The sequence below is a fragment of the Bombina bombina genome, chromosome 7 (genome assembly GCF_027579735.1).
Source record: "Bombina bombina isolate aBomBom1 chromosome 7, aBomBom1.pri, whole genome shotgun sequence".
NCBI lineage: Eukaryota > Metazoa > Chordata > Amphibia > Anura > Bombinatoridae > Bombina > Bombina bombina.
In genome coordinates this window covers 442,620,527-442,692,615 of record NC_069505.1, presented here as the reverse complement: position 1 = coordinate 442,692,615, position 72,089 = coordinate 442,620,527, and the positions used below count along the sequence as shown (strand labels likewise).

The following is a 72,089-nucleotide window of genomic DNA, read 5'->3' as shown; positions in this document are numbered from 1 at the left end:
CTATAGCAACAAAAATATGAGACATATCAAGTAGATGCTTACCAGATATGTTCCCCAGGTACAGTAGCATATTCTAAAAGTGAGATTACATCAGATTATAGCTGCTTTCTATGGAATGACAAGGGTGAATGACAAAATAGAATGCCCATCCTATTATATAAAAGACCAAGTGTGTTTGTCCGAAGCTGTCATGCGCAGTAGAGACAGCACGAGGACAAACACACCTGGCCTTATCTGACATGCTGTTTGCGGCGGTGGGGCGAAAGGGGGCGTGGCCGGACTGGAGAGAAGGGAGAGAAATAGAAAGAGAGGGGGAGAGACAAAAAGAGATAGGAAAGAGCAGAAGAGAGGGGAAAGAGCAGAAGAGATGGGGGAGAGAGAGCAAAAGAGAGGGGAAAGAGCAAAATAGACGGAAGAGAGAGAAAAAGAGAGGGAGGAGAGAGAGAGCAAGAGAGGGGGAGAGAGAAAATAAGAGGGGGAAAGAGAGAAAGCAAAAGAGAGGGGAAGAGAGAGAGCAAAAGAAGAGAGGGGGAGAGAGAGCAAAAGAGAGAGGGAGAGAGAGCAATAAAGAGGGGAAGAGAGAGAGCAAAAGAGAGGGATGGAGAGAGAGCAAAAGAGAGGGGAAGGAGTAAAATAGAGGGAAGAGAGAGCAAAAGAGAGGGGGAGAGAGAGCAAAAGAGAGGGGGGAGAGAGAGAGCAAAAGAGAGGGGGGAGAGAGAGAAAAAGAGAGGGGGGAGAGAGAGAGCAAAAGAGAGGGGGGAGAGAGAGCACAAAGAGAGGGATAGAGAGAGCAAAAGAGAGGGATGGAGAGAAAGAGCAAAAAAGGGGAAAGAGAGAGAGCAAAAGAGAGGGGGGAGAGAGAGCGCAAAAGAGGGGGAGAGAGAGCGCAAAAGAGAGGGGGGAGAAAGAGCAAAAGAGAGGGGGGAGAGAAAGCAAAAGAGAGGGGGAGAGGAAGAGCAAAAGAGAGGGGGGAGAGAGAGCAAAAGAGAGGGGGGAGAGAGAGCAAAAGAGAAGGGGGAGAGAGAGCAATAAAGAGGGGAAGAGAGAGAGTAAAAGAGAGGGATGGAGAGAGCAAAAGAGAGGGGAAGGAGCAAAATAGGGGGAAGAGAGAGCAATATAGAGGGGTAGAGAGATAGCAAAAGAGAGGGGGGAGAGAGAGAGCAAAAGAGAGGGGGGAGAGAGAGAGCAAAAGAGAGGAGGGAGAAAGAGAGAGCACAAAGAGAGGAATAGAGAGAGAGAGAGCAAAAGAGAGGGATGGAGAGAAAGAGCAAAAAAAAAAGGGGAAAGAGACAGAGCAAAAGAGAGGGGGGAGAGAGAGAGCACAAAAGAGAGGGGGAAGAGAGAGCACAAAAGAGAGGGGAGAGAGAGCGCAAAAGAGAGGGGGGAAGAGAGAGCACAAAAGAGAGGGGCAGAGAGAGCCCGCAAAAGAGGGGGGAGAGAGAGAGTGCAAAAGAGAGAGAGAACGCAAGAGAGAGGGGGAGAGAGAGAGCAAAAAAAAGAGGGGGGAGAGCGCAAAAGAGGGGGGAGAGAGAGCGCAAAAGAGAGGGGGGAGAAAGAGCAAAAGAGAGGGGGGGAGAGAAAGCAAAAGAGAGGGGGAGAGGAAGAGCAAAAAAGAGGGGGGAGAGAGAGAGCAACAGAGAGGGGGAGAGAGAGCAAAAGAGAGGGGGGAGAGAGAGCAAAAGAGGGGGGAGAGAGAGAGAGCAAAACAGAGGTGGAGCGAGAGAGAGAGAGCAAGGGGTGGGACCGCTGTACTGCAAAAAATGGCCCATGTAAACGGGCTTTAGGACTAGTAGACTATAATGGTATTACATTTTAAAGTTCTATAGCAACAAAAATATCAGACATATCAAATAGATATTTACCAGATATGTTCCCCAGGTACAGTAGCATATTCTGAAAGTGAGATTACGTCAGATTATAGCTGCTTTCTATGGAATGACAAGGGTGAATGACAAAATGGAATGCCCATAGACTATAATGGGATTACATTTAAAAGTGCTATAGCAACGAAAATACGAGACATATCAAATAGATATTTACCAAATATGTTCCCAAGGGTACAGTAGCACATATTCTGAAAGTGAGATTATGTCAGATTATAGCTGCTTTCTATGGAATGGCAAGGGTGAATGACAAAATGGAATGCCCATAGACTATAATGGGATTACATTTAGTGCTATAGCAACAAAAATATAATATAATGGGATTGCATGGAACAAGTATATATAAACTGCGCTTTCCAATTATCACATAAATTATTTCACAACAGATATAGAACCAACATATTAAAATACCATAGAAAGTAAGTGGTATATAGTTTTACGTACACTATACAATACAGAGAATATAGGGTAAAACTTCAAAGTGACCTGTATACTTATAACCAGATCAGAAAAGTGTATATCACCCCTGTTGGTATATAAGTTCCTGCATATAATGGAAGCAGAGGAAAATGTATTTTCCAATATATGTCCCTGGAAAGCGGTGTGGACAATTCCAAGCGGTGGCCTCAATGTCAATGGATGCTGCTCTTATACTGAGAGGACTGTGATCCCCCTCCCAAATGGTACAGTAGCATATTCTGAAAGTGAGATTACATCAGATTATAGCTGCTTTCTAAGGAATGACAAGGGTGAATGACTAAATGGAATGCCCATAGACTATAATAGGATTACATTTAGTGCTATAGAAACACAAATATGAGACATATCAAGTAGATATTTACCAGATATGTTCCCCAGGTACAGTAGCATATTCTGAAAGTGAGATGACATCAGATTATAGCTGTTTGCTATGGAATGACAAGGGCGAATGACAAAATGGAATGCCCATAAACTATAATGGGATGTAAAATTAAAAGTGTTGAAGCAACAAAACCATGAGACATATCAACTAGATATTTACCAGATATGTTCCCCAGGTACCGTAGCATATCCTGAAAGTGAGATTATAGCTGTTTTCCATGGAATTACAAGGGTGAAAGACAAAATGGAATGCCTTTAGACTATAATGGGATTACATTTAAAAGTGCTATAGCAACAAAAATATCAGACATATCAAATAGATATTTACCAGATATGTTCTCCAGGTACAGTAGCATATTCTGAAAGTGAGATTATGTCAGATTATAACTGCTTTCTATGGAATGACAAGGGTGAATGACAAAATGGAATGCCCATAGACTATAATAGGATTACATGTAGTGCTATAGCAACATAAATATGAGACATATCAAATAGATATTTACCAGATATGTTCCCCAGGTACAGTAGCATATTCTAAAAGTGAGATTACATAAGATTATAGCTGCTTTCTATGGAATGACAAGGGTGAATGACAAAATAGAATGCCCATCCTATTATATAAAAGGCCAAGTGTGTTTGTCCGAAGCTGTCATGCGCAGTAGAGACAGCACGAGGACAAACACACCTGGCCTTATCTGACATGCTGTTTGCGGCGGTGGGGCGAAAGGGGGTGTGGCCGGACTGGGGCGTAGCCGTGGCCGGGCGCGGGAGAGAGGGGAGAGAAATAGAAAGAGAGGGGGAGAGACAAAAAGAGATAGGAAAGAGCAGAAGAGAGGGGAAAGAGCAGAAGAGATGGGGGAGAGAGAGCAAAAGAGAGGGGAAAGAGCAAAATAGACGGAAGAGAGAGAAAAAGAGAGGGAGGAGAGAGAGAGCAAAAGAGAGGGGGAGAGAGAAAATAAGAGGGGGAAAGAGAGAAAGCAAAAGAGAGGGGAAGAGAGAGAGCAAAAGAAGAGAGGGGGAGAGAGAGCAAAAGAGAGGGGGAGAGAGAGCAATAAAGAGGGGAAGAGAGAGAGCAAAAGAGAGGGATGGAGAGAGAGCAAAAGAGAGGGGAAGGAGCAAAATAGAGGGAAGAGAGAGCAAAAGAGAGGGGGAGAGAGAGCAATATAGAGGGGTAGAGAGAGAGCAAAAGAGAGGGGGGAGAGAGAGAGCAAAAGAGAGGGGGGAGAGATAGAGCAAAAGAGAGGGGGGAGAGATAGAGCAAAAGAGAGGGGGGAGAGAGAGAGCAAAAGAGAGGGGGGAGAGAGAGAGCACAAAGAGAGGGATAGAGAGAGCAAAAGAGAGGGATGGAGAGAAAGAGCAAAAAAAGGGGAAAGAGAGAGAGCAAAAGAGAGGGGGGAGAGAGAGCGCAAAAGAGGGGGGAGAGAGAGCGCAAAAGAGAGGGGGGAGAAAGAGCAAAAGAGAGGGGGGAGAGAAAGCAAAAGAGAGGGGGAGAGGAAGAGCAAAAGAGAGGGGGGAGAGAGAGCAAAAGAGAGGGGGAGAGAGAGCAAAAGAGAGGGGGGAGAGAGAGCAATAAAGAGGGGAAGAGAGAGAGTAAAAGAGAGGGATGGAGAGAGCAAAAGAGAGGGGAAGGAGAGAAATAGAGGGAAGAGAGAGCAATATAGAGGGGTAGAGAGATAGAAAAAGAGAGGGGGGAGAGAGAGAGCAAAAGAGAGGGGGGAGAGAGAAAATAAGAGGGGGAAAGAGAGAAAGCAAAAGAGAGGGGGAGAGGAAGAGCAAAAGAGAGGGGGGAGAGAGAGCAAAAGAGAGGGGGAGAGAGAGCAAAAGAGAGGGGGGAGAGAGAGCAATAAAGAGGGGAAGAGAGAGAGTAAAAGAGAGGGATGGAGAGAGCAAAAGAGAGGGGAAGGAGAGAAATAGAGGGAAGAGAGAGCAATATAGAGGGGTAGAGAGATAGAAAAAGAGAGGGGGGAGAGAGAGAGAGCAAAAGAGAGGGGGAGAGAGAAAATAAGAGGGGGAAAGAGAGAAAGCAAAAGAGAGGGGAAGAGAGAGAGCAAAAGAAGAGAGGGGGAGAGAGAGCAAAAGAGAGGGGGAGAGAGAGCAATAAAGAGGGGAAGAGAGAGAGCAAAAGAGAGGGATGGAGAGAGAGCAAAAGAGAGGGGAAGGAGCAAAATAGAGGGAAGAGAGAGCAAAAGAGAGGGGGAGAGAGAGAAAGAGAGAGGGGGAGAGAGAGAGCAAAAGAGAGGGGGGAGAGATAGAGCAAAAGGCAGGGGGGAGAGATAGAGCAAACGAGAGGGGGGAGAGATAGAGCAAAAGAGAGGGGGGAGAGAGAGAGCAAAAGAGAGGGGGGAGAGAGAGAGCACAAAGAGAGGGATAGAGAGAGCAAAAGAGAGGGATGGAGAGAAAGAGCAAAAAAAGGGGAAAGAGAGAGAGCAAAAGAGAGGGGGGAGAGAGAGCGCAAAAGAGGGGGGAGAGAGAGCGCAAAAGAGAGGGGGGAGAAAGAGCAAAAGAGAGGGGGGGAGAGAAAGCAAAAGAGAGGGGGGAGAGAGAGCAAAAGAGAGGGGGAGAGAGAGCAAAAGAGAGGGGGGAGAGAGAGCAATAAAGAGGGGAAGAGAGAGAGTAAAAGAGAGGGATGGAGAGAGCAAAAGAGAGGGGAAGGAGAGAAATAGAGGGAAGAGAGAGCAATATAGAGGGGGAGAGAGATAGAAAAAGAGAGGGGGGAGAGAGAGAGCAAAAGAGAGGGGGGAGAGAGAGAGCAAAAGAGAGGAGGGAGAGAGAGAGCACAAAGAGAGGGATAGAGAGAGAGAGCAAAAGAGAGGGATGGAGAGAAAGAGCAAAAAAAAAGGGGAAAAGACAGAGCAAAAGAGAGGGGGGAGAGAGAGAGCACAAAAGAGAGGGGGGAAGAGAGAGCACAAAAGAGAGTGGGATAGAGAGCGCAAAAGAGAGGGGGGAAGAGAGAGCACAAAAGAGAGGGGCAGAGAGAGCCCGCAAAAGAGGGGGGAGAGAGAGAGCGCAAAAGAGGGGGAGAGAGAGTGCAAAAGAGAGAGAGAACGCAAGAGAGAGGGGGAGAGAGAGAGCAAAAAAAAGAGGGGGGAGAGAGAGCGCAAAAGAGAGGGGGGAGAAAGAGCAAAAGAGAGGGGGGAGAGAAAGCAAAAGAGAGGGGGAGAGGAAGAGCAAAAAAGAGGGGGGAGAGAGAGAGCAACAGAGAGGGGGAGAGAGAGCAAAAGAGAGGGGGGAGAGAGAGAGCAAAAGAGGGGGGAGAGAGAGAGAGAGCAAAACAGAGGTGGAGCGAGAGAGAGAGCAAGGGGTGGGACCGCTGTACTGCAAAAAATGGCCCATGTAAACGGGCTTTAGGACTAGTAGACTATAATGGTATTACATTTTAAAGTTCTATAGCAACAAAAATATCAGACATTTCAAATAGATATTTACCAGATATGTTCCCCAGGTACAGTAGCATATTCTGAAAGTGAGATTACGTCAGATTATAGCTGCTTTCTATGGAATGACAAGGGTGAATGACAAAATGGAATGCCCATAGACTATAATGGGATTACATTTAAAAGTGCTATAGCAACGAAAATACGAGACATATCAAATAGATATTTACCAAATATGTTCCCAAGGTACAGTAGCACATATTCTGAAAGTGAGATTATGTCAGATTATAGCTGCTTTCTATGGAATGGCAAGGGTGAATGACAAAATGGAATGCCCATAGACTATAATGGGATTACATTTAAAAGTGCTATAGCAACGAAAATATAATATAATGGGATTGCATGGAACAAGTATATATAAACTGCGCTTTCCAATTATCACATAAATTATTTCACAACAGATATAGAACCAACATATTAAAATACCATAGAAAGTAAGTGGTATATAGTTTTACGTACACTATACAATACAGAGAATATAGGGTAAAACTTCAAAATGACCTGTATACTTATAACCAGATCAGAAAAGTGTATATCACCCCTGTTGGTATATAAGTTCCTGCATATAATGGAAGCAGAGGAAAATGTATTTTCCAATATATGTCCCTGGAAAGCGGTGTGGACAATTCCAAGCGGTGGCCTCAATGTCAATGGATGCTGCTCTTATACTGAGAGGACTTTGATACCCCTCCCAAATGGAACTTTTTAAAACAAAAACAGAGAGCGCAAACCACTCTAAGAGTAAAAATATTTAATTCAAATTGTAAAGCGCAAGTAAAAAATATACGTACAGGAATTAAAAACAACAAAGCATATGTTGTTTTTAATTCCTGTACGTATATTTTTTACTCTGTTGCAGGCCAGATGAGTGTTGACTTGTGCCCTTCCTACAGTCTAAGCGCAACCGGAACGTCGTGAAGACTTGGAGGTGCGGGGCTACTCAAAGTTGTAATAGCCTGTGTCTGGAGATCATGTGACTACGATATAGCTCCTCAACGCGTTTCATCGCGATCCGACCCAACTTTGTCAAGAAGTGATATATCAACAAACCGCTTAGAACCTTTTGAATTCAGCGGGCTGTCAAAGGTCAGATACGTTGCAGCGTCTGATTCGCTGACTACGTGTCACTTAATGATTGGCTACTGAATGCCAATGAAATCCTCCCAAGCAGCTGTCATAGCGATATGTGATATAATACATAAAGTGCTAAGAAGGCATATACCTAGCTATTGGACAATACTTATAGCTATACACATACAAGCATGTATTAAGTAACACTGTAAAAGGGGTACAATGTAAAAAATTCAGTAATATAAAAACTTTGCTACGCAAATAAAACGCTTATGATTGAAAACATTAGAACACGTAAAAGGCTATCTGGCAGACAAAATACAAACTATCAATAGTTAATGATGTAGGTAATTGTGTACTGTGATATGAGAAAGTGATCCAGGATACTAAATTTGAAATCCTATCTGCTATCAAAAATGGTTGACTATTATGTGATCTCATAGATAGTTCTGAAGATCTTAGATTATCAGCTGCTACCGCTAAAACACTGTCCTTACTAAAAGAGGTTTCAGAATCCAGAAACGTTAGTGCAACACTGGATGAAAAATGCAAGGGTCTGTCAGGAGTCCAGAAACTCATTGACCTTTTATACACACACACTAATTAGAAGCAAACAGATCACAGGTGAGGATGGTTACCTTTAATAGCCATTCAAACCCTTTTGTGTTATCATTCATGTTCTCTGAAAAATGGCCAAGAAATCATAAATTCTGCCAGGGTATGTAAACTTATGAGCACAACTGTATATTATTAGATATTATTAGATAAACCATTGACAATATCACCCTCTTTTTCAGTCAGCTTGGTCACGGAATTATCCTGTTTATATATACTTTAGCCAACCTTGGCGCTACTATTCCCTTTTTCGTTACTTTGAATCAAAGATCCAGTTAGGGGGTCTTATATAGTGTAGCGTGTATATATATATATAAATCTAGGCGCAGTTTTCTACAACCTCATACATCTATTTTCGTTCTTTGGTTTAACACGCCATGTTGTATCACAGAGGAGTAGTGTTTCCATATATCTTATCTGTCCCCTCTTTTAGTAAGGACGGTGTTTTAGCGGTAGCAGCTGATAATCTTCAGAACTATCTATGAGATCACATAATAGTCAACCATTTTTGATAGCAGATAGGATTTCAAATTTAGTATCCTGGATCACTTTCTCATATCACAGTACACAATTACTTACATCATTAACTTTTGAGAGTTTGTATTTTGTCTGCCGGATAGCCTTTTACGTATTCTAATGTTTTCAATCATAAGCGTTTTATATTACTGAATTTTTTTACATTGTACCCCTTTTACAGTGTTACTTAATACATGCTTGTATGTGTATAGCTATATAAGTATTGTCCAATAGCTAGGTATATGCCTTCTTAGCACTTTATGTATTATATCACATATCGCTATGACAGCTGCTTGGGAGGATTTCATTGGCGTTCAGTAGCCAATCATTAAGTGACACGTAGTCAGCCAATCAGACGCTGCAACATACCTGACCTTTGACAGCCCGCTGAATTCAAAAGATTCTAAGCGGTTTGTTGATACATCACTTCTTGACAAAGTTGGGTCGGATCCCGATGAAACGCGTTGACGAGCTATATCGTACTCACATGATCTCCAGACACAGGCTATTACTTTGAGTAGCCCTGCACCTCCAAGTCTTCACGGCGCTTAGACTGTAGGAAGGACCGAGTGACACAAGTCAACACTCATCTGGCCTGCAACAAAGTTTCTGTGGTGATATGCACTATATGCTTTGTTGTTTTTAATTCCTGTACGTATATTTTTTACTTGCACTTTACAATTTGTATTAAATACTTTTACTCTTAGAGTGGTTTGCGCTCTCTGTTTTTGTTTTACAAGTTCCATTTGGGAGGGGGATCATAGTCCCCTCAGTATAATAAGAGCAGCATCCATTGACAGCATTTTCTGAGGCCACCGCTTGGAATTGTCCACATCGCTTTCCAGGGACATATATTGGAAAATACATTTTCCTCTGCTTCCATTATATGCAAGAACTTACATACCCACAGGGGTGATATACACTTTTCTGATCTGGTTATAAGTATACAGGTCACTTTGAAGTTTTACCCTATATTCTCTGTATTGTATAGTGTACGTAAAACTACACTGTGTGCAGAATTATTAGGCAAATGAGTATTTTGACCACATCATCCTCTTTATGCATGTTGTCTTACTCCAAGCTGTATAGGCTTGAAAGCCTACTACCCATTAAGCATATTAGGTGATGTGCATCTCTGTAATGAGAAGGGGTGTGGTCTAATGACATCAACACCCTATATCAGGTGTGCATAATTATTAGGCAACTTCCTTTCCTTTGGCAAAATGGGTCAAAAGAAGGACTTGACAGGCTCAGAAAAGTCAAAAATAGTGAGATATCTTGCAGAGGGATGCAGCACTCTTAAAATTGCAAAGCTTCTGAAGCGTGATCATCGAACAATCAAGCGTTTCATTCAAAATAGTCAACAGGGTCGCAAGAAGCGTGTGGAAAAACCAAGGCGCAAAATAACTGCCCATGAACTGAGAAAAGTCAAGCGTGCAGCTGCCAAGATGCCACTTGCCACCAGTTTGGCCATATTTCAGAGCTGCAACATCACTGGAGTGCCCAAAAGCACAAGGTGTGCAATACTCAGAGACATGGCCAAGGTAAGAAAGGCTGAAAGACGACCACCACTGAACAAGACACACAAGCTGAAACGTCAAGACTGGGCCAAGAAATATCTCAAGACTGATTTTTCTAAGGTTTTATGGACTGATGAAATGAGAGTGAGTCTTGATGGGCCAGATGGATGGGCCCGTGGCTGGATTGGTAAAGGGCAGAGAGCTCCAGTCCGACTCAGACGCCAGCAAGGTGGAGGTGGAGTACTGGTTTGGGCTGGTATCATCAAAGATGAGCTTGTGGGGCCTTTTCGGGTTGAGGATGGAGTCAAGCTCAACTCCCAGTCCTACTGCCAGTTTCTGGAAGACACCTTCTTCAAGCAGTGGTACAGGAAGAAGTCTGCATCCTTCAAGAAAAACATGATTTTCATGCAGGACAATGCTCCATCACACGCGTCCAAGTACTCCACAGCATGGTTGGCAAGAAAGGGTATAAAAGAAGAAAATCTAATGACATGGCCTCCTTGTTCACCTGATCTGAACCCCATTGAGAACCTGTGGTCCATCATCAAATGTGAGATTTACAAGGAGGGAAAACAGTACACCTCTCTGAACAGTGTCTAAGAGGCTGTGGTTGCTGCTGCACGCAATGTTGATGGTGAACAGATCAAAACACTGACAGAATCCATGGATGGCAGGCTTTTGAGTGTCCTTGCAAAGAAAGGTGGCTATATTGGTCACTGATTTGTTTTTGTTTTGTTTTTGAATGTCAGAAATGTATATTTGTGAATGTTGAGATGTTATATTGGTTTCACTGGTAAAAATAAATAATTGAAATGGGTATATATTTGTTTTTTGTTAAGTTGCCTAATAATTATGCACAGTAATAGTCACCTGCACACACAGATATCCCCCTAAAATAGCTATAACTAAAAACAAACTAAAAACTACTTCCAAAACTATTCAGCTTTGATATTAATGAGTTTTTTGGGTTCATTGAGAACATGGTTGTTGTTCAATAATAAAATTAATCCTCAAAAATACAACTTGCCTAATAATTCTGCACTCCCTGTATATACCACTTACTTTCTATAGTATTTTAATATGTTGGTTCTATATCTGTTGTGAAATACTTTATGTGATAACTGGAAAGCGCAGTTTATATATACCTGTTCCATGCAATCCCATTATAGTCTATGGGCATTCCATTTTGTCATTCACCCTTGCCATTCCATAGAAAGCAAGGGAAAAGGAAATAGGAAAAGGAAATATAGGGAAAGGAAATATACCTGGTATATTTCCTTTTCCCTTGATTTTTGTTAGTGATAGCTAGGTATCACTGCCCTGGGCACAAAAGGTTGAAGTTGGCGCTGGGGTATACATCATTCACATTCCATAGAAAGCAGCTATAATCTGACATAATCTCACTTTCAGAATATGCTACTGTACCTTGGGAACATATTTGGTAAATATCTATTTGATATGTCTCGTATTTTCGTTGCTATAGCACTTTTAAATGTAATCCCATTATAGTCTATGGGCATTCCATTTTGTCATTCACCCTTGTCATTCCATAGAAAGCAGCTATAATCTGACGTAATCTCACTTTCAGAATATGCTACTGTACCTGGGGAACATATCTGGTAAATATCTATTTGAAATGTCTGATATTTTTGTTGCTATAGAACTTTTAAATGTAATACCATTATAGTCTACTAGTCCTAAAGCCTGTTTACACGGGCCATTTTTTGCAGTACAGCAGTCCCTTGCTCTCTTTCTCCCCCTCTCTTTTGCTCTCTCTCTCCCCCCTCTCTTTTGTTCGCTCTTCCCCCCTCTCTTTTGCTCTCTCCCCCTCTTTTGCGCTCTCTCTCTCCCCCCTCTCTTTTGCTCCCTCTCCCCCCTCTCTTTTGCTCTCTCCCCCCCTCTCTTTTGCTCTCTCCCTCTCCCCCCTCTCTTTTGCGTTCTCTCTCTCTTTTGCGCGCTCTCTCTCCCCCCTTTTGTGTGCTCTCTCTCCCCCTCTTTTGCGCTCTCTCTCTCTCCCCCTCTCTTTTGCGCTCTCTCTCCCCCTCTCTTTTGCTCTGTCTCTCTCCCCTTTTTTTTGCTCTCTCTCCATCCCTCTTTTGCTCTTTCTCTCCATCCCTCTCTTTTGCTCTCTCTCCCCCATCTCTTTTGCTCTCTCTCCGCCCTCTCTTTTGCTCTGTCTCTCTCCCCTCTCTTTTGCTCTCTCTCTCCATCCCTCTCTTTTGTTCTCTCCCCCCCCTCTCTTTTGCTCTCTCTCCCCCTCTCTATTGCTCTCTCTCCCCCTCTCTTTTGTTCTCTCTCCCCCTCTCTTTTGCTTTCTCTTTCCCCCTCTTATTTTCTCTCCCCCCTTTTTTTTGCTTTCTCTCTTTCCCACTCTTATTTTCTCTCTCCCCCTCTCTTTTGCTCTCTCTCCCCCTCTCTTTTCCCTCTATTTTGCTCTTTCCCCTCTCTTTTGCTCTTCCCCATCTATTTTGTACTCTCCCCCCTCTCTTCTGCTATTCCCCTCTCTTTAGCTCTTTCCTATCTCTTTTTGTCTCTCCCCCTCTCTTTCTATTTCTCTCCCCTCTCTCTCGCGCCGAATGTTCCCGGCCACGCCCACTTTTGCCCCACTGCCGCAAACAGCATGTCAGGTAAGGCCGGGTCTCTACTGCGCATGACAGCTTCGGACAAACACACTTGGCCTTTTATATAACAGGATGGGCATTCTATTTTGTCATTCACTCTTGTCATTCCATAGAAAGCAGCTATAATCTGATGTAATCTCACTTTCAGAATATGCTACTGTACCTGCGGAACATATCTGGTAAATATCTACTTGATATGTCTCATATTTGTGTTTCTATAGCACTAAATGTAATCCTATTATAGTCTATGGGCATTCCATTTTGTCATTCACCCTTGTCATTCCATAGAAAGCAGCTATAATCTGATGTAATCTCACTTTCAGAATATGTTACTGTACCTGGGGAACATATCTGGTAAATATCTATTTGATATGTATCATAGTTTAGTTTCTATAGCACTTTTAAATGTAACCCCATTATAGTCTATGGGCATTCCAGTTTGTCATTCACCCTTGTCATTCCATAGAATGCAGCTATAATCTCACTTAATCTCACTTTCAGAATATGCTACTGTACCTGGGGAACATATGTGGTAAATATCTATTTGATATGTCTGATACTTTTGTTGCTATAGCACTAAATGTAATCCTATTATAGTCTATGGGCATTCCATTTTGTCATTCACCCTTGTCATTCCATAGAAAGCAGCTATAATCTGATGTAATCTCACTTTCAGAATATGCTACTGTACCTGGGGAACATATCTAGTAAATATCTACTTGATATGTCTCATATTTTAGTTTCTATAGCACTAAATGTAATCCCATTATAGTCTATGGGCATTCCAGTTTGTCATTCACCCTTGTCATTCCTTTTAGTACATCCCTTTCTAATTTACTCCTATTATAATTTTTTCTTCGATCTCTTGGTATTTAAAAAAACCAAACAGGAATGTAAGCTTGGGATCAAGCACATTTTTGGTTCAGCACCTGTTTAGCGCTTGCCGATTGGTGGCTAAATGTAGTGCTACCCAGGGTGGTGAACCAAAAATAGGCCAGCTCCTAAGCATACATACCTGCTTCTTTTAAAGAAAGATACCAAGAGAACAAAGAAAAAGATATAATAGGAGTGCTAAAATTGATGCTCTATCTGAATCATGAGAAAAAGAAAAGTTTGGGTTTTATGTTCCTCTTTGTGTAATCACTCAAAAGCAACGCCCCTAGACATCACGGGCGGCCAATCTCAAACTATCCCTGGTGATGTCATATGAACACGCCTACGTAGCAGCGTACGTATTGTACGTAACTCCGCCCCCACGTCACTGCAGGTGTCTGCCTCCTGCAAGATGGCGTCCAGGACCCGTGTGCTGTGTGTTGCGGGGCTCCGAGCGGCGGCCAGGACTGGTGGGTTCTTACGGTCACCAGTAACACCCTCTGCAGTGCCCCGGCGCACAGCCATCGCCACCGGTCACGGCGCGATTCTCCCCAAACCGGAGAAGGTAAGTTCCGGGTGCTGGGTGTCAGCCGTCCAATCAATCTTGTGTGCTTTACCACCTGCTAATGTTACCTCGCAACCAGAGGGTGGTGACCCCCAACGCTTGGGATACGTCGATAGGCATGTGACAGCATTTGAATGACGTATCTGAAGGCCAATCAACATCTGCCCTTTTTAACGCTTTCTGTTAACCAAGAGCTGCAAATCGAAACCTGTTTTATATAAATTATATCAGCCAGTGACCCTGAGGGCATGTGACTAGTAGCCAGTGACCCTGAGGGCTAGCATTGTGTCATGTGACTAGTAGCCAGTGACCCTGAGGGCTAGGGCTAGCATTGTGTCATGTGACTAGTAGCCAGTGACCCTGAGGGCTAGCATTGTGTCATGTGACTGACCTGTAGCCAGTGACCCTGAGGGCTAGCGCTGTGTCATGTGACTGACCAGTAGCCAGTGACCCTGAGGGCTAGCGCTGTGTCATGTGACTGACTAGTAGCCAGTGACCCTGAGGGCTAACGCTGTGTCATGTGACTGACTAGTAGCCAGTAACCCTGAGAGCTAACGCTGTGTCATGTGACTAGTAGCCAGTGACCCTGAGGGCTAGCGCTGTATCATGTGACTGACTAGTAGCCAGTGACCCTGAGGGCTAGCGCTGTCATGTGACTGACCAGTAGCCAGTGACCCTGAGGGCTAGCGCTGTGTCACGTGACTGACCAGTAGCCAGTGACCCTGAGGGCTAGCGCTGTGTCATGTGATTAGTATGCAGTGACCCTGAGGGCTAGCATTGTGTCATGTGACTAGTAGCCAGTGACCCTGAGGGCTAGCATTGTGTCATGTGACTAGTAGCCAGTGACCCTGAGGGCTAGCGCTGTCATGTGACTAGTAGCCAGTTACCCTGAGGGCTAGCGCTGTCATGTGACTAGTAGCCAGTGACCCTGAGAGCTAACGCTGTGTCATGTGACTAGTAGCCAGTGACCCTGAGGGCTAGCGCTGTGTCATGTGACTGACTAGTAGCCAGTGACCCTGAGGGCTAGCGCTGTCATGTGACTGACTAGTAGCCAGTGACCCTGAGGGCTAGCGCTGTGTCATGTGACTAGTAGCCAGTGACCCTGAGGGCTAGCGCTGTCATGTGACTAGTAGCCAGTGACCCTGAGGGCTAGCGCTGTCATGTGACTAGTAGCCAGTGACCCTGAGGGCTAGCGCTGTCATGTGACTAGTAGCCAGTGACCCTGAGGGCTAGCGCTGTCATGTGACTAGTAGCCAGTGACCCTGAGGGCTAGCGCTGTGTCATGTGACTAGTAGCCAGTGACCCTGAGGGCTAGCGCTGTGTCATGTGACTGACTAGTAGCCAGTGACCCTGAGGGCTAGCGCTGTCATGTGACTAGTAGCCAGTGACCCTGAGAGCTAACGCTGTGTCATGTGACTAGTAGCCAGTGACCCTGAGGGCTAGCGCTGTGTCATGTGACTGACTAGTAGCCAGTGACCCTGAGGGCTAGCGCTGTGTCATGTGACTGACTAGTAGCCAGTGACCCTGAGGGCTAGCGCTGTGTCATGTGACTAGTAGCCAGTGACCCTGAGGGCTAGCGCTGTGTCATGTGACTAGTAGCCAGTGACCCTGAGGGCTAGCGCTGTGTCATGTGACTAGTAGCCAGTGACCCTGAGGGCTAGCGCTGTCATGTGACTAGTAGCCAGTGACCCTGAGGGCTAGCGCTGTCATGTGACTAGTAGCCAGTGACCCTGAGGGCTAGCGCTGTCATGTGACTAGTAGCCAGTGACCCTGAGGGCTAGCGCTGTCATGTGACTAGTAGCCAGTGACCCTGAGGGCTAGCGCTGTCATGTGACTAGTAGCCAGTGACCCTGAGGGCTAGCGCTGTCATGTGACTAGTAGCCAGTGACCCTGAGGGCTAGCGCTGTCATGTGACTAGTAGCCAGTGACCCTGAGGGCTAGCGCTGTCATGTGACTAGTAGCCAGTGACCCTGAGGGCTAGCGCTGTCATGTGACTAGTAGCCAGTGACCCTGAGGGCGCTAGCGCTGTCATGTGACTAGTAGCCAGTGACCCTGAGGGCGCTAGTGCTGTCACGTGACTGACCAGTAGCCAGTGACCCTGAGGGCGCTAGTGCTGTCACGTGACTGATCAGTAGCCAGTGACCCTGAGGGCGCTAGTGCTGTCACGTGACTGACCAGTAGCCAGTGACCCTGAGGGCGCTAGTGCTGTCACGTGACTGACCAGTAGCCAGTGACCCTGAGGGCGCTAGTGCTGTCACGTGACTGACCAGTAGCCAGTGACCCTGAGGGCGCTAGTGCTGTCACGTGACTGACCAGTAGCCAGTGACCCTGAGGGCGCTAGTGCTGTCACGTGACTGACCAGTAGCCAGTGACCCTGAGGGCGCTAGTGCTGTCACGTGACTGACCAGTAGCCAGTGACCCTGAGGGCGCTAGTGCTGTCACGTGACTGACCAGTAGCCAGTGACCCTGAGGGCGCTAGTGCTGTCACGTGACTGACCAGTAGCCAGTGACCCTGAGGGCGCTAGTGCTGTCACGTGACTGACCAGTAGCCAGTGACCCTGAGGGCGCTAGTGCTGTCACGTGACTGACCAGTAGCCAGTGACCCTGAGGGCGCTAGTGCTGTCACGTGACTGACCAGTAGCCAGTGACCCTGAGGGCGCTAGTGCTGTCACGTGACTGACCAGTAGCCAGTGACCCTGAGGGCGCTAGTGCTGTCACGTGACTGACCAGTAGCCAGTGACCCTGAGGGCGCTAGTGCTGTCACGTGACTGACCAGTAGCCAGTGACCCTGAGGGCGCTAGTGCTGTCACGTGACTGACCAGTAGCCAGTGACCCTGAGGGCGCTAGTGCTGTCACGTGACTGACCAGTAGCCAGTGACCCTGAGGGCGCTAGTGCTGTCACGTGACTGACCAGTAGCCAGTGACCCTGAGGGCGCTAGTGCTGTCACGTGACTGACCAGTAGCCAGTGACCCTGAGGGCGCTAGTGCTGTCACGTGACTGACCAGTAGCCAGTGACCCTGAGGGCGCTAGTGCTGTCACGTGACTGACCAGTAGCCAGTGACCCTGAGGGCGCTAGTGCTGTCACGTGACTGACCAGTAGCCAGTGACCCTGAGGGCGCTAGTGCTGTCACGTGACTGACCAGTAGCCAGTGACCCTGAGGGCGCTAGTGCTGTCACGTGACTGACCAGTAGCCAGTGACCCTGAGGGCGCTAGTGCTGTCACGTGACTGACCAGTAGCCAGTGACCCTGAGGGCGCTAGTGCTGTCACGTGACTGACCAGTAGCCAGTGACCCTGAGGGCGCTAGTGCTGTCACGTGACTGACCAGTAGCCAGTGACCCTGAGGGCGCTAGTGCTGTCACGTGACTGACCAGTAGCCAGTGACCCTGAGGGCGCTAGTGCTGTCACGTGACTGACCAGTAGCCAGTGACCCTGAGGGCGCTAGTGCTGTCACGTGACTGACCAGTAGCCAGTGACCCTGAGGGCGCTAGTGCTGTCACGTGACTGACCAGTAGCCAGTGACCCTGAGGGCGCTAGCGCTGTCACGTGACTGACCAGTAGCCAGTGACCCTGAGGGCGCTAGTCGCTGTCACGTGACTGACCAGTAGCCAGTGACCCTGAGGGCGCTAGCGCTGTCACGTGACTGACCAGTAGCCAGTGACCCTGAGGGCGCTAGCGCTGTCACGTGACTGACCAGTAGCCAGTGACCCTGAGGGCGCTAGTGCTGTCACGTGACTGACCAGTAGCCAGTGACCCTGAGGGCTCTAGCGCTGTCACGTGACTGACCAGTAGCCAGTGACCCTGAGGGCGCTAGCGCTGTCACGTGACTGACCAGTAGCCAGTGACCCTGAGGGCGCTAGCGCTGTCACGTGACTGACCAGTAGCCAGTGACCCTGAGGGCTAGCGCTGTCACGTGACTGACCAGTAGCCAGTGACCCTGAGGGCTAGCGCTGTCACGTGACTGACCAGTAGCCAGTGACCCTGAGGGCTAGCGCTGTCACGTGACTGACCAGTAGCCAGTGACCCTGAGGGCTAGCGCTGTGTCATGTGACTAGTAGCCAGTGACCCTGAGGGCTAGCGCTGTGTCATGTGACTAGTAGCCAGTGACCCTGAGGGCTAGCGCTGTGTCATGTGACTAGTAGCCAGTGACCCTGAGGGCTAGCGCTGTGTCATGTGACTAGTAGCCAGTGACCCTGAGGGCTAGCGCTGTGTCATGTGACTGACCTGTAGCCAGTGACCCTGAGGGCTAGCGCTGTCATGTGACTAGTAGCCAGTGACCCTGAGAGCTAGCGCTGTGTCATGTGACTAGTAGCCAGTGACCCTGAGGGCTAGCGCTGTGTCATGTGACTGACCTGTAGCCAGTGACCCTGAGGGCGCTAGTGCTGTCACGTGACTGACCAGTAGCCAGTGACCCTGAGAGCTAGCGCTGTGTCATGTGACTAGTAGCCAGTGACCCTGAGGGCTAGCGCTGTGTCATGTGACTAGTAGCCAGTGACCCTGAGGGCTAGCGCTGTGTCATGTGACTAGTAGCCAGTGACCCTGAGGGCTAGCGCTGTGTCATGTGACTGACCTGTAGCCAGTGACCCTGAGGGCTAGCGCTGTCATGTGACTAGTAGCCAGTGACCCTGAGAGCTAGCGCTGTGTCATGTGACTAGTAGCCAGTGACCCTGAGGGCTAGCGCTGTGTCATGTGACTGACCTGTAGCCAGTGACCCTGAGGGCTAGCGCTGTCATGTGACTAGTAGCCAGTGACCCTGAGGGCTAGCGCTGTGTCATGTGACTAGTAGCCAGTGACCCTGAGGGCTAGCGCTGTGTCATGTGACTAGTAGCCAGTGACCCTGAGGGCTAGCGCTGTGTCATGTGACTAGTAGCCAGTGACCCTGAGGGCTAGCGCTGTGTCATGTGACTAGTAGCCAGTGACCCTGAGGGCTAGCGCTGTGTCATGTGACTAGTAGCCAGTGACCCTGAGGGCTAGCGCTGTGTCATGTGACTAGTAGCCAGTGACCCTGAGGGCTAGCGCTGTGTCATGTGACTAGTAGCCAGTGACCCTGAGGGCTAGCGCTGTGTCATGTGACTAGTAGCCAGTGACCCTGAGGGCTAGCGCTGTGTCATGTGACTAGTAGCCAGTGACCCTGAGGGCTAGCGCTGTGTCATGTGACTAGTAGCCAGTGACCCTGAGGGCTAGCGCTGTGTCATGTGACTAGTAGCCAGTGACCCTGAGGGCTAGCGCTGTGTCATGTGACTAGTAGCCAGTGACCCTGAGGGCTAGCGCTGTGTCATGTGACTAGTAGCCAGTGACCCTGAGGGCTAGCGCTGTGTCATGTGACTAGTAGCCAGTGACCCTGAGGGCTAGCGCTGTGTCATGTGACTAGTAGCCAGTGACCCTGAGGGCTAGCGCTGTGTCATGTGACTAGTAGCCAGTGACCCTGAGGGCTAGCGCTGTGTCATGTGACTAGTAGCCAGTGACCCTGAGGGCTAGCGCTGTGTCATGTGACTAGTAGCCAGTGACCCTGAGGGCTAGCGCTGTGTCATGTGACTAGTAGCCAGTGACCCTGAGGGCGCTAGCGCTGTCACGTGACTGACCAGTAGCCAGTGACCCTGAGGGCGCTAGCGCTGTCACGTGACTGACCAGTAGCCAGTGACCCTGAGGGCGCTAGCGCTGTCACGTGACTGACCAGTAGCCAGTGACCCTGAGGGCGCTAGCGCTGTCACGTGACTGACCAGTAGCCAGTGACCCTGAGGGCGCTAGCGCTGTCACGTGACTGACCAGTAGCCAGTGACCCTGAGGGCGCTAGCGCTGTCACGTGACTGACCAGTAGCCAGTGACCCTGAGGGCGCTAGCGCTGTCACGTGACTGACCAGTAGCCAGTGACCCTGAGGGCGCTAGCGCTGTCACGTGACTGACCAGTAGCCAGTGACCCTGAGGGCGCTAGCGCTGTCACGTGACTGACCAGTAGCCAGTGACCCTGAGGGCGCTAGCGCTGTCACGTGACTGACCAGTAGCCAGTGACCCTGAGGGCGCTAGCGCTGTCACGTGACTGACCAGTAGCCAGTGACCCTGAGGGCGCTAGCGCTGTCACGTGACTGACCAGTAGCCAGTGACCCTGAGGGCGCTAGCGCTGTCACGTGACTGACCAGTAGCCAGTGACCCTGAGGGCGCTAGCGCTGTCACGTGACTGACCAGTAGCCAGTGACCCTGAGGGCGCTAGCGCTGTCACGTGACTGACCAGTAGCCAGTGACCCTGAGGGCGCTAGCGCTGTCACGTGACTGACCAGTAGCCAGTGACCCTGAGGGCGCTAGCGCTGTCACGTGACTGACCAGTAGCCAGTGACCCTGAGGGCGCTAGCGCTGTCACGTGACTGACCAGTAGCCAGTGACCCTGAGGGCGCTAGCGCTGTCACGTGACTGACCAGTAGCCAGTGACCCTGAGGGCGCTAGCGCTGTCACGTGACTGACCAGTAGCCAGTGACCCTGAGGGCGCTAGCGCTGTCACGTGACTGACCAGTAGCCAGTGACCCTGAGGGCGCTAGCGCTGTCACGTGACTGACCAGTAGCCAGTGACCCTGAGGGCTAGCGCTGTGTCATGTGACTGACCAGTAGCCAGTGACCCTGAGGGCTAGCGCTGTGTCATGTGACTGACCAGGTCTAAGGGCTAGCGCTGTGTCATGTGACTGACCAGTAGCCAGTGACCCTGAGGGCTAGCGCTGTCATGTGACTGACCAGTAGCCAGTGACCCTGAGGGCTAGCGCTGTGTCATGTGACTGAGCAGTAGCCAGTGACCCTGAGGGCTAGCGCTGTGTCATGTGACTGACCAGTAGCCAGTGACCCTGAGGGCTAGCGCTGTGTCATGTGACTGACCAGGTCTAAGGGCTAGCGCTGTGTCACGTGACTGACCAGTAGCCAGTGACCCTGAGGGCTAGCGCTGTGTCACGTGACTGACCAGTAGCCAGTGACCCTGAGGGGGCTAGCGCTGTCACGTGACTGACCAGTAGCCAGTGACCCTGAGGGCGCTAGCGCTGTCACGTGACTGACCAGTAGCCAGTGACCCTGAGGGCGCTAGCGCTGTCACGTGACTGACCAGTAGCCAGTGACCCTGAGGGCGCTAGCGCTGTCACGTGACTGACCAGTAGCCAGTGACCCTGAGGGCGCTAGCGCTGTCACGTGACTGACCAGTAGCCAGTGACCCTGAGGGCGCTAGCGCTGTCACGTGACTGACCAGTAGCCAGTGACCCTGAGGGCGCTAGCGCTGTCACGTGACTGACCAGTAGCCAGTGACCCTGAGGGCGCTAGCGCTGTCACGTGACTGACCAGTAGCCAGTGACCCTGAGGGCGCTAGCGCTGTCACGTGACTGACCAGTAGCCAGTGACCCTGAGGGCGCTAGCGCTGTCATGTGACTGACCAGTAGCCAGTGACCCTGAGGGCTAGCGCTGTGTCATGTGACTGACCAGTAGCCAGTGACCCTGAGGGCTAGCGCTGTGTCATGTGACTGACCAGGTCTAAGGGCTAGCGCTGTGTCATGTGACTGACCAGTAGCCAGTGACCCTGAGGGCTAGCGCTGTGTCATGTGACTGACCAGTAGCCAGTGACCCTGAGGGCTAGCGCTGTGTCATGTGACTGAGCAGTAGCCAGTGACCCTGAGGGCTAGCGCTGTGTCATGTGACTGACCAGTAGCCAGTGACCCTGAGGGCTAGCGCTGTGTCATGTGACTGACCAGGTCTAAGGGCTAGCGCTGTGTCATGTGACTGAGCAGTAGCCAGTGACCCTGAGGGCTAGCGCTGTGTCATGTGACTGAGCAGTAGCCAGTGACCCTGAGGGCTAGCGCTGTGTCATGTGACTGAGCAGTAGCCAGTGACCCTGAGGGCTAGCGCTGTGTCATGTGACTGAGCAGTAGCCAGTGACCCTGAGGGCTAGCGCTGTCATGTGACTGACCAGTAGCCAGTGACCCTGAGGGCTAAAGCGCTGTCATGTGACTGACCAGTAGCCAGTGACCCTGAGGGCTAAAGCGCTGTCATGTGACTGACCAGTAGCCAGTGACCCTGAGGGCTAAAGCGCTGTCATGTGACTGACCAGTAGCCAGTGACCCTGAGGGCTAGCGCTGTGTCATGTGACTGACCAGGTCTAAGGGCTAGCGCTGTGTCATGTGACTGACCAGTAGCCAGTGACCCTGAGGGCTAGCGCTGTGTCATGTGACTGACCAGTAGCCAGTGACCCTGAGGGCTAGCGCTGTGTCATGTGACTGACCAGTAGCCAGTGACCCTGAGGGCTAGCGCTGTGTCATGTGACTGACCAGTAGCCAGTGACCCTGAGGGCTAGCGCTGTGTCATGTGACTGAGCAGTAGCCAGTGACCCTGAGGGCTAGCGCTGTGTCATGTGACTGACCAGTAGCCAGTGACCCTGAGGGCTAGCGCTGTGTCATGTGACTGACCAGTAGCCAGTGACCCTGAGGGCTAGCGCTGTGTCATGTGACTGACCAGTAGCCAGTGACCCTGAGGGCTAAAGCGCTGTCATGTGACTGACCAGTAGCCAGTGACCCTGAGGGCTAAAGTGCTGTGTCATGTGACTGACCAGTAGCCAGTGACCCTGAGGGCTAGCGCTGTGTCATGTGACTGACCAGTAGCCAGTGACCCTGAGGGCTAAAGCGCTGTCATGTGACTGACCAGTAGCCAGTGACCCTGAGGGCTAAAGCGCTGTCATGTGACTGACCAGTAGCCAGTGACCCTGAGGGCTAAAGCGCTGTGTCATCTGACTGACCAGTAGCCAGTGACCCTGAGGGCTAGCGCTGTCATGTGACTGACCAGTAGCCAGTGACACTGAGGGCTAAAGCGCTGTCATGTGACTGACCAGTAGCCAGTGACCCTGAGGGCTAAAGCGCTGTCATGTGACTGACCAGTAGCCAGTGACCCTGAGGGCTAAAGCTGTGTCATGTGACTGACCAGTAGCCAGTGACCCTGAGGGCTAGCGCTGTGTCATGTGACTGACCAGTAGCCAGTGACCCTGAGGGCTAGCGCTGTGTCATGTGACTGACCAGTAGCCAGTGACCCTGAGGGCTAGCGCTGTGTCATGTGACTGACCAGTAGCCAGTGACCCTGAGGGCTAGCGCTGTGTCATGTGACTGACCAGTAGCCAGTGACCCTGAGGGCTAGCGCTGTGTCATGTGACTGACCAGTAGCCAGTGACCCCTGAGGGCTAGCGCTGTGTCATGTGACTGACCAGTAGCCAGTGACCCTGAGGGCTAGCGCTGTGTCATGTGACTGACCAGTAGCCAGTGACCCTGAGGGCTAGCGCTGTGTCATGTGACTGACCAGTAGCCAGTGACCCTGAGGGCTAGCGCTGTGTCATGTGACTGACCAGTAGCCAGTGACCCTGAGGGCTAGCGCTGTGTCATGTGACTGACCAGTAGCCAGTGACCCTGAGGGCTAGCGCTGTGTCATGTGACTGACCAGTAGCCAGTGACCCTGAGGGCTAGCGCTGTGTCATGTGACTGACCAGTAGCCAGTGACCCTGAGGGCTAGCGCTGTGTCATGTGACTGACCAGGTCTAAGGGCTAGCGCTGTGTCATGTGACTGACTAGTAGCCAGTGACCCTGAGGGCTAAAGCGCTGTCATGTGACTGACCAGTAGCCAGTGACCCTGAGGGCTAGCGCTGTGTCATGTGACTGACCAGTAGCCAGTGACCCTGAGGGCTAGCGCTGTGTCATGTGACTGACCAGTAGCCAGTGACCCTGAGGGCTAGCGCTGTGTCATGTGACTGACCAGTAGCCAGTGACCCTGAGGGCTAGCGCTGTGTCATGTGACTGACCAGTAGCCAGTGACCCTGAGGGCTAGCGCTGTGTCATGTGACTGACCAGTAGCCAGTGACCCTGAGGGCTAGCGCTGTGTCATGTGACTGAGCAGTAGCCAGTGACCCTTGCTGTGTGATTTCAGTGTCTCTGTCTCTCTGCAGGTGAGCTTTGGGCTCCTGCGTGTGTTCACTGTCGTCATTCCCTTCCTGTATGTTGGGACCCTCATCAGTAAGAACTTCGCCGCCCTGCTGGAGGAGCATGACATCTTTGTCCCAGAGGATGATGACGACGATGATTGAAGTATTAATAGTAAGTGCATAAAAACCCTGTTCTATAAATAGATCATTGTCCCAGTAACCCCTCGTGTGACACACCTGGGTACAAATGGCTTAAAGTTTTATAATATATTGTAAATTGGCTGCAGAGGAAAAAGATATTTTGTTAAAGGGACAGTCTAGTCAAAATTAAATTATCATGACTCAGATAGGACATGTAATTTTAAAAAACTTACCAATTTACATTTATCAAATTTGCTTTGTACTATTGGTATTCTTTGTTGAAAGCTAAACCTAGGTAGGCTCATATGCTAATTTCTAAACCCTTGAATGCCGCCTCTTAAGTCAGTGCATTTTTAATTTCTTTTACAGCTAGATGGCGTTAATGTGTGTCATATAAATAACATTGTGCTCATTCCTATGGAGTTACTTATGAGTCAGTACTTGGCTAAAATGCAAGTCTGTCAAAAGCACTGAGATAAAGGGGCAGTCTGCAGAGGCTTAGATACAAGGTAATCAAAGGTAAAAAGTATATTAATATAACTGAGATAAGGGGCAGTCTGCAGAGGCTTAGATACAAGGTAATCACAGAGGTAAAAAGTACATTAATATAACTGAGATAAGGGGCAGTCTGCAGAGGCTTAGATACAAGGTAATCACAGAGGTAAAAAGTATATTAATATAACGGTGTTGGTTATGCAAAAGTGGGGAATGGTAAATAAAGGGATTATCTATCTTTGGAAACAATACAAATTCTAGAGTAGACTGTCTCTTTAAGTTTTCAAAATATCTCTTGAATACATTTGTTTGCTTTGCTCATGGTTTAACATCACATAAATCATAAGGGAACAAATGTAGTAATATAAAAGTTGCATTGCTGACGAGAACGTTAAGGAGTAACAGCTTTGCAGACCGGAACAGATGCTGCTTCGTATGTGACTATTGTTTTCAAATGGTACTTTGCTCTGGCTGCACCATGTTAAGGAAAACTAACAGTGCAGCTAGAAGAGAACAGCCTGATATGGAGCAGATCTGCAAAGTTAAAGCGCTAACAGTTTCTGCAAGTGTCCTCTTCTTTCCGTAGACATTGTGCATTTTGTGCAATGGCATTTTAGATCACAGTAGATTCTTCCTTGGGTCTAGTCGCTATACTCACTGAGGGACGTCCCCTGCAGCTCTGCTAGTCGCTATACTCGCTGAGGGACGTCCCCTGCAGCTCTGCTAGTCGCTATACTCGCTGAGGGACGTCCCCTGCACCTCTGCTAGTCTCTGTACTCGCTGAGGGACGTCCCCTGCACCTCTGCTAGTCTCTGTACTCGCTGAGGGAAGTCCCCTGCACCTCTGCTAGTCTCTGTACTCGCTGAGGGAAGTCCCCTGCAGCTCTGCTAGTCATTGTACTCGCTTAGGGAAGTCCCCTGCTGCTCTGCTAGTTGTGATATTGACTGAGGGACGTCCCCAGCAACTCTGCTAGTCTCTGTACTCACTGAGGGACGTCCCCTGCAGCTCTGCTAGTCTCTGTACTCACTGAGGGACGTCCCCTGCAGCTCTGCTAGTCACGTCCCCTGCAGCTCTGCTAGTCACGTCCCCTGCAGCTCTGCTAGTCACGTCCCCTGCAGCTCTGCTAGTCACGTCCCCTGCAGCTCTGCTAGTCACGTCCCCTGCAGCTCTGCTCTGTATTGTGCATGAAGACGGTGGTCATGTGATGATGAGCAACAAGATGGCGGCTCAGCACTGCTAAGAGAATAGCTGTAAAGACTGCTGCAGGGATAGGAGGAAAACAGTGGCTACAGCAGTTAGTCTCTTTAAAGGGACATGAAACAAAGTTTACAAATCTTTCCAATTTACTTCTATTATCTCATGTGTTCCATTCTCTTGGTGTCCTTTGTTGAAGGAGTTGTATTGCACTACTGGGAGCTAGCTGAAAGCATCTGGTGAGTCAATGACAAGAGGCAAATGTGCAGCCACTAATTAATCAGCAGCTTCTGAGTCTACCTAGGTATACTTTTCCACAAAAAAAGGAAAGGCTTTAGATAATAGAAATAAATGGGAAAGTTGCTCCGTCTAAATCACAAGAAAAGTGTTTCATGGCCCCTTAAAGGCATTTAGTGTTTAAAAGTGCCTTTAAGTATAGTATTGGGCTTATTCTCCGCCTTTTGCCAGTCAGGGTGCAGTTTAATTTCCAACCACTAGAGGGAGCTGCGTGAAGTGTTATGAGCCCTGGTTTGTCATGCGGTAACGTTCCTGCACATTCACTTCTACCGTATAGTTACAGCAGTGATGATGCCCTTAAAGGGACAGTAAAGCCACAATTAAACTCATGATTTAGATAGGGCATGTCATTTTAAACTCATTTACTATTCTAATCACATTTGCTTTGATCTCTTGGTATTCTTAGTTGAAAGCTAAACAGTGGGTAGGCTCATATGCTAATTTCTAAGCCCTTGAAAGCCACCTTATCTCAATGCATTTGATAGTTTTTCACAATATAGATATCGTGCTTAAAGGGACACTCAAGTTAAATTCAATTTTCATGATTCAGCTACAGCATGTAATTTTAAACAACTTTCCAATTTACTTCCATAAAAAAAAAAAAAAAATGTGCACAGTCTTTTATATTTATAATTTTTGAGTCACCAGCTCCTACTAAGCATGTGCAAGAATTCAGACTATACGTATATGCATTTGTGATTGGCTGATTGCTATCACATGGTATAAGGGGAGTGGAAATATACATTTGAAGTTCAGACTAAGTGCTATTGCATTGTCTTATCTTGCATTTGTTGATTATGCAAATCTAATGTGTTGACTGGTCCTTAAGCCTGGAGGGGCGGGGCTGTGTGCGCATGGCGCCCTTAAGCCTGGAGGGGCGGGGCTGTGTGCGCACAATGCCCTTAAGCCGGGGCTAGCAGGGCTGTTTGCTGTTACTGAGTATACACTGGCGCAATGTGATGATGATACGGTTTAGCAACCTCCACAGGGACTTCACCCAAAGACTCTAGGGCAACCGTATAGCTGCACACTTTTCTAGTCTATTAAAGACTGCTACCCTGGGTATCTTGCTAAACATTGCTCTGTTTATATAGATGCATTTTGACCTATTAAATAATGAAGAAAAAAAAAATCTAGTGGCCCTGTTGGTGGACACCTTTTGATCTATAACAGTGTCATCAAATAAAATGGTAGATTCAGATATACCTGTTGGTCACAGCTGGTCTAGAGTAGAAGGTGCCAAGAGGTGCAATTAATTTATTAGTTCATCATAAGGTTGACGGACCTCACTTTTTATAGCAGACTCTGTATCACCACCTTATCTGACGGACCTCACCTGTATAGCAGACTCTGTATCACCACCTTATCTGACAGACCTCACCTGTATAGCAGACTCTGTATCACCACCTTATCTGACAGACCTCACCTGTATAGCAGACTCTGTATCACCACCTTATCTGACAGACCTCACTTTTTATAGCAGACTCTGTATCACCACCTTATCTGATGGACCTCACCTGTATAGCAGACTCTGTATCACCACCTTATCTGACAGACCTCACTTTTTATAGCAGACTCTGTATCACCACCTTATCTGACAGACCTCACCTGTATAGCAGACTCTGTATCACCACCTTATCTGACAGACCTCACCTGTATAGCAGACTCTGTATCACCACCTTATCTGACAGACCTCACCTGTATAGCAGACTCTGTATCACCACCTTATCTGACAGACCTCACTTTTTATAGCAGACTCTGTATCACCACCTTATCTGATGGACCTCACCTGTATAAGCAGACTCTGTATCACCACCTTATCTGACAGACCTCACTTTTTATAGCAGACTCTGTATCACCACCTTATCTGATGGACCTCACCTGTATAGCAGACTCTGTATCACCACCTTATCTGATGGACCTCACCTGTATAGCAGACTCTGTATCACCACCTTATCTGACAGACCTCACCTGTATAGCAGACTCTGTATCACCACCTTATCTGACAGACCTCACCTGTATAGCAGACTCTGTATCACCACCTTATCTGACAGACCTCACTTTTTATAGCAGACTCTGTATCACCACCTTATCTGATGGACCTCACCTGTATAAGCAGACTCTGTATCACCACCTTATCTGACAGACCTCACTTTTTATAGCAGACTCTGTATCACCACCTTATCTGATGGACCTCACCTGTATAGCAGACTCTGTATCACCACCTTATCTGATGGACCTCACCTGTATAGCAGACTCTGTATCACCACCTTATCTGACAGACCTCACCTGTATAGCAGACTCTGTATCACCACCTTATCTGACAGACCTCACCTGTATAGCAGACTCTGTATCACCACCTTATCTGACAGACCTCACTTTTTATAGCAGACTCTGTATCACCACCTTATCTGATGGACCTCACCTGTATAAGCAGACTCTGTATCACCACCTTATCTGACAGACCTCACTTTTTATAGCAGACTCTGTATCACCACCTTATCTGATGGACCTCACCTGTATAGCAGACTCTGTATCACCACCTTATCTGATGGACCTCACCTGTATAGCAGACTCTGTATCACCACCTTATCTGACAGACCTCACCTGTATAGCAGACTCTGTATCACCACCTTATCTGACAGACCTCACTTTTTATAGCAGACTCTGTATCACCACCTTATCTGATGGACCTCACCTGTATAGCAGACTCTGTATCACCACCTTATCTGACAGACCTCACTTTTTATAGCAGACTCTGTATCACCACCTTATCTGACAGACCTCACTTTTTATAGCAGACTCTGTATCACCACCTTATCTGATGGACCTCACCTGTATAGCAGACTCTGTATCACCACCTTATCTGACAGACCTCGCTTTTTATAGCAGACTCTGTATCACCACCTTATCTGATGGACCTCACCTGTATAAGCAGACTCTGTATCACCACCTTATCTGACAGACCTCACTTTTTATAGCAGACTCTGTATCACCACCTTATCTGATGGACCTCACCTGTATAGCAGACTCTGTATCACCACCTTATCTGACGGACCTCACCTGTATAGCAGACTCGTTATCACCACCTTATCTGATGGACCTCACCTGTATAGCAGACTCTGTATCACCACCTTATCTGATGGACCTCACTTTTTATAGCAGACTTTGTATCACCACCTTATCTGACAGACCTCACCTGTATAGCAGACTCTGTATCACCACCTTATCTGACAGACCTCACCTGTATAGCAGACTCTGTATCACCACCTTATCTGACGGACCTCACCTGTATAGCAGACTCGTTATCACCACCTTATCTGATGGACCTCACCTGTATAGCAGACTCTGTATCACCACCTTATCTGATGGACCTCACTTTTTATAGCAGACTTTGTATCACCACCTTATCTAGCACTTTTTTCTGTTATTAATGAAGTGTCCTGTATACAATGTTCTGTGCATTAACCACCTTGTCTCTCTACAGGTGACACTGATGAGCACAGAGGGAGCTGCAGGGATTTGCGCCTGATCTGCTGCATATATAGACTGATTGTGTGTCAGTAACTGTGATAAAGAGATTAATAAAGATGTAAATTATATTCTTGTCTTCCTGTTCTCTACATGAGCGCTAAATGACAGGTTGTCACATGGGCACCTGCGTGTTTACAGCGAGTGGGATATAAATCAGTATCTGCACACACTATATAAAGTAGAAGTTTATTAGCAGCCGGATACAGAACACACAGCACTTGTACACTTAAGGATCTTGTCCAGAGTAAAACTTGGAGAGGAAATCTGTGGGGCGCGGAGTTTCTGTCTCATGGAAATAACGCATAATGTGTGTCCTCTGCTTCCACACCTTGATTGTTTCTTCCAAATCCATCTTGCCCTAGAAAAGCCGAAAAGGGCTCAGTTAAAGAGAAGATTACTCTAAGCACGATCAGCTGCTTGTGCTGGGGGTTTAAGCTCGCTAAAAGTTTGCAAGCTCCCCCACCTGAAATTACAAGTGTGTGTGTGGCCTGCTGGAGGGAGAGGAAGTCAAGGCAAATGTGTATGGGTTCCAAGTCGGAGGAATCCAGGGAAAGAGTGGGTCACCAGAGGGAAGATTGTGTAAGGGAATGGTGTACACAAAGAGGCGAAGGTAGGTATGTACTGCTGGGTGATGTGAGGATAATGTGTGCACCGGGTACAAGAAAGGTGAGGAAGGCGCGTATGTACTGCTGGTGGATGTGAGGATAACGTGTGCACCGGGTACAAGAAAGGTGAGGAAGGCGCGTATGTACTGCTGGTGGATGTGAGGATAACGTGTGCACCGGGTACAAGAGAGAGAGAGGTGAGGAAGGCACGTATGTACTGCTGGTGGATGTGAGGATAACGTGTGCACCAGGTACAAGAGAGAGAGAGGTGAGGAAGGCACGTATGTACTGCTGGTGGATGTGAGGATAACGTGTGCACCAGGTACAAGAGAGAGAGGTGAGGAAGGCGTGTATGTACTGCTGGGTGATGTGAGGATAACGTGTGCACCGGGTACAAGAGAGAGGTGAGGAAGGCGCGTATGTACTGCTGGTGGATGTGAGGATAACGTGTGCACCGGGTACAAGAGAGAGAGAGGTGAGGAAGGCACGTATGTACTGCTGGTGGATGTGAGGATAACGTGTGCACCAGGTACAAGAGAGAGAGGTGAGGAAGGCGTGTATGTACTGCTGGGTGATGTGAGGATAACGTGTGCACCGGGTACAAGAGAGGTGAGGAAGGCGCGTATGTACTGCTGGTGGATGTGAGGATAACGTGTGCACCGGGTACAAGAGAGGTGAGGAAGGCGCGTATGTACTGCTGGTGGATGTGAGGATAACGTGTGCACAGGGTACAAGAGAGGTGAGGAAGGCGCGTATGTACTGCTGGTGGATGTGAGGGTAACGTGTGCACAGGGTACAAGAGAGGTGAGGAAGGCGCGTATGTACTGCTGGTGGATGTGAGGGTAACGTGTGCACAGGGTACAAGAGGTGAGGAAGGCGCGTATGTACTGCTGGTGGATGTGAGGGTAACGTGTGCACCGGGTACAAGAGAGGTGAGGAAGGCGCGTATGTACTGCTGGGTGATGTGAGGATAACGTGTGCACCGGGTACAAGAGAGGTGAGGAAGGCGTGTATGTACTGCTGGGTGGATGTGAGGATAACGTGTGCACCGGGTACAAGAGAGGTGAGGAAGGCGTGTATGTACTGCTGGGTGGATGTGAGGATAACGTGTGCACCGGGTACAAGAGAGGTGAGGAAGGTACGTATGTACTGCTGGGTGATGTGAGGATAACGTGTGCACCGGGTACAAGAGAGGTGAGGAAGGCGTGTATGTACTGCTGGGTGGATGTGAGGATAACGTGTGCACCGGGTACAAGAGAGGTGAGGAAGGTACGTATGTACTGCTGGGTGATGTGAGGATAACGTGTGCACCGGGTACAAGAGAGAGAGGTGAGGAAGGCACATATGTACTGCTGGGGGGGGGGGGTGTGAGGATAACGTGTGCACCGGGTACAAGAGAGGTGAGGAAGGCACGTATGTACTGCTGGTGGATGTGAGGATAACGTGTGCACCGGGTACAAGAGAGAGGTGAGGAAGGTGCGTATGTACGGCTGGGTGATGTGAGGATAACGTTTGCACCGCGTACAAGAGAGTTGAGGAAGGCGCGTATATATGCCCAGCAAAGGGGGGGGGGGGTGAGTGCAGTAGTATATATTGTTACTTTTGCTGCTTGTGCTCAGAGTGACAACTTTACCTTAATAATAAGCATATCAATCACTCTGGGGTCTGTAATATGAGCGCTCCTCTGGAACATTTCCCGGACCTTGTTGCGCCCCTGCTTCACGCTTATATCCAGTTGGAAGACATGGACTGTGGAAGAACAAAATACTAACATTACTGAGGTAGGTTGGGTACACGTCCTGTCTTAATTTACTAGTTTCAGATAGCAGGTAGGGATAGGATTTGCTGGTGTTAAAGGGGTCAGAATCCAGGGATAGGATTTGCTGGTTTTAACCCCTTGAGTGCCAACGACGGCTCTGAGCCTTCTCAAATTTTCCCAGTCAGGTGCCAATGATGGCTCAGAGCCGTCTCTAGCACCTTTATGGAGATCTGGGGCTCCCACCCTGGCGATCTGGCCAGTATAGAGACAGGCATTTCCGGGGCTTCATGTTTCACCCGGTGACGTCACTCAAAATGATGTCACCGTGCAACTTTATGTAAAACTGACAATTGTCAGTTATAGGGAAATGGGGGCACGCTGCTTCAATGCCTGTATCTTGGGCATCTAAGTAGCTACAGACCCCCAAGACCCACCATTGGAAAGGTAATAGTCTACCTTTTCCAAATGTATATTAGGGGTGTATAGTAAACAAAAAGTGAAAAAGGATTTGGGGTTTCTAAAGGCACATAAAGATCAAAATTGACCCCCCAAAATACATTTTATAAAAATAAATCAGTTTAAGTATCATAACTAAATGATCACTGTGGTAATGAGCGTTCCTGCAGTGATTACCTAGCTGAGAAATGTCTCATTCCTTTTACAATACAGACCAATATTATATTTGTAATCCCATGATCACCTGGATAATGTGGTTACAAATTAATAAATGGTAGCGAAATGCTATTATATATATATATATATTCAGTCTTACCGTGCATGGAAGATGAGTAAAACAATCTTTACGCAGCTCTCTCCATCTTTCAAGACTTCTGTATTTTTAATTCAAAGGAGCTTATTTTTGCAATATAAATGATATTTTCTAAAGACATAATTCCTTTTCAAATATCTATTTTGTAAACAGATTTATCGCAAAGCGTCTCAACTCAGATTCCTTCACTGATGATGCAGATGGTAAATAAACTAAATATTTCTAGAAAGTACACCCTTTGGCGCATCAAATGGGGGGGGGGTACATTGTCTATTTTTGTGCTACCAATACAAGTGGAGTATGGCTCTTTGCTAAAAAAAAAAAAAAAAAAACCAAAAACAATTAATTCTTCCCTGATAAATTTATTTCTTGACACGGTGAGTCCACGGATCATCTTAATTACTGTTGGCAATATTACTCCTGACCAGCAGGAGGCAAAGAGAACCACAGCAAAAGCTGTTAAATACCACTTCCCTTACCCACAATCCCCAGTCATTCGACCAAAGGGAAAGGAGAAAGGAAGTAATCTAAGGTGCAGAGGTGCCTGAAGTTTATGAAAAAGCAAACTATCTGAAAAACAGGCGGGCCGTGGACTCAGTGTTGAGAAATAAATAAATTTATCAGGCAAGAATAAATTATGTTTTCTTTCTAATGACAGGGTGAGTCCACAGATCATCTTAATTACTGTTGGGAACCAATAACTAAGCTAGAGGATGATAAGGGAGGGACAAGACAGTTAACCTAAACAGAAGGCACCACTGCTTGAAGAACCTTTCTCCCAAAAGAAGCATCTGCTGAAGCAAAAGTATTGAATTTGTAAAATTTAGAAAAAGTATGCAAAGATGACCAAGTCACAGCCTTGCAAAGCTGATCTACAGAATCTCCATTTTTGAAAGCCCAAGAAGATAAACAGCCCTCGTGGAATGAGCTGTGATTCTCTCAGGAGGCTGCTGACCAGCAGTCTCCTATGCCAAGCGAATAACACTCCTCAACCAACAAGAAAGAGAAGTAGCTGTAGCTTTCTTACCCTTACGCTTCCCAGAAAAAAACAAAGACTGGCGAAAATCCTTAGTCGCCTGCAAATAATATTTCAATGCACGAACCACATCCAGGTTGTGCAACAAACGCTCCTTAGAGAAGGAGGATTAGGACACAAAAGTAGAAACAATCTCTTGATTAATATTCTTATCAGAAACAACCTTGGGAAGAAAACCCAAAGCAGTACGCAGAACTACCTTATCAGAGTGAAAAATAAGAAAAAGGGCGATTCATACTGTAAGGCTGAAAGCGCCGAAATTATTTGAGCCAAAGAAATATCCACCAGAAACAACCTTCCAAGATAACATCTTAATATCCAAAGAATGCATAGGTTCAAACAGAGCCTGTTGAAGGACTCTAAGAACCAAAATAAGACTCAAAGGTGGAGTAGTAGACTTAAACACAGGCCAAATTGTAACCAAGGCCTGACAAAAAGAATGAACATCTGGCACATACGCCAGGCGCTTGTGAAATAAAATAGATAAAGCAGAAATTTGACCCTTCAGGGTACTAGCAGATACACCTATCTCCAAACCCTCCTGGAGAAAAAACAAAATCCTAGGAATCCTAACTCTACTCCACAAGTAGCCTTTGGATTCACACCAATACAAATATTTATGCAAAATCTTATAATCTGCCTAGTCACAGTCTTACAAGCCTGAATCATAGTCTCAATGGCTGACTCAGAAAAACCACGTTTAGTCATCAAGCATTCAATCTCCAAGCAGTCAGCTTCAGAGAAACGAGATTTGGATGAAGGAAGGGACCCTGCAGAAGCAGGTCCTTCTTTAATGGAACACGCCAAGGTGGAAGGGAAGACATCTCCACCAGATCTGCAAACCAGATTCTGCGAGGCCATACCGGAGCAATGAGAATCGCCAATGCCCTCTCTTGTTTAACCCAAGGAAGAAGAACAAAATGGAGAGAACACATGCCAGACAGAGTCCAAAGAACAGCCTGAGGATCCTTTGACCTCGACCCGTACCTCTGGAGCTTGGCATTCTGACGAGATCCCATGAGATCCAACTCCAGCTGCCCCCAACTGATAAGCTGGAAAACACCTCTGGATGAAGCTCCCACGGATGAAAAGTCTGTCTGCTCAGAAAATCCGCTTCCCAATTGTCCACCCCTGGAATGTGGATAGCAGACAGACAACAGTTGTGAATCTCCGCCCACTGAATAATCTTGGCTACCTCGGTCATGGCCAAGGAACTCAGATTTCCTCCCTAATGATTGATGTAAGCCACTGACGTTATGTTGTCCGACTGAAACCTGATAAACTGGGTTGAAGCTAGCTGAGGCCAGGCTAGAAGAGCATTGAAAATTGCTCTGTTCCAAAACATTTATTGGAAGAACCGACTCCTCCCGAGTCCATAGACCCTGAGCCCTTAATGAACCCCAGCCCAGCAAACTGGCATCAGTGGTTACAATCACCCAGGAAGGTCTGCGAAAGCAAGTTCCCTGAGAGAAGACGATCCTGAGACAACCACCATGGAAGAGCATCTCTGGACAGCCGATCTAGAACAATCTTTGGAGATAGATCCGCATAATCCCCATTCCACTGCCTGAGCAAGCATAACTGCAGAGGTCTGAGATGGAACCGAGCAAACGGAATGTCCATGACTGAAACCATCAGACCAATAACCTCCAAGCACTGAGCCACTGACGGCCGAGGAAGGGACTGAAGAGCAAGACCCATATTGAAAATCTTTGACTTTCTTGCTTCTGTCAGAAAATTTTTCATCTCTAGAGAATCTATAATGGTCCGCAAAAATACCACTTGTAGCCGGAATTAAGGAACTTTTTCACAAATTCACCTTCCAACCGTGCGAGCGCAGAAAAGACAACAACTCTGTGTGGGAGTTTGCTAGTTGAAAAGCTAGAGCCTGAACTAGAATGTCATTCAGAAAAGGAGCCACTGCAACACCCTTCAATTGAAGCACCGCCAAAAATGCTCCAAAGACCTTTGAAAAAATTCTGGCAGACCAAAAAGGAAGAGCTACAAACTGAAAATGTTTGTCTAGAAATGCAAATCTTAGGAACCTGTAAATGATGTCTGTGAATGGGAATATGCAGATACGCATTCCTTTAGATCCACTGTGGTCATAAACTGAGGTTCCTGAACCAAAGGAAAAATGAAACGAATAGTTTCCATCTTGAAAGACGGAACCCTGAGAAACCTGTTTACACTCTTGAGATCTAAAATAGGTCTGAAAGTTCCCTCCTTTTTGGGAATGACGAAGAGATTGGAATAAAAACCCAGACCCTTTTCCTAAACTGGAACTATCACTCCCATGTCGGAAAGATTCTGAACACAACGTAAAAACGCCTCTCCTTTTATTTGGTTTACAGATAACCTGGAGAGAAGAAACCTGCCTCTGGGAGGAAAATTCTTGAACTCCAGATTGTAACCCTGGGACATGATATCTACCACCCAGGGATCCTGAACATCTTGAGCGAAGAAAGTCTGCCCCCCATAAAAATCCATTCCCAGATAGGGGGGGTAGACCCTTCATGCTGATTTTGAGTCAGCAACAGGCTTCCTGGACTGCTTCCCCTTATTCCAAGACTGATTTGACTTCCAAGATGGCTTGGACTGTTCCTGCTTGGAGGAAGAAGAGGAAGATTTACCAGTTACGAAAGGAACGAAAATTACTCTGCCGACCCTTCTGTTTATTTCTTTAATCCTGAGGAAGAGAATGCCCCTTCCCTCCCGTAATATCAGAAATAATCTCAACCAAACCTGGCCCCAAACAAGGTCTTACCCTTGTAAGAAATAGACAAAAGCTTAGGACACATCCGCAGACCAGGATTTTAACCATAAAGCTCTGCGAGCTAAAATGGCAAAACCAGAAAATTTAGCTCCCAACTTTATTACCTGTAGAGAAGCATCTGTAATAAAGGAATTAGCCAACTTCAAAGCCTTGATTCTATCTTGAATTTCTTCAAGAGCAGTATCTTGCTGAATAGAATCAGACAATGCATCAAACCAATATGCCGCTGCACTAGTAACCATAGCAATACATGCAGCTGGTTGCCATTGATACCCCTGGTGAACATAAATCTTTTTAAGCAAATCTTCAAACTTCTTATCCATAGGATCTTTAAAGGAACAGCTGTCCTCAATAAGAATAGTGGTCCTCTTGGTCAAAGTGGAAACTGCTCCCTCCACCTTAGGAACCATCTGCCAAGATTCCTTAATAGAATCAGCAATAGGAAACATCTTCCTAAAAATTGGAGATGGGGAAAAGGGAATCCCAGGCTTCTCCCATTCTCATGCAATAATATCTGAAACACGATCTGGTATAGGAAAAACTTCAGAGGAAGGGACATCAAAAAACGTATTAAGTTTACTAGATTTCTTAGAAATAACCATGACTGACGCCTCAGAATCATCCAAGGTAGCCAAAAACCTCCTTGAGTAACAAACAAACAGAGGTGCTCCAGCTTAAACCTAAAAGAAACAACCTCACGTTCAGAAGGATTTACACTATCAGAATCAGAGAGATCAACATCAGATGCTACTGAAGCATCTTCCTCCTCAGACTTATGAGAAGAAACACTAGACACAATTGCAACAGAATCAGAAACCTTATACTTCCTCTTGCGCTTCCCCTGCAACATAAAAGCAGACAGAGGCCTCTATTAATCAAGGTCTGTCGGACCTGATCCGACAGTACGGATCAGGTCCGACAGCCCTCGCTTAATAAGGCGAGCAATACGCTCGCCGTATTCAGCATTGCACCAGCAGCTCACAAGAGCTGCTGGTGCAACGCCGCCCCCTGCAGACTCGCGGCCAATGGGTCGCCAGCAGGGGGTGTCAACTCAATCGGGTTGATTTCCGGCAATGTCTGTCCGCCTGCTCAGAGCAGGCGGACAGGTTATGGTGCAGCGGTCTTTGTGAGCGCTACTTCATAACTGCTATTTCTGGCGAGCCTGCAGGTTCACCAGAAACACGGGGCATCAAGCTCCATTCGGAGCTTGATAAATATGCCCCAAAGCCTCAGATACTGCAGAGGATATATGGGTAGCCATATCTTGCAAGGAAAAACCAATCTGAGACGAAACACAGGGGACTGCAGAAGATTGGGACGTATGAGGCTATCCTTGTAATGTAATGTTCTCTAAATACAAGAAGAAAAAGGGATAGGAGGCTCAACATTAGTATTTAAACACAGAGAACAAGCAACAGCTTGCAGGGCCTCTTGGTCCATCTTATTCCAAAGGAAAAAAAAACCTTAATAAAAAATTCTAAGTTCAAATCAGAATTTTAATGAAACGAAAAACTGTCCCTTTAAAATTTTAAAGACTTTTTAAAAAAAAAACAAAAAACAAAAAAACTAGAAAATCCTTAAACTGCACAATAAATTTTGCAGCAACATTTTTTTACAAAATGAATGCAAAAAGATAGACAAACTTTATAGTCCCTGAAATTCAGACAAACAGAGCAACAGCCACACAAAAAAAAAAAAAAAAAAAAAAAAAAAGGCAACTTCCACCCCTCAGCAAGCTCTGCTGAGGTGCCTACCTGACCTCCTTGCTACTGGAAACAAAGTCAGAAAATGATCCGGACCCCACAGCCGCACCGGAGAGAACGCTGAAACACTTCTGAGGCGCTATGCAACAGAGCTGCAACATCAAGGAACAACAGGAAACAGCTTAAAGAGCGCCAAAAACGTCCTTGCTATCTTAGATAAGCACACCTATTGTGGGCGTGGCCTAACAAACCTCCCGGTAGCCATTAATACACAAACAAAAAACCATGTACACCAAAGTGAAAATATAATCAACATGAGCCAAACATCCCCAGTGCCCGCAAAACTGCCATACAATAAACCGTTACCCTAGAAGGCTGATTGTATATTTAGACAGAATTTACTGTCAAAGTGCCAAATTCTCCTATATCAAAACGGAAAGAAATAGGCACTTACCTCAAAAATCTGTCCGGCAGCAGGACAGCTCATTTGGTATGAGAGGGGCTTACTACCTCACATGGACCTGTGGAGAAAAAAAAAAGGTTGAGTAAACTTACTCAAACGTTCAACCAAGGGCAGCATGAAATTACTTGGGAGGCCCAGTGGGGATTATACCCCACAAGTTCCCAAATGCGTAAAAGCCACCACTTGCTCTACTGAAGAGACTGACATGGACTACGGCTAAACCCCAAAGAAAATCAGAGCAAACTTGCTCTGCTTAAAAAAAAAAAAAAATGAACTCTTGATTGAAGAAGACACCTAACTTTACCCCTCCTTGCAACTGATACAAGCAAAGAGAATGACTGGGGATTGTGGGTAGGGGGAGTGGTATTTAACAGCTTTTGCTGTGGTGCTCTTTGCCGCCTCCTGCTGGTCAAGAGTGATAAAGAGTAATTAAGATGATCCATGGACTCACCGTGATTTTTTTTTTTTTTATATATATACACACACATATACATAGTGGATATAAAAAGTCTACACACCCCTGTTAAAATGGCAGGTTTCTGTGATGTAAAAAAAAAAAAAAATGTATAAGACTGTACAACTTAAAGGGACACTGTACCCAAATTTTTTCTTTCGTGATTCAGATTGAGCATGACATTTTAAGCAACTTTCTAATTTACTCCTATTATCAAATTTTCTTCATTCTCTTGGTATCTTTATATGAAATGCATGAATGTAAGTTTAGATGCCGGCCCATTTTTGGTGAACAACCTGGGTTGTCCTTGCTGATTGGTGGATAAATTCATCCACCAATAAAATAGTGCTGTCCAGAGTACTGAAACCAAAAAAAGCTTAGATGCCTTCTTTTTCAAATAAAGATAGCAAGAGAATGGAGAAAAATTGATAATAGGAGTAAATTAGAAAGTTGCTTAAAATTGCATACTCTTTCTAAATTACAAAAGAAAAAATGTGGGTTTAGTGTCCCTTTAATTGAAAAACAAACTGAAATTTTTTAGGTGGAGGGAAGTAAAAATATAAAACTAATACTTTGTGGGAGCACCTTTTGATTTTATTACAGCACTGTCTTTTTGGGTATGAGTCTATCAGCATGGCACATCTTGACTTGGCAAGATTTGCCCACTCTTTGCAAAAACACTCCAAATCTGTTAGATTGCGAGGGCATCTCCTGTGCACAGCCCTCTACAGATCACCCCACAGATTTTTGGATTCAGGTCTGGACTCTTGCTGGGCCATTCCAAAACTTTAATCTTCTTCTGGTGAAGCCATTCCTTTGTTGATTTGAATGTATGCTTTGGGTCGTTGTCATGCTGAAAGATGAAGTTCCTCTTCATGTTCAGCTTTCTAACAGAAGCATGAAGGTTTTATGCCAATATTGTCTGGTATTTGGAACTGTTCATAATTCCCTCTACCTTGAATAAGGCCCAGTTCCAGCTGAAGAAAAACAGCCCCAAAGCACGATGCTGCCACCACCATGCTTCACTGTGGGTATGGTGTTTTGGTGATATGCAGTGTTTTTGCGCCAAACATATCTTTTGGAATTATTGCCAAAAATATCAACCTTGGTTTCATCAGACCATAACACCTTTTCTCACATGCTTTTGGGGCACTTCAGATGTGTTTTTGCTAAATTTAGCTGGAATTGGATGTTTTTCTTCGTAAGAAAAGGCTTCCGTCTTGCTGTCTACCCCAAAGCCCAAACATATGAAGAATACGGGAGACTTGTCACAAGTACCACACAGCCAGTACTTGCCAGATATTCCTGCAGCTCCTTTAATGTTGCTGTAGGCCTCTTGGTAGCCTCCCAGACCAGTTTTCTTCTCATCAATTTTGGAGGGACATCCAGTTCTTGGTAATGTCATTGTTGTGCCATATGTTTTCCACTTGATGATGACTGTCTTAACTGTGTTCCATGGTATATCTAATGCCTTGGAAATTCTTTTGTACCCTTCTCCTGATACCTTTTAAAGGGACAGTCTAGGCCAAAATAAACTTTCATGATTCAGATAGAGCATGTAATTTTAAACAATTTTCCAATTTACTTTTATCACCAATTTTTCTTTGTTCTCTTGTTATTCTTAGTTGAAAGCTTAATATAGGAGGTTCATATGCTAATTTCTTAGACCTTGAAGGCCACCTCTTTTCAGAATGCATTTGAACAGTTTTTCACCACTAGAGGGTGTTAGTTCACTTCTTTCATATAGATAACACTGTGCTTGTGCACGTGAAGTTATCTGGGAGCAGGCAGTGATTGGCTAAACTGCAGGTCTGTCAAAAGAACTGAAATAAAGGGGCAGTTTGCAGAGGCTTAGATACAAGATAATCACAGAGGTTAAAAGTATATTATTATAACTGTGTTGGTTATGCAATACTGGGGAATGGGTAATAAAGGGATTATCTATCTTTTAAAACAATAAAAATTCTGGTGTAGACTGTCCCTTTAACAATGAGATCCCTCTGATGCTTTGGAAGCTCTCTGCGGACCATGGCTTTTGTGTAGGACGCGACTAAGAAAATGTCAGGAAAGACCAACTAGAGCAGCTGAACTTTATTTGGGGTTAATCAGAGGCACTTTAAATTATGGCAGGTGTGTGATGACCCTTATTTAACATGGTTTTGAATGCGATTGCTTAATTCTGAACACAGCTACATCCCCAGTTATAAGAGTGTGTGCACACTTATGCAACCATATTATTATTTATTTTTTTTTTTGCTTCCCTCCACCTAAAAGATTTCAGTTTGTTTTTCAATTGAGTTACATAGTTTATAGGTCACATTAAAGGTGGAAAAAGTTCTGAAATGATTTATCTTTGTCCAATTATTTTACATCACAGAAACCTGACATTTTAACAGGGGTGTGTAGACGTTTTATATCCACTGTGTGTGTATGTGTAATATGTGTATGTGTAATTATATATATATATATATATATATATATATATATATATATATATATATATATATATATATATATATATATATATACAATTTAATACAACACACAGAGAAAAACAACATGGAAAGGTTAGTTACTGCATCTGGCAAAATGGGACAAGCCCAGGTACCACGTCAAGGTCCTTTCCAAAAACCTGGGACCCTAAAACAGCCACACAATGCAAGCTCTCAATCCAAACAAACTGGGAACAAGTGAAGGGTGCACAGGCTTTTTAATCTTAGCTGAGAGCTTGCTAGTGAGTGCAGGGTTTTCTCTGTGTGTTGTATTAATTTGTTTTGTGATTTCCCCTATGGTTCTTGCACCCAGACCTGTCTGGGGTTAACTGCCTGTGACTCTTGGGGCAGCACAGCTTCTTGTGAGTGCCGGTGAGAACCCAGGGCTGAGCATGTTGCAGGGTTATGGGATGTGTACCCGGCCTGGTCTAGGAGTGCCGCCCCCTTCCGTTTTTTTGTGTATTACTGGGGCGATTAAATAATAATGCAAAGCACCATATTCTATTAATTGTTGCGCACCTCATTTATGTGCTAGAGATACATGTAGCCTCTCAATCAATGCACCAAAGGGTATACTTTCTACAAATGTGTGCTTTGTGTACCCCATTTTAATTTTGCAGGTGGCTAGAACTGTTTAATTGCTGAAAACAGTACAGTAAATTCTAAGATGCTGTTTTTGATCATTTATCAAATTGACATGCCTGCAATAAAACAGGGATATGTTCTTAATGTCTGCTTATTTTAGGTTACCTACTCCAAATATTTATCCACACAGGTTTTGATCATAGAAAAATAAAATTACATACTATTTATTGAGTCAGGAGTAAAAAAGAAAAAAAAAAAAAAAAAAAATACACCTTTTTCACATTTTATTTTTTAAATCCGATGATACATACACACATAATAATGGTATATTTTGAATCTGCTGAAAAAAAAAAAAAAAAAAAAAAAAAAGGGGGGGAAATTTATTCTTACCTGATAAATTTGTTTCTTTTACGATACGATGAATCCACGGATTTCATCCTTACTTGTGGGATATCGCCTCCTGGTCAGCAGGAGGAGGCAAAGAGCTCCACAGCAGAGCTGCATAAATAGCTCCTCCCTTCCCTTCCAACCCAGTCATTCAACCGAAGTTAGGAAGAGAAAGGAAAAGCCAAGGAGCAGAGGTGACTGAAGTTTAACAAAAATAAAGACCTGTCTCATAAAAACAGGGAGGGCCGTGGACTCATCGTATCGTAAAAGAAACAAAAATTTATCAGGCAAGAATAAATTTCCCTTTTCTTTTACAAGATACGATGAGTCCACGGATTTTATCCTTACTTGTGGTATACAATACCAAAGCAATATGACACGGATGAAACGGGAGGGACAAGACAGGGAACCTAAACGGAAGGCACCACTGCTTGAAGAACCTTTCTCCCAAAAACAGCCTCGGACGAGGCAAAAGTATCAAATTTGTAAAATTTTGAAAAAGTGTGAAGAGAAGACCAAGTCGCAGCTTTGCAAATCTGTTCAACAGAAGCATCATTTTTAAATGCCCAAGAGGAAGCCACAGCTCTAGTGGAATGAGCCGTAATACGTTCAGGAAGCTGATGTCCAGCAGTCTCATATGCAAAACGAATGATACTCTTCAGCCAAAAAGAAAGAGGTAGCCGTAGCTTTCTGACCCCTACGCTTCCCAGAAAAAAACAACAAACAGGGAAGAAGACTGACAAAACTCCTTAGTTGCCTGTAAATAAAACTTCAAGGCACGGACCACGTCCAAATTATTTAACAGTCGCTCCTTCTTAGAAGAAGGGTTAGGAGACAAGGAAGTAACAACAATTTCCTGATTAATATTTTTATTTGAAACAACCTTAGGAAGAAAACCAGGTTTGGTACGTAACACTACCTTATCTGCATGGAAAAATAAGATAAGGAGAATCACATTGTAATGCCGAATGCTCAGAAACTCTGCGAGCAGAAGAAATAGCAACCAAAAATAAAAAACTTTCCAAGATAACAACTTAATATCTATGGAATGCATAGGTTCAAACGGAACCCCTTTAAGAACATTAAGAACTAAATTCAAACTCCAAGGAGGAGCAATTGGTCTAAACACAGGCCCGATTCTAGTCAGAGCCTGAAAAAAGGGATTGAACATCTGGAACATCCACCAGACGCTTGTGAAGCAAAATAGACAAAGCAGAAATCTGTCCCTTTAAGGAACTTGCCGACAACCCTTTCTCCAATCCTTCTAGGAGAAAAGACAAAATCCTGGGAATCCTAACCCTACTCCATGAGTAGCCCTTGGATTCGCACCAATAAAGATATTTACGCCATATCTTATGGTAAATCTTTCTAGTAACAGGCTTACGAGCCTGGATCAAGGTATCAATGACCGAATCAGAGAACCCTCGCTTAGATAAAATCAAGTGTTCAATCTCCAAGCAGTCAGCTGCAGAGAAATTAGATTCAGATGATGGAAAGGTCCCTGAATGAGAAGGTTCTGCCTCAATGGAAGCTTCCACGGTGGAAGAGATGACATGTCCACTAGATCGGCATACCAAGTCCTGCGAGGCCACGCAGGAGCGATGAGAATCACTGAAGCCCTCTCCTGTTTGACTCGAGCAATCACCCGGAGAAGGAGAAAAAAATGGAGGGAACACATAAGCTAGGTTGAACGACCAAGGTATTGCCAAGACATCAGTTCGGCCTGAGGATCCCTGGACCTGGATCCATATCTCGGGAGCTTGGCATTCTGACGAGACGCCATGAGATCCAGCTCTGCCCTGCCCCATCTGAGAATCAGGCTGGCAAATACTTCTGGATGGATTTCCCATTCCCCCGGATGAAACGTCTGTCTGCTCAAAAAATTTGCCTCCCAATTGTCCACTCCTGGGATGTGGATTGCTGACAGATACCAAGAGTGAGTCTCCGCCCACTGAATTATCTTGGTTACTTCTGTCATCGCTAAGGAACTCCTTGTTCCTCCCTGATGATTGATGTAGGCTACAGTCGTGATGTTGTCTGACTGGAATCTGATGAATTTGGTCAAAGCCAACTGAGGCCAAGCCAGAAGCGCATTGAATATTGCTCTCAACTCCAGAATGTTGATGGGAAGTAAGGACTCTGAACGAGTCCATACACCTTGAGCTTTCAAGGAATTCCAGACTGCTCCCCATCCTATCAGACTGGCATCCGTTATCACTATCTCCCATGTGGGCCTGCGGAAGCATGTCCCCTGGGACAGATCCAGCGACAACCACCACAGAAGAGAGTCCCTTGTCTCCTGATCTAGATCTATTTGAGGAGACAAAATTGCATAATCTCCATTCCACTGTCTGAGTATGTTCAGTTGTAGAGGTCTGAGATGAAAATGTACAAACGGAATGATGTCCATCGCTGCCACCATTAAGCCAATTACCTCCATGCACTGAGCCACTGACGGCCGAGGATTGGACTGAAGGGATCGGCATGTGTTCGGAATTTTTAACTTTCTGACTTCCGTCAAAAAGATCTTCATGGCTAGAGAGTCGATTAGAGTTCCTAGAAAAGGAACCCTTGTCTGTGGAACAAGTGAACTTTTCTTGAGATTCACCTTCCACCCATGAGTCCTTAGAAAGGACAGGACAATGTCGGTATGGGACTTTGCTTGCTGATAAGACTATGCCTGGATCAGAATATCGTCCAGATAAGGCGCCACAGCAATGCTCCGCGGTCGTAGAACCGCCAGCAAAGATCCCAGAACCTTTGTGAAAATTCTGGGCGCCGTGGCTAGAATGAAAGGAAGGGCCACAAATTGAAAATGTTTGTCCAGGAACCCTGTGTATAGGGATATGCAGATACGCATCCTTCACATCCACGGTAGTCATATATTGAGTTGACCCTCCTGGATCAATGGAAGAATGGTCCGAATAGTTTCCATCTTGAAGTATGGAACTGAGAAACTCGTTTAGACTTTTGAGATCTAAAATGGGTTGAAACGTTCCCTCTTTTTTGGGAACTACAAAGAGATTTGAGTAAAACCCCTGCCCCTGAATTGGAACCGTTATGGTATAACCCGGATATCAAGGGTTAATACCAGATGAAAGATGCCCTGAACACGGGATCAACAAAACACAAACCCAGTTAATTCCCCCCAAACATGAGACCAAGCTCCATCTTGAGGGTAAAACAGAATGTGTTTTATTGAGGGCTATATGCCCAGTATTTATGCAGGTCTCCCAAGCTTGCTTCTTCGGGGGTTCTGTCTGATATGCTGGGCTCATTGGTTCCTTCGGGCCCTGGTACTCCGTCCATCTCGGTCAGTATTGTAATAATCTCCCTCTTCCTGAGGTTACTGGCTTGTCGGCCCCGTTGTTCTAGCAGGTCTTTAAGGGTAGCTCTTCTGGGCGATGAGGTTCATCCCGTCGCTTGCCACCAGTTGTTATGGTATAACCTGGATATCAAGGGTTAATACCAGATGAAAGATGCCCTGAATACGGGATCAACAACAAACGAAACCAGTTAATTCCCCCCAAACATGAGACCAAGCTCCATCTCTAGGGCCCAGAGGCAGAACTTTTTTTCACTTTCTGCGATGAGATTTTTTGAGTGAAAGTTTTTATGCAGGTTATTTTAAAAAAAATCAATTTTAAATTAGGCAGTTACACTAAATCACCAGTTCAAATGCAATGTGTTGATTAACTGGAGAATAATTCAATTTTTAAAGTTTTTTTATAATATATTTCAGCAGTTGAAAATTGGATTGCAAATTAGCTGCAGACAAAAAAAAAATTGTAAAAAGTCTCTTGAATAAATTTGTTTCCTTTTCTCTTGGTCTAACACAGAAATGTAATAATAAAAAAAGGTGCATTGCTCATAAGAATGGTTTATATTCAGAAAAAAAACAGCAGACTGGGAAAGGCTAAGGGTTTGGATTGAAAACAATCTGAGAGCCAGTCAATCAATCAATGGGCTGCTGCTTTGCAGCTTTACTGCATATTTGACTGTTCACTTTAAACTGAATTTTGCTGTGAATGCGCTGTCTTAAGAAAAACTTACACAATGCAGCCAGAGCACAGCACTCTTTAAAGAGAACAGCCCGATGTGGAGCAGTGCTGCAAAGTTAAAGCACTAACAGTTCCTGCATGTGTCCTGCTCTTTCTGCAGACATGATGCATTTTCTGCGATGACATCTCAGATCACTGTATGTTCTGCCTTGGGGCTCTAGGGTAAAACAGAATGTGTTTTATTGAGGGCTATATGCCCAGTATTTATGCAGGTCTCCCACCTGGTTAACACTCCCTAGGTGGGGGGATTGGAAGAGTATAGTACATTAGATAGAGGGAAGATGCCCTTTTACAGGATACAATATAATTACATTACTTAACCAAATAAACAATTAAACACAAGGGAGTCCTCCTTGATACAAGGCAGTCTGATTAAACAATGTGAACGCTTATCACTTAAACTTAATTACAGTAAACAATAGCTGATGTCAGGAAACCTGTTTTCAGAAAATAGTTTCTCAAAGCTGAACAAAGTTAACCCTTTCAGTACTGAAGGAAGGGGTCTGTCACAGGAACGGGACATATTACTCCCATGAGGGATAGATCTTCTACACAGCGTAAGAACGCCTCTTTTTATCCGGTCGACAGATAATCGTGAAAGAAGAAACCTTCCTCTGGGGAAGGAATTTTTGAACTCCAACTGATACCTTGAGACACAATTTCTAGTGTCCAGGGATCCTGAATGTCTCTGATCCAAGCCTGGATAAAGAGAAAGTCTGCCCTCTACCAGATCCGGATCAGGGGCCGCCCCTTCATGCTGCCTTGGTAGCAGCAGCAGGCTTCTTGGGTTGTTTACCCTTGTTCCAAGTCTGGTTGGGTCTCCAGGTAGACTTGGCTTGAGAAAAATTCCCTTCCTGTTTAGTGGAAGATTTTGAAAGGAACAAAAATTACTGTCGTCCCCTTTGCTTAGATGTTTTATCTTGAGGGAGGAGGGGGACCTTTACCTCCCGTAATATCAGAAATGATCTCCTTCAAGTCAGGCCCGAACAGGGTCTTTCCCTTGAAAGGAATAGCCAAGAGCTTAGATTTAGAGGATACATCCGCAGACCAAGATTTTAACCATAAGGCTCTTTGTGCTAAGATGGAGAATCCTGCATTCTTAGCCGCCAATTTAGTGAACTGAAAGGAGGCATCCGTAATAAAAGAATTAGCCAGCTTAAGGGCCTTAATTCTATCCTGTATTTCCTCTAAAGAAGTCTCAGTCCTAAGGGACTCTTCTAGAGCGTCAAACCAAAAAGCAGCCGCAGTTGCGATTGTTACAATGCAGGCCGTCGGTTGCATAAGAAACCCTTGATAAACAAAGTTTTTTGAGAAAACCCTCCAACTTCTTATCCATGGGGTCTTTGAAAGCACAACTGTCCTCTATAGGTACGCTTAGCCAGGGTTTAGATAGCTCCCTCCACCTTAGGGATCATCTGCCAAGAATCCCGTACGGTGTCAGCTATAGGGTACATTTTCTTAAACATAGGGGAAGGGGAGAACAGAATACCCAGTCTTTCCCATTCCCCTGCAATAATTTCCTAAATTTTCTTAGGAACCGGAAAAACATCAGAATAAGATGGGATCTCCAAGTATCTGTCCATCTTACTCAATTTTTCTGGAGGAACCACAATAGATTCACAGTCATCCAGAGTCATCAAAACCTCCCGTAGTAATAGACGGAGGTGTTCAAGCTTAAATCTGAAAGGCATCACTTCCGAATCGGTCTGGGGTAATGCACTTCCTGAATCAGACAGTTCCCCCTCAGACAGAGCCTCCATACCCACTAATTCAGAGCCCTGAGAGGGTACATCGGAGATCGCCATCAAAGCATCAGAAGTCGCAGGGACCATCTGGGCCTCTTTCCTACTGCGTTTACCTTGCAAAGCTGGTAACTTAGATAAAACTTCTGAAAGAGTGGATGACATAACTGCAGCCATATTCTGCAGAGTGAATGAAGCAGACGCAGTTGAAGAACACGGCGTTGCTTGAGCGGGCGTTAAAGGCTGTGACGCTTGGGGAGAAAGTTGCGGCATACACCAGGGCTTTGGACCTTGCTGAGATCGAGTTCTGACGGCCAGAGTATACTACGTTCCCCTGGCGGATGACGTCACTCACCCAGGACGCTACATCGCTAGACAGTCCGTCAGCTGTGATTTCACTTTACAAAGTTGCGGCATACCCTGAATCTCAGTCTGAGAACATTCCTTAGATACATCTTTATTAAAGAAAATTTGTTCATTACACTGTATAGCCCTTTCAATACATGAGGGACAAAGCGTAACCGGGGGTTCCACAATGGCATCTAAACACATAGGACATGTACTTTGTTCAATGTCATCCATGATAACATAAGCAAAGGCAAGCTTGGTAAAAATACGGATAATATATTGTAAAAATCAGTCTGAAGAACTTATAATAAAAATTTTTTTGGTGTACTGTGTCTTTAAGAAAAAAACAACCTTCTGAATTAAAGCCCGATACATAGGCAGAGAGAAGCTGTTTATTTATATCCCACACTCCCTGCACGTGAGCCTTATAAAATCACTCTGGAAATCCAGAAAAAAATAAAGCAGTCACCCTGCCACAACGGCTCCTACCTGCCTCCACGTGACCAATCTTAACTCCTCTAGAATGGCGCCCCTAAGATCGCTTGTAAGATATCACAACAAGCGGGCTTAGGAGCCGCGAGGAGACGCTGCCAACCGGAACTCAGTCGAGTAAGAAACTGCCCAGCTAAGCGCACGAACACTAAGCCCTGCCCCTTGTGGGCGGAAACATACCACACAACCCCGGGAAAAATAAATACAGTGCCGCCATGTACCGGAGTTCAGTAAACACTTCCCCAACTCCAGCACTACTCCCAGCGTCAGCCATCTCTATAATAAAATAAATGTAATAGAGCCAAGCCCATTACAGTACTGGTACAAACCCACATAAATGTCCCAGCGCTTCTAGGCTAATTCTAAAATGCCAGAGTGTCTGGATAATAAGCAGTATGTTGGTTCTCATTTTCTTTCAAGCTAATGAGAGCCTACATACTGTCCAAGGGAAGCCCTTAGGCCCATACCCACCAATGTCACAGGCAGAGTACAGTCGGTTCTGAGATATGCTGCAGAGCCCCAGAATAAAAGACTGCACTTACCTCCATGCTGAGGAACAGCATGATAATCTCACAGTGTCAAGAGGTCCACTCTTCCTCCTGAGGTCCTGTGAAGGCAGAAGGGTCTTAGTTAATATTCTCTAAGACCATACACAGAAGAGCAGCACAAGTAAGGGAGGCGCAGTGATGCTAAAACTCCACCAGTTCCCATAGCCTAAAAGGCTATCACTCCAGAGGCTGCCCTAAACAAAAATAGTAAACTTTGGCACCATTAAAAAAAAAAAAAAAAACACTCTTGAAGAATCTAAACTAACACCTCACTTTACCTCTTCCTATCACTAACACAGGCAAAGAGAATGACTGGGTTGGGAGGGAGGAGCTATTTATGCAGCTCTGCTGTGGAGCTTTTTGCCTCCTCCTGCTGACCAGAAGGCGATATCCCACAAGGATGAAATCCGTAGACTCATCGTATGTTGTAAAAGAAAAACAATATCTAGTTTGTATAATTTATTCACACAAACTTTACTTCTAAAAAAAAAAAAAAAAAAAAAGTGTTTAAATGTGAACTGCAACAAAAAGCTCAAAACCAGCTTAGCAACCAAAGGGGTCAGAATCCAGGGATAGGATTTGCTGGTGTTAAAAGGGTCATGTTTTTAATGGGTATAAATTATGATCAATCAGAGCTTTTATTGTGAATCAGGAAGGGTCTGTATAGGTTGAACTCTGACTTCTGTCTTCTTTCAACCTTATCTACTATGTATCTGCCTATGCAACCGCTGTATACTGTGCGTAATACACAAGAGATATTACCGCTGTATACTGTGCGTAATACACAAATGAGATATTACCGCTGTATAACCAGAATCTCACACAACACTAGAGCTGATATGCATGGTTTAAGCGCTGCCTCAAAGCACCCACCGGTGACACTGCCGTGTGCGTGAGCATGTAACCCAGCACCCACCGGTGACACTGCCGTGTGAGCATGTAACCCAGCACCCACCGGTGACACTGCCGTGTGTGAGCATGTAACCCAGCACCCACCGGTGACACTGCCGTGTGTGAGCAAGTGACCCAGCACCCACCGGTGACACTGCCGTGTGTGAGCAAGTGACCCAGCACCCACCGGTGACACTGCCGTGTGTGAGCAAGTGACCCAGCACCCACCAGTGAAACTGCCATAGATACATCAGGTGCAGGAGAAACGGCATTCTCACGTGGTTTATTGCTCTTGGTGCTGCCATGATGCACTGTGTGTTATAGTTGAATTAATTTATGAGGTTTCAGCTGTGCCATTCATGCCCTCAGTGCCCTGTAATTACATATGGTGAGGTGCTACAGACACAAGCAGGATATACAGAGAATAAGTACGCAAGTGTGCGGGTCACGGAGGGGTGTGAGTGCTAGCTAATGGGGGTCACAGGCGTGCGGGCCAGGAAGGGGTGTGAGTGCTAGCTAATGGGGGTCACAGGCGTGCGGGCCAGGAAGGGGTGCGAGTGCTAGCTAATGTGAGTCACAGGCGTGCAGGCCAGGAAGGGGTGTGAGTGCTAGCTAATGGGGGTCACAGGCGTGCGGGCCAGGAAGGGGTGCGAGTGCTAGCTAATGGGGGTCACAGGCGTGCGGGCCAGGAAGGGGTGCGAGTGCTAGCTAATGTGAGTCACAGGCGTGCAGGCCAGGAAGGGGTGTGAGTGCTAGCTAATGGGGGTCACAGGCGTGCAGGCCAGGAAGGGGTGTGAGTGCTAGCTAATGGGGGTCACAGGCGTGCGGGCCAGGAAGGGGTGTGAGTGCTAGCTAATGGGGGGTCACAGGCGTGCGGGCCAGGAAGGGGTGTGAGTGCTAGCTAATGGGGGTCACAGGCGTGCGGGCCAGGAAGGGGTGTGAGTGCTAGCTAATGGGGGTCACAGGCGTGCGGGCCAGGAAGGGGTGTGAGTGCTAGCTAATGTGAGTCACAGGCGTGCAGGCCAGGAAGGGGTGTGAGTGCTAGCTAATGGGGGTCACAGGCGTGCAGGCCAGGAAGGGATGTGAGTGCTAGCTAATGGGGGTCACAGGCGTGCAGGCCAGGAAGGGGTGTGAGTGCTAGCTAATGGGGGTCACAGGCGTGCAGGCCAGGAAGGGGTGTGAGTGCAGAGCCCTAGGGGCCCACCAGCACCTCAGTTTCAGTGAATCTAGCCCACTGCCTCACATCCCCCTCACCAGAACACAGTGGTTTATTCTCACTCACTTCCCTCCAGCCTCTTCTCTCTCAGGTCAATCAGTTGCATAGAATATTATCGGTCAGTAAAGCTGAGAAAGGATAATAGTGACTCACTAGTGGGTGTCCCACTAACAGAGGTCACATGCAATCATACACTCACTAGTGTGTATCATACAGAGCACACAGTTCACGTGCGTGCGCGCGTGTGTGATATCTATATCACCCCCCCCGTGGGTATATCACACACACACACACCCCGTGGGTATATCACACACACACACACACACACACCCCCCCCCCCCCCCGTGGGTATATCACACACACACACACCCCCCCCCGTGGGTATATCACACACACACACACACACCCCCCCCGTGGGTATATCACACACACACACACACACCCCCCCCGTGGGTATATCACACACACACACACACACACCCCCCCCGTGGGTATATCACACACACACACACCCCCCCCCGTGGGTATATCACACACACCCCCCCCCGTGGGTATATCACACACACACACACCCCCCCCGTGGGTATATCACACACACACACACCCCCCCCCGTGGGTATATCACACACACACACACACACCCCCCCCCGTGGGTATATCACACACACACACACACACCCCCCCCGTGGGTATATCACACACACACACACACACCCCCCCCCGTGGGTATATCACACACACACACACACCCCCCCCCGTGGGTATATCACACACACACACACACCCCCCCCGTGGGTATATCACACACACACACACACCCCCCCCCGTGGGTATATCACACACACACACCCCCCCCGTGGGTATATCACACACACACCCCCCCCCCCGTGGGTATATCACACACACACACCCCCCCCCGTGGGTATATCACACACACACACCAGTGGGTATATCTCTCACACACACACACACCAGTGGGTATATCTCTCACACACACACACACCAGTGGGTATATCTCTCACACACACACACACCAGTGGGTATATCTCTCACACACACACACACCAGTGGGTATATCTCTCACACACACACACCAGTGGGTATATCTCTCACACACACACACCAGTGGGTATATCTCTCACACACACACACCAGTGGGTATATCTCTCACACACACACACCAGTGGGTATATCTCTCACACACACACACACCAGTGGGTATATCTCTCACACACACACACCAGTGGGTATATCTCTCACACACACACACACCAGTGGGTATATCTCTCACACACACACACACCAGTGGGTATATCTCTCACACACACACACCAGTGGGTATATCTCTCACACACACACACCAGTGGGTATATCTCTCTCACACACACACCAGTGGGTATATCTCTCACACACACACACCAGTGGGTATATCTCTCACACACACACACCAGTGGGTATATCTCTCACACACACACACCAGTGGGTATATCTCTCACACACACACACCAGTGGGTATATCTCTCACACACACACACCAGTGGGTATATCTCTCACACACACACACCAGTGGGTATATCTCTCACACACACACACCAGTGGGTATATCTCTCACACACACACACCAGTGGGTATATCTCTCACACACACACACCAGTGGGTATATCTCTCACACACACACACCAGTGGGTATATCTCTCACACACACACACCAGTGGGTATATCTCTCACACACACACACCAGTGGGTATATCTCTCACACACACACACCAGTGGGTATATCTCTCACACACACACACCAGTGGGTATATCTCTCACACACACACACCAGTGGGTATATCTCTCACACACACACACCAGTGGGTATATCTCTCACACACACACACCAGTGGGTATATCTCTCACACACACACACCAGTGTGTATATCTCTCACACACACACACCAGTGGGTATATCTCTCACACACACACACCAGTGGGTATATCTCTCACACACACACACCAGTGGGTATATCTCTCACACACACACACCAGTGGGTATATCTCTCACACACACACACCAGTGGGTATATCTCTCACACACACACACACACCAGTGGGTATATCTCTCACACACACACACACACCAGTGGGTATATCTCTCACACACACACACCAGTGGGTATATCTCTCACACACACACACCAGTGGGTATATCTCTCACACACACACACCAGTGGGTATATCTCTCACACACACACACACACCAGTGGGTATATCTCTCACACACACACACACACCAGTGGGTATATCTCTCACACACACACACCAGTGGGTATATCTCTCACACACACACACCAGTGGGTATATCTCTCACACACACACACCAGTGGGTATATCTCTCACACACACACACCAGTGGGTATATCTCTCTCACACACACACCAGTGGGTATATCTCTCTCACACACACACCAGTGGGTATATCTCTCTCACACACACACACCAGTGGGTATATCTCTCACACACACACCAGTGGGTATATCTCTCACACACACACCAGTGGGTATATCTCTCACACACACACCAGTGGGTATATCTCTCTCTCTCTCTCACACACACACCAGTGGGTATATCTCTCACACACACACACACCAGTGGGTATATCTCACACACACACACACACACACACCAGTGGGTATATCTCACACACACACAGGTCACCTCAGGGTCACAGCATTACACAGTGACACAATGTCACCCACCTGTATTGGGCACCTCCCGGTACCAAGCCCGGTACAGCTCCCGCGCACGCCGCTTGGCCTCCCCCAGATCCCGGCTGAGCAGAGGTCGGACAGCTCCGGCGGTTCGTGCTGCAGCTGAGGTTGCCTGGGACGCCGCCATATTTGACCGGTTACTGTCAGCTCCGGAGCAACTATAACCAATCACTGAGCAGATACGGAGCCTCCTGCAATATCATTGGCTTAGCTCCTGTACGTCAGATTACGCATCACCCTTCTAGGTCGTGATTGGTTGCCTCGTGACAAGCCGCCTCTCATTGGCTGTCAAAATGTGAGCTACCGCCCCCTCACTTAACACGGGAAATACGTTATTGACACCGTTTGTTCTTTTATGTTAATATTATTATAACTTATTTATTTATATTATTTATTATTATAGCACCTCATTTATATTATTTATTATTATAGCACCTCATTTATATAATGTATTATTATAGCACCTTTTATTTATATTATTTATTATTACGGCACCTCATTTATATTATTCATAATTATAGCACCTCATTTTTATTATTTATTATTATAGCACCACTTATTTATTTATATTATTATTATAGCACTGTATTTTTGTATTATTATATCACTTATTAGTTGTTTATATTATGTATGATTATAGCACCTCATATATTTACATTATTTCTAATTATAGCACTGCTTATTCTTATTTATTATTATTATAGTACCACTTAGTTGCTGTTATTATTGATTATTATTATAACACTGCTTATTATGACTTTTTATTATTATTGTTGCACTGATAATTTTTTATTATTATTATAGCAGTGCTAAATCCCTTCACACCGTTAGGACGTTCTATGCCATCCTAACAGCGCTGGGCTATAACGCCGAAGTACGGCATGGAACATCCTACCTTATAAGGGGTCCTGCAGCCTCTGCATTTTGACAAACTCAAGATCAGACTGGGGGCATGACTAGCAACGTAGGCAGTCCCCATAATCCGATCCCGACCTTGAAATCACATGATTGCATCAACAATAGCGTCATTTCATTTTTGCAGCAAGCGTTTACATCGGAACTTTGCCTGAACGTATTTTTCTACATCGGAAAAAAGTTCTGATATAAACAAATAAGTAAAAATTGAAATCATGCAATTGTTTAATGCGATCTGGTGATTTCAATGATAGGATCGGGTCAGGGGGAGTCCCTATGACGCTAGGCACGACCTTCAGCCCCCAATCCCATTCAGGAAGCTGCAAAGGCTTGAGGATAACCAAACGGCTAGGACATTCCATACCGTTCTAAGGGCGCTAAAGCCCAGCGCAATTAGGACGACATGGAACATCCTAACAGCGGGAAGGGGTTAAACACTTGTGCCGATTTTTATTTTGTATTATTTGTTGTTATTGCACCGCTTATTATTATTTTAGCACTGAGTTAAGCTTGTAGTGTCTAAATAAATAAAAAAAACTACCACAGTATCAGTGGAACATGAGCAGCAGTAAAGTTGTAGATACCAGCTGTAAATGGTGTTTCATTGGCATCAAGAGTGACCTATGTGGGTCCTTATGCTTAGATATAAGGAGAAAAACTCCAGGAGGGGGGCATTTCACCTCCCTTCCGACACACATAGCTGTAGGAATTGCCCTCTATTGCCCAGCTCATGTGTGTGGAGACTTCTACCCTATATCTTCTAATTCTATTGTCACCGTTGCAATATCTGGTATCCTGAGCATTTGATGCCACATAAAAAGTGCTTTGTAAGTGAAGTAATTTATTAGGCCTAGTCCCTGCAGACACTTTATCCAGCATGCTATGGGTTCCATCTGACATAGAGGAGAATTGTGTACTTTGAACTCCATTCAAGGAGGACAGTACCATTGGTTATATGGATAAATCTACTCTAGAGAATAGAGCCCTTTAATAGTAATTAGTAAATAGTTATAACATTCTGACACACACTGAAATAAAAAATATACAGCGATACAATATGTGACAATATAGTATTCAAAGTGCAAATATATAATTAAAAGTGAACCACCATATATCATCATAAAAATGGAATACTTAAATATGTTGCTGGCACAAGTCCATATGTGAAAATCCTCAGTGAACTATATTCATATGTTTCCAGAATTTCCTCAAAGAGAAAAAAGCAAGACTCATAGGGCAGGAAGGTAAGTAAACAATATAAGGGATCTTAGTTTAGTTTGCATTGTCTGTGGACGTGAATTTATTACTAGGAGCCTGGTGCAGCGAACGTAACAAAGCAATACAGGGAGGCAGCCATCCTGGCTTTATGCTGTTATAGCACCGCTGGAATACACTATAGCTTGTAGGATAATAGATTTTAAACTTAATTTGTTATGTTTTAGGGTGGATGTGATTTAAATCACTGGTTTTCGGGGGCGGAGCCTATAGCTGAAGCAGCAGGACGTGTCTTGAAAGAGCTACTGGCTTCAATTTAATTTTTCTGAGCTATTTTCTTGTTTCTTCTTAAGACCAGTTGCATATTAAATACTATTGTAACCCCAAGCAGGTACTATCAAGCAAGATATCAAACTGATTGGAGGCAACTCTCAAGCTCACTTACCATGCCTGTGCTCTTCAGTTAGGCCACGAGGTTAGGTCGTTAGCGTTTGATAACTGGCAGGTCGTGGAACCTGGGCTGCCGCGCATTCAACCCCCAGGAGTCTAGGTTACTAAGTAGAGTATGCTACTAATATTTCTTTACATAACCTTAAGGATAGAGTATTTCTTACATACTTCTGGCTGAACTTAGCAGAGCATTAGATGATTGCTACATTAGCTTCATGGCGTCATTGACAGAGAGCTTTGGGCCCTCTCTCAATACCGCTCTGAAAGAGGATCATATGGCAGACCACATTAACGTAATACATGAGGCTAGCAAAGCTGTAGAACCCCTGCCCCTACTGCAATGCGTACTCAGAACCGAGTGCAGTGGGACTAATGTTCAAAGTGAAAGAGGATTCCTACAATGGCAACCCGACTATGAAGCAAGAGGCTCTCTAAGAGCAGTGTGTATGGGATCTCACAAATATCTTGCTCAATCCCAGGCTTACATAGACCCAGGTAGCGACGGCTACACCAAATATGGAGACCCAAATTGGACACTGCTCCATAAAGTTTGAAGCTTCCTACTTGCTGCCACGATCATATGTTACATACATTGCTGACAAAAGGATCACCTCTCTCTGCCTCAAGGTTTAAAGATTATAGCAATACTGCAGAGAGAGAGGGAACACATACCTATATTTGTTGCTAGATGGGAACAGATCTTTGCGAAGTTGAACCATCTTGGCCCTCAGTACCCTGCTAGTAACAGCCCTCTCTGTTGATCATCAAGTCAGAATTGCTATGAAGTAGTATGACTTTTTGAAAGGCTGAAAATTGCCAGTATTGAGTTACAAGACTATATTTCTTTATTAAATGCAGTTTGTGTTTACTCCCTCCATCAGCTGCTTCATAGAATCTGCCAGTGCTTAACCCCTTAAAAGCACAAATACAGAACGAGAGCCAAGAATACACCTGATGCAGCTCTCTGCACCTGGTGTTCTCTTCCAAAATTTAAAGTACTGTCTAGGAGGCAGAATTTTCTGATGAGGCAATTTATTGGTTAAAGCTCAAGTGGCACTATATAAGCAAGTGCTGTGACATATACAAGGAAATTATTCCTGCAACCAAGTCTTCAGTGATAAAATATAGCTTTTATTTTTAAAAATATAAAAAGTAAATTCATAGATCTGGAAGATGCCGAAAATAGCACTGTGTACTCGATACAATTACCTCCGACCCCCCAATTCGCATCACCAGATGCATTTCGCTGTAGCTTTATAAAAAGGGAAAGCAGCACTTTTTAGAAATATAGAAAAGTTTTAATTTAAACACAGATATTCTATACATGGGCATATCCTGTCATCATGGAAATGCACATGTCCTAAAGTGCAATAATAAACAATGCTCAAACATAAACATAGTGCAATAAACAACAACACATATCATAAAAACTGGAGGCACATCTGATGTCCAAAGTGAAATCACATAGCATGCAACACCCTGCTGCACCAGAACCTGTAGGATACAGGCTAACTTGGGGATCTATGCATGCAAGGTAAGTAAGATAGTAGTTTTGGAAGCAATAGCAAAGCAGATAAAGTGTGCTGCAAAGCGGGAGCAAAACAGGCATCCAATTTTCCTATCACAATATCACAGTAGTAACTAGCACAGGAACCCAAGAGGCAGGAGACCAAATGTAAGTAACTGCCAACTTGCCAATAGCAATATCAAAAACAAACAGGATGATCTCCTTTAGTAAATCCTCAATTTATTATTAAAAAAACAGGAACAGACAGTGTCACAATGTTTCGGAGCAATGCCCCTTAATCATGTGATCAATCCAATTTTCCTATGTAAGTGCTTTAAAGGCATTCATACATTTGCATGCCATTCCAGCTTCGTAGAGCACAAAAGCAAATAAAGTATGCAGTCGACAGGGAGAAGGCAGCATGTAGTCCACAGCAAGTAAAAGTGATGTGCATATGAGGAGGGAAAGGCTGAACAGAAAGCAAGCAATCCGGACACTCGGCAAAGTAAGCAAGCAATCTCCACAAGTAGCGCTTCTGTTTAAGCCAAAGAATACCTCTCCTTCAAAGCGTTCTCCTGTCAGAGAATCTTTGTCGCTGCTCCAAGGAAGTATTTATTCCATCCTTTAATGGTCAAAGTTTTGCTCCCAGATAGATTGCTTCACTGTGGCGGAAGAAGTCCCACAATCATCATTGGACATCAGAGCGCCTAGCCACCACCTACGTGCGTTTCACCCCCCCATTGGCTGGTCAACAGGGCTTTGTCAAGGCGTAATGACGTAATTGGACGTTGCTAAATTTATTGGTCTCTCCAGGTCCAGCCTCCAACAAATTGTGAAATATCATTGGTTCACATTATTAGCTAGTTATAATTCACATGAGTGTTATATCTTAGCATTCAGGGCATGTGCATATCCTGACGTTCACCTTATTATTGTTCTAAACACCAAATATATGAAATTTGTGTCAACAAAAAAGTAATATTGTCAAAACATACAACAGATTATCATTAAGTATATACATATTAACATTGAAGCTGTGCATATTAGTTTTGTTAGCTCTGCATAGATTTTCAGTTACGGTCTTTATTCAGATACATAGGACAAACAAGTGGGGTAATATGTTGATATATATGTTCCCATTGGGGGATGTGCACATTTAGATTTATAGCAACATAAAATTTAGACCAAGTTGTGTATAAATTATTCACTTACACCTAGATTACGAGTTTTGCGTTACGGTGCGGTACGGCTTTTAACGCTGAAAAAATGGCCATTACGCTGGAATGGCCAGGAACGCATATTACGAGTCACGGCGGTATAGCTATACCGCAAGCATTTTAGCCTGTAACGCAACGTCCATTTCGCACTCAAAAAAATTACGTTTACGAGTGCAGGATTTCCATAGCGCCGGTATTACAGGTTGTGCGTTCAGGCTAAAATGCTTGCATTACAGCCTATACTGACACAATCCATGCCGCCATCTGGGAGCAGTAGTTATGGATTTTGCTAAAAAAAAATAATAACTAAACTGTTCCAAAGTACACTAACACCCATAAGCTACCTATTAACCCCAAAACCGCCACCCTCCAACTTTGCAAACACTATATTAAACTTTTCAAACCCTAATCTGCCGTCCACATCGCGACTATTAAATACATTTATTAACCCCTAATCTGCCGCTCACCCACATCGCCAACACTTTAAATATATTATTAACCCTTAAACCACCGCTTCCCAACATCGCCGACACTATAATAAAGTTGTTATCCCCTAAACGGCCGTTCTCCGACATCGCCGCCACTAAATAAACCTATTAACCCCTAAACCTCTGGCCTCCCACATTGCCGCCACTAAATAAACCTATTAACTCGTAAACCTAGCAATCCCCTAACTTTAAATTAAAATTACAATATAACTATCTTGAAATTAAAAAAAAACTAAGTTTAAACTATAACTTAACCTATTGTTACTATTCTAATAAAATAAAAAAAACTACCAATTAAAAATTCTAAATTACAAATTTAAAAAAAACTAACACTACGAAAAAATTTAAAAAATCTAAAATTACAAAAACTAATAAACACTAAATTTACGAAAAATAAAAAAACACTAAGATTACAAAAATAATAAACAAAATTATCAAAAATAAAAACAATTACACCTAATCTAATAGCCCTATAAAAATAAAAAAGCCCCCAAAATAAAAACACCCCCTAGCCTACAATAAACTACCAATAGCCCTTAAAAGGGCCTTTTGTAGGGCATTGCCCTAAGTTAAACAGCTTTTACCTGTAAAAATAATACAAAGTCCCCCTAACAGTAAAATCCACCACCCAACCAATACCCTAAAATAAAAAACCTAACTCTAAAAAAATCCTAAAATACCTATTGCCCCTAAAGGGGCATTTGTATGGGCTTTGCCCTTAAAAGGGCATTCAGCTCTTTTTCACTGCCCTTAAAAGGGCATTCAGCTCTTTTACAATTGCCCAAAGCACTAATCTAGAAAAAAAAAACTAACACTAATCCCAGAATTTCTACTCACGGTTCCTGAAGTCCTGACATCGATCTCCATCCAGGCGGCGAGAAGTCTTCATCCAGGCGGCAATATCTTCATCCATCTCGGGAGCGTCTTCTATCTTCATCCCGGCGGCGTGGAGCTATCCTGGAAGCCAATGCCATCTTGCGTGGAGCGTCCTCTTCATACGGTCACCGCCGTACACAGAAGTTTTAATGCAAGGTACCTGTTTCAAAATGGCGTACCTTGCATTCCTATTGGCTGATTTGATTCTTCAAATTAAAATCAGCCAATAGGATGAGAGCTACTGAAATCCTATTGGCTGATATGAACAGCCAATAGGATTTTAGTAGCTCTCATCCTATTGGCTGTTTTGAACAGCCAATAGGATTTCAGAAGCTCTCATCCTATTGGCTGATTTGAATTTGAAGAATCAAATCAACCAATAGGAATGCAAGGTACACCATTTTGAAATGGGTACCTTAAATTTAAGCTAGGTTTACTTTTTTTCAAATTTGTAATTTAGGATTTTTAATTGGTAGTATTTTTTATTTTATTAGAATAGTAATGTTATGTTCATTTATAGTTTAATGTTAGGTTTATTTTTACTTCACAGGTAAGTTTTAATTTCTTTAAATATAGTTATATTGTCATTTTAATTTAAAGTTAGGGGGGTGTTAGGTTTAGGGGTTAATAGTTTAATTTAGTGTTTTGAGATGTGGGGGGCCGGAGGTTTAGGGGTTAATAGGTTTATTTAGTGGCGGCAATGTGGGAGGCCGGAGGTTTAGGGGTTAATGGGTTTTTTTAAGTGGCGGCAATGTCGGGGAGCAGTGGTTTAGGGGTTAATAACTTTATTATAGTATCGGGGAGCGGCGGATTTTATTGATTTTGATAGATATACGTTAGATCAGTTTAGATCAACTGTTTTTTTCGTTAGATCTATTACGCAAGCGGCGGTATTCACAATCCTATTTTGTGTGCGGGGGAGGGGTGATCCCCTGGTTAGCCCCCCCTCAACTGAAATCTGGACCAAATTTTATTGATTTTGATAGATATACGTTAGATCAGGTTAGATCAACTGTTTTTTTCGTTAGATCTATCATGCAAGCGGCTGTATTTACAATCTTATTTTGTGAGCGGGGGAGGGGTAATCCCTGGGTTAGCCCCCCCTCAACTGAAATCTGGACCAAATTTTATTGATTTTGATAGATATACGTTAAATCAGGTTAGATCAACTGGTTTTTTTTTTGTTAGATCTATCACGCAAGCGGCGGTATTCACAATCCTATTTTGTGTGCGGGGGAGGGTTGATCACCGGGCTAGCCCCCCCTCAACTGAAATCCGGACCAAATTTTATTGAATTTGATAGATATACGTTAGATCAGGTTAGATCAAATGTTTTTTTCGTTAGATCTATCACGCAAGCGGCAGTATTAACAATCCTATTTTGTGTGCGGGGGAGGGGTGATCCCCGGGTTAGTCCCCCTCAACTGAAATCTGAACCAAATTTTATTATATTTGATAGATATACGTTAGATCAGGTTAGATCAACTATATTTTTGTTAGATCTATCATGCAAGCGGCGGTATTCACAATCTTATTTTGTGTGCGGGGGAGGGGTAATCCCTGGGTTAGCCCCCCCCTCAACTGAAATCTGGACCAAATTTTATTGATTTTGATAGATATGTTAGATCAGCTATACGTTAAATCAGGTTAGATCAACTGGTTTTTTTCGTTAGGTCTGTCACGCAAGCGGCGGTATTCACAATTCTTGTTTGTGTGCGGGGAGGGGTGATCACTGGGCTAGCCCCCCTCAACTGAAATCTGGACCATATTATATTGATTTTGATAGATATCTTAGATCAGCTATTTTTTTCGTTAGATCTTTCACGCAAGCGGTGGTATTCACAAACTTATTTTGTGTGCGGGGGAGGGGTGATCCCTGGCTTAGCCCCCCTCAACTGAAATCTGGACCAAATTTTATTGATTTTGATAGATATACGTTAGATCAGGTTAGAGCAACTGTTTTTTTCGTTAGATCTATCACGCAAGCGGCGGTATTCACAATCCTAGTTTGTGTGCGGGGGAGGGGTGATCACTGGGCTAGCCCCCCCCCCTCAACTGAAATCTGGACCAAATTTTATTGATTTTGATAGATATACGTTAGATAAAGTTAGATCATCTATTTTTTTCGTTAGATCTGTCACGCAAGTGGCCGTATTCACAATCCTATTGTGTGTGCGGGGGAGGGGTGATCACTGGACTAGCCCCCCCTCAACTAAAATCTGGACCAAATTTTATTGAATTTAATAGATATATGTTAGATCAGGTTAGATCAACTGTTTTTTTTGTTAGATCTATCATGCAAGAGGCGGTATTCTGTAGCATGAAGAAGCGCATGTCCATGCACAGACCAGTCAGTGCTTTTGCATGCACTGTGTCTATTTGGCCTGTGAGGGGCGTTATTATAACCCCGCCCCAAAGCTCTGCACAAGACCAAGAGACATCCAGCAGTGACAAACTACGCCACCCACATACCACCAGGGTGTAGGAAGCAGGGAATGGAAGATTATTCTACACTTTATGGGATTATTTTATAGTATACACTTGTCCTATAACAGAAGAAATACATTTCTTTAGTATTGTGTTCTATAAAATTAGGATCACACTGGTGAACCTCTCCCAGGTATGGAACAAAGAAGAAGACTTGTTGAAGATGCTATGCAACACATTTCTTATGATAGGATGACCAGACGTCCCCGATTTTAGGGGACAGTCCCCGGATTGAGGAGACTGTCCCTGTAAAAATTATGTCCCGAAAATGTCCCCGGCTCCTGTTGAGCTGTCCCCAGGCAGCGCGCAGGTCAGGAGGGAAGAGCTTGTGTATGTGTGTATATACAAACAGAGGATATTCAGCGCTCCCTAGTCAGCAAATTATTACAGTCTCTATCAAGCAATGGACAATAAATACAACATGATAGTTCAAAGATAATAGTTCAAAGATGAAATATAATAGCACAGTGTGATATCACAGTACCGTGTCTGTAAGTAATCCCCAGCGATCAGTCAATGTCCAGGGAGCTGTAAGATCAAAGAATTTACTGCCACGTATGCGTGATCTCTTTGGAGTAAGGTAGTCTCTCTTCACCTCAGTGTAGTAAGGTAGATTGAACTCCGGTGTTTGTGATAGTGGAGATCTTTTGGAAAAATCCTTAATAACGTGTCGGACTTGGAGTCTGGAGGTAACCAATATCAGGAGCAGCTGCTGGTTAAAGGAAACTTCCGTGTCAGAGTATCCAAGATTCGTAGAGCTGCATAGAAATAAACACAGCGCATCCCTTCTAAGAGCAAAAGTTTTAATAAACAAGTCAAGCGCTTATTAAAATAACACTTACAAGATGTAAATGAAATATATATCGTGCATTCAAATATATAAAAGCAGATGCTCTGAGTCATGCCGTCCGGTGAATTATCAGCAGGACCTGGAGGTATGTTGTAAAAGCCACAAACGAGATTGGCGCCGGGATAACTAGTGGGCGCTCCGTCAAGCTTAGATGATTCAGGGACATACGTGACGTCAGAGCGTTAATGACCTCAACGCGTTTCGTCCTATAACATTAGGACTTTCTCAAGAGGGTGGATACTAGTCGTTGCCGGGTGCACCCGTATATAGCTGTAGGTATAACCTGATTGGATAGAGCTATCGGTTAACCTGTACAGTGGTAAGATATAATTGTCGCTGTATGCGGTTGAACCCGGACAACTAGGATCAAAGTTAATTGAACCAGCGTATAGCATAAAGTGAAATTGTGACAATATAAGTATTTTAAAATTGAGTTATTCATACGCAACATAATACATTGATTAAAACAATTGAGATTAAAAATACTAATGATAATAACTCATCTACAAGTCTGTATATTTCAGGCTATCTGGATAGACAGAAAATTCATAAACCTCATAAAATATAAATAGATACTCCTAAACTAGTCTGAAAACTAGTCACTAGAAAATAAAATAGCTCAAAACAGTTCATGGATATAACCTCTGATAAGTGGGGAAAGGTAGTCAATAAATTCTTTCACATGAAAGCATTCAAGTCCAGATCAATATTTAACCCTTTAGGCGATAGTGTGTTTAATTCGTGAATCCAGAATGTCTCTCTTTGGCGAAGAGTTCTGAGTCTGTTCACATGTTTACTTGGTGGTATTCCCTCAATGATTTTTACTCTAAGGCCATCAGGATTAGACCCGTGTTTAGTTTTAAAGTGATAGGATACACTGTGTGTATCAAGTTCATATGTGATGTTATATTTGTGTTCACTGAACCTTTTTCTCATGGTTCTCTTGCTGCGCCCAATATAAATGAAATTGCAATTGCAACTGAGCATGTAAACTATATATGTTAAACTACACGAAAATCTATTTTTGATTGAATACTTTATCTCATTTTTTGAGTCATGAAAATGCTCCTGTTTGCAAATATGAGAACACATTCCACATCTAGCTACTCCACATCTTTTAGTACCTTTAAAGGTAACCAACCAATTATTGGTCCCAATATTTTTCGAAGGTACCTGAGTCATAGGTCTTAGTTTTGAGGGGGCCAGTATATTCTTAAGATCCCTATTCTTCTTATAGGGGATAGTTGGCCTATCTGGCAGAGAGTTACCTAATATTGGGTCTGCTTTGAGAATACCCCAGTGGGAATTGAGTATTTTTTCTATGGATTTGCTACCCTGATTGTAGGTAGTAATGAATCTAATGTTATCATCTTTGTTCTTCCCCTTTGGTAGCACTGGGTTCAGCATATTATGTCTATTCATGTTCTCTACTCGTTTTTTCACATTCTCTATGAGTTCTTTATTATAGAAATTTCTCTTGAATTCAAAATAATTGTGGTCCAGTATAAATTTAATACAGGACAACAGGAATTCTGATTGTTCGAACGTTATATCACTTAGCATCAAACTATCTTTGATGGCTTTTAGGCCCAGGTGGTGGGGAATACAGGTATATAGGGCGGTCACGTCGCATGTAAGCCAGACATGGTCCTCATTCCAAAATATTCCTTCAAAAGTATTTATTACGTGGGTGGTGTCTCTAATGAAGGAGGGGATGCTTCTAACTATTGGTTGTAAAAAGTGATCTATGTATGTGGATAAATTGCTAGTGAGGGAGTTTATTCCAGAGATAATGGGTCTCCCTGGGGGATCTATGAGGGACTTATGAACTTTGGGGAGGTGGTAAAACAAAGGAATGCTGGGATGTGGTTCAGAAAGGAAATTAAATTCATCCTTGGTTATGATGTTTTCAGTTTTAGCCATCTTTAAGATGTTAGATAACTTTTTAGTAAAAGTCTCAGTGGGATTAAAGTTAAGTTTATTATATGTTTTTGTGTCATTTAAAATATTGGAGGCTTCTTTAATGTAATCTGACCTATTCTGGATAACCACCCCGCCCCCCTTGTCTGCAGCCCTGATCACTATACTGGTGTCAGATTTTAATTTAAAGAGTGTATATCTCTCCTCACGGGTGAAATTATCAATTAATTTATTGACCCACTTCCCTTTGTTGAGTTCCCATAATCTAGAGAAATCTTCATTAACCAATTTATTAAATATGCTAATGTATTCACCTTGCGTTCCTACTGGGTAAAATGAAGATTTTCTTTTAAAATGTGTTGAAATAATCTTATCTTTATCTTCGTGGATACTCCACTCCAAGTTAGGCTCAGATGAGATGCCTGTATTGGACATGGAGGGACTTAGAGCTAGAGGTGTGTTGGTGGGACTGTTATTTGATCCTGAACCTATAATTTGGTTGGTAGCTTGATCCAACTCAATAGTATTAGATGTTCCATAGTGTGTCATGTTATTGGTATATGGAGGGTTCTTTCTGAAATAGCGTTTCAATGTGAGTTTCCTAATGTATTGCTGTATGTTGATGTATGTTTGAAATTTGTTTGGACCAGCTTTTGGAGCATAGTTCAGCCCCTTAGCCAAAAGATTAGCTTCACATGTTTCCAATTTTTTATCAGATAAATTATAAATGTTGTCTATATTCATCTTATTTTGTTCTTTTTTCATTTTTGTTAACTGTAGTTTTCTTCCTGCTCTTGTTCCTCGCTTATTCTTTTTCTTTCTTGATTTTGAGCTATATTTAGAACTTCTGATGAATTGTGGATGTCTGGTTTTTCACTTGTTCTCTGGTAAATATTGGGGTCTACGTGGGGTGGGATCTCCCTCTCTCTCCCTAAAAAATGCTGGTCACTATAGTTTCTATGAGCATATTGACTTGGATTTCGATCATTGTAATGATGGTGTGAAACTCTAGGTCGAGCTCCCTGTTGGTCCCAGTTGGAATCGGGTTCCCTCTGATAGTTAGAATGCTCATATCTATTTTGAACATATACATCTTGTCTATTTGATGAATCAGGCTGTAGCCTCCTAGGATTACTATCTATAGAATTGTAATCGAAGAATTGGTTTAATCTGGTGTGTGGATAGTATGAATTTTGATATATGTGACCTCTAGATGTTCTATTGCTATTTTGCAATTCTTGCCTATTGTGAGGTGGTCTACTGGGTTCTTCATAATTATTGAAGGGTCGTGTTTGGTTCTCTTTATATCTATTGTTAGAAGAGGCATGGCCCTTGTTTTCATATGAGCCCTTGTCTATGGATGCTAATGGCTTATCTTTACCTAGTTTTGTATGTTGTTTATTAGTCTTATAGTTGGTAATCTTGGGAGTTTGGGAATGGGAAATATTTAGGCCTAGATTTAGAGTTCGGCGTTAACCGTGAAAACCAGCGTTAGAGGCTCCTAACGCTGGTTTCTTACGCACTCCGGTATTTAGAGTTTATTTACCGCGACTCAAAATACACCTAACGCTCACCTTTCTACCGCCACCTCAGACCCAGTAGTAAACATATACCGACAAAAAAAACATCCACGAATCACAAAACAAATATTACACAAAGTACACTTACACTCATACAAACACTACACTATCTTTATTTTTCATATTTATTTTGTTTTCGTTAAAATACAAAGGATTAAAGTTGCGAGATCTCGGGTGTTTGAAATAAATCCACAAAAATCCATTTTCCCATTGACTTACATTGACACACGGGAAAAGACCCTCATATACCTACATCTAACTAATAACATTATCACAAACATACACTCATCGATGCATACAAACAATATACACCACATGACATACACAAAATTTTTATTTATTACAAAAACAACACGATTTAGTTACTTTTTCACACAAGCTCATGACGTCACTCACTTTACGAGGAAAACCAGTCTTAGAAAAAAAAATTAGAAATCTTTAGAGCCTCCATTGACTTCTATTGGGAAGACGTGCTCGTGCACGCGAAACCCTCATTTCCCTAACGCACGCAAATAGCGTAGACTGAAAAACTCCAAATACCAGCGCTAGAAAAGACATGATTTTATGCGTTAGACCTAGCGATGATAAATAGATTAAGAAATGACTATTTCCCTATGGTGGACTTATGGTTTTTAATTATTAAATATTCACAACACCATAAATTTGTTTCACACTTTTAGATTACATCAACTACAAATCCACATCACTAGTAACACATTATTATTTCAATAAAATTACATTTAAAATTAAAATAAAATTCTAGACACATTTCTGGATTCACAAACACTACACAATGGGAAACACCTCTCATTTACCTTTATTATTGCATTTCAGTTATTCAACTCATATGCTTGCAGCAACAGCATATCTACATAGGCTTAACACATGATCAGTCATGGATGCACATACATTACTTTTAACATTCACTCATACATGTGCATTCAAATGATGGGGGAAAAACACATTACATTTTCTAGAGGAATCACAAAACACAACATATGGATTTTACTGTACTTTTAACATCATGATTCCATCACCAGAAACCATTAGGAATTACGTACAACAAGAACATCAGTACACCAGATTACAGATGTCACTTTATGGGAAGGAACAACAATGCCACACCGCTATATAGAAGTCAGCATATGTGGGACACAATCACAATATATACGTACATGCACATAACACGCATCACCCATCACGCAACCACAAAGCACACATTTAGATTTTATTCAGCACACAATAACAATGTAGTCAAATACAACAACACAATGAGGATTTCACAACTACATAGGCAGGTTAATAATATCATGACGTCATTACAAGATTCAACCATACACATCACAGATTCACCACTGTACCGCCCCTTTAGGAACTTTAACACTCAATACTACAATACAACATATACGTAAACAACTGTTTGGAACAGCATTAAGAAATGGGACAATTAAGAAATATTGTCAGATCGCAAATCACTTATATATATAATACTACAGATGGCAGCCGGAAGTTATTCAGTATTAGTGCGATTTGAAAGGGACGCATATAATATTGACAGCTCGGCAATCACTTATATATACAATACTACAGATGACAGCCGGAAGTTATTCAGTATTAGTGCGATTTGAAAGGGACGCATACAATATTGACTGCTCGGCAATCACTTATATATATACAATACTACAGATGACAGCCGGAAGTTATTCAGTATTAGTGCGATTTTAAAGGGACGCATACAATATTGACTGCTCGGCAATCACTTATATATACAATACTACAGATGGCAGACGGCAAGTTAGGAATTATTATTGAGATTTTAAAGGGACGCATACAATATTGACAGCTCGGCAATCACTTATATATACAATACTACAGATGGCAGACGGGAAGTTCGGAATTATTATTGTGATTTTAAAGGGACGCATACAATATTGACAGCTCGGCAATCACTTATATATACAATACTACAGATGGCAGACGGGAAGTTCGGAATTATTATTGTGATTTTAAAGGGACGCATACAATATTGACAGCTCGGCAATCACTTATATATACAATACTACAGATGGCAGACGGGAAGTTCGGAATTCTTCTTGCGATTTTAAAGGGACGCATACAATATTGACAGCTCGGCAATCACTTATATATACAATACTACAGATGGCAGACGGGAAGTTCGGAATTATTATTGCGATTTTAAAGGGACGCATACAATATTGACAGCTCGGCAATCACTTATATATACAATACTACAGATGGCAGACGGGAAGTTCGGAATTATTATTGCGATTTGAAAGGGACGCATACAATATTGACAGCTCGGCAATCACTTATATATACAATACTACAGATGGCAGATGTTACTTTATCGTTTACAAACAATGTTGCAGCAACATTGATCGATCACATTCGATGCACATTATACACAACTATGCACTTTCATTCATGTTAGCCTGGACGTGTGCTTGTTACTATAAGATCGCGTTTAAGAAATATTGATTACGCATATAATCAAACATTACAAACATGCACTGTATGTGTGATATTTGACACTTTCACATTGAGAATCATTGTTTGAAACTAACATTTCTGCAAACAACAAATAAACGCCCACTGTGAAAGCATTCGCGCCGCTCACATACAAACAGGTGAATACAATCAGCAATCATTACAAACTCAATACCATTGGACTAATTGTACTATAAATCCCCCAAACAACATGGCCAATGCATCACTTGTGATCCACATCAGATCAAGTGCATACCTTGTTACACTCTTTTGAAAGATGGATGACGATGACATGGTAGACACTGCTGGTGCTGCTATTGGCGAACTAGCTGTTGGTCGAATCAGGCAGCCTCGGCGGCTCAGACCGAGACGAAGGGGTCGTCTGGTTCGAGGTCCTCGTGTCTACAGGGTGAGACCCACCTTGGAAAACATGAGTGACTTTGAGGTTTTTGATAAGTATCGGCTCGATCGCGAACAGCTCATTGGCCTTTACGAGCTTCTTAAACCTCATTTGGAGCCACGTATACAAATAAGGACTGCTGTTCCCCCCATGAGTAAGATGCTAAGCTGTCTATACGTCCTGGCCTCCGGGAGTTTTCAATCCGGAGAACTGTACATGCATGGCCTGGCTCAAGGTACATTCTCTGGGGTGTTTGATAACTTTCTGGACGCCATGGTACGTATCAGTAAGCAATACATAGGATTCCCACAGAATGATGGTGATTGGAGGCGCCTGAAGCGGGAATTCTTTGATATTGCTCAATTGCCCAATGTCTTGGGAGCCATAGATTGTACCCACATTGCGCTGCGTGCTCCAATTGATGACTTGCCCTTCAGAAATCGCAAACATTTTCATAGCCTCAACGTGCAGTATGTTTGTGACGCACGGATGAGGATTATGCATGTGTATGCGAATTTTGGAGGGGCTTGTCATGATGCCCGCATCCTCTCTCTGTCGTCCCTGTGGAGCCAGTTTGAGGAAAGACAAATGCCCCCTGGTTATCTCGTTGGTGAGTATTTGTGCTCAACATGGTTAATAATGTTGACAATTGGCCCTGTATTTTTTAACTGTTAGCGTCATGTTCAGCTATAGGATTAAATTTAACCATTTGTTATTTACCGACGCTAATGTCTATTTTTATTTAAATGCAGATATGTAGCATGTCTTACCTTAAGTGTTCAGATAGAGAATGCAATGTAACCATGTATTTAGCATTTTACACAAGGTTTGTTTTCAGAACAATACGCATATGTAGCATGTCTTAGCTGAAATGGGAAGCTATTATCTCATGCAATTTAACCCTGTCATTGTCTCTTTCTGCTAATGTCTAGTTTTATTTAAATGCAGATATGTAGCATGTCTTACCTTAAGTGTTCAGATAGAGAATGCAATGTAACCATGTATTTAGCATTTTACACAAGGTTTGTTTTCAGAACAATACGCATATGTAGCATGTC

At 44.6% G+C, this 72,089-nt stretch overlaps 2 protein-coding genes across 2 annotated transcripts; one reads left to right on the top strand and one right to left on the bottom strand.

Annotated features, from left to right (window-relative positions):
• The first annotated feature begins 13,761 nt into the window (after positions 1 to 13,761).
• SMDT1 (single-pass membrane protein with aspartate rich tail 1) lies at positions 13,762 to 29,607 on the top strand. The gene is made up of 3 exons (XM_053689053.1): positions 13,762 to 13,959; positions 23,903 to 24,050; positions 29,493 to 29,607. Exons 1-2 carry the CDS (start codon positions 13,807 to 13,809, stop codon positions 24,038 to 24,040), a joined length of 291 nt encoding a protein of 96 aa, XP_053545028.1. The 5' UTR covers positions 13,762 to 13,806; the 3' UTR covers positions 24,041 to 24,050; positions 29,493 to 29,607.
• Positions 29,608 to 29,706: 99 nt separating this feature from the next.
• NDUFA6 (NADH:ubiquinone oxidoreductase subunit A6) lies at positions 29,707 to 54,788 on the bottom strand. Its single transcript, XM_053721382.1, has 3 exons — positions 54,607 to 54,788; positions 31,778 to 31,893; positions 29,707 to 29,897 (listed from the first exon to the last, which is right to left on the bottom strand). Exons 1-3 carry the CDS (start codon positions 54,743 to 54,745, stop codon positions 29,766 to 29,768), a joined length of 387 nt encoding a protein of 128 aa, XP_053577357.1. The 5' UTR covers positions 54,746 to 54,788; the 3' UTR covers positions 29,707 to 29,765.
• Positions 54,789 to 72,089: the final 17,301 nt, after the last annotated feature.

What these genes read in the sequence shown, in the direction of transcription:
- SMDT1 (XM_053689053.1), top strand. Translation starts at nt 13,807, where the DNA reads ATGGCGTCCAGGACCCGTGTGCTGTGTGTTGCGGGGCTCCGAGCGGCG. An exon ending in TTCTCCCCAAACCGGAGAAG is followed by an intron (nt 13,960 to 23,902) that starts GTAAGTTCCGGG and finishes GTCTCTCTGCAG; the next exon opens with GTGAGCTTTGGGCTCCTGCG.
- NDUFA6 (XM_053721382.1), bottom strand. Translation starts at nt 54,745, where the DNA reads ATGGCGGCGTCCCAGGCAACCTCAGCTGCAGCACGAACCGCCGGAGCT. An exon ending in CCGGGAGGTGCCCAATACAG is followed by an intron (nt 31,894 to 54,606) that starts GTGGGTGACATT and finishes GTTCTTCCACAG; the next exon opens with TCCATGTCTTCCAACTGGAT. An exon ending in TTGATATGCTTATTATTAAG is followed by an intron (nt 29,898 to 31,777) that starts GTAAAGTTGTCA and finishes CGGCTTTTCTAG; the next exon opens with GGCAAGATGGATTTGGAAGA.